Source organism: Apus apus, chromosome 1 (assembly GCF_020740795.1).
Source record: "Apus apus isolate bApuApu2 chromosome 1, bApuApu2.pri.cur, whole genome shotgun sequence".
NCBI classification, from domain to species: domain Eukaryota; kingdom Metazoa; phylum Chordata; class Aves; order Apodiformes; family Apodidae; genus Apus; species Apus apus.
The window spans coordinates 87526869-87598957 of record NC_067282.1 but is presented as its reverse complement, the minus strand read 5'-3'; the positions used below and the strand labels follow the sequence as shown (position 1 = coordinate 87598957).

Genomic DNA, 72089 nt, shown 5'->3' with positions numbered 1-72089 from the left:
TTCTATACAGATTACATTTTTTTTAATAGAGAAGTTACTGTACATTGGATATCTTTCAATGCATCCTTATTTATTAAATAACTTTTCTGATTTCTGCAATCAAGTTATTTATTTTGTATCTTAATGTTCAGTACTGTATTTTGGCACAAACCACCTGATTTTAAAGAGGACTCCACTGTACTAAGTGTCCATTTCCAGGTATGCACATGTACTGCTTACCAAAAGTCTCTCTTTAAACAAATTGATAATTTAAGACTGAAAACTTTCTACAAACAAGCCTTGAAATTTGTGTATGGTTGCCTGTGGTGTTAGGTGTATAACAAATTTATACAGCTAAAGCTTGTTCTGCAAGTTGAAATTTTGAAAATATAAGATGCCTCACCAAGTCTATGTTAATGAATTCGGTGCTGCTGATGAAATGCGTTTTATAAATAACCTTTTAGAATGTTTTTAATAAAAGCAAATGCTGTCCCTTGGACATGTCTTGTTTCAGTTTCTCTGGGACATACTGAAGTGCACTATGTGCCTATATCTTCCTCTAATTCCTTCAGAGGTTAGAGGTTGTAATCCCTCTATTTGCCAAGGGGTTGCTATACCACAAAGTGACAGATCTTTGGGAAGTGGTACAAAAGAGTATTAGGAACTGAGGTGGGAGGGGAAAAACATTTTTTCTGCTCAAGCTGCAGCTAGGTTTCCCCACACTTGCCTTTCCTCAGCCCAGCACCTTCTTGGAAGTCTCAGCAGTTCGTGACCCGCAGGGGGCAGAGCCTTTCACAAGTGGTGGGTGCCTATGAGTAGCCCTACAGGATGAGGCTGGGAGCTGATCCCCAAATGCCCCCGGAGGCAGAGAATTGCTGTTTGGAGGAGAAAGTGCAGGAGAGGAGAGGTATGTGTTGAGCTGGCGTGTGGGGCTATGACATGACTGCCTGCGCTGTCAACAGAGTGGTGACATTGTGTTTGGTGGGCTGTGTTGGGTACTGCAAAGTTTGAATGAATATTGCACTTAAGGCAGCCAAGTGGTCCCAGTTCGTTTCTTCTTTGTTTCTTTGACAACAGGTGTATGAGGAGGGTAGGCTGCAGACCTTGGGCAATACTCTTAACACAAAGCTGCCTCTTCCTGCCTACCCTTAGCTTGTTGGAGGATTTGCTTTGGTGAGCTATTGCTGCATGATGCAGCTGGAGCATATCAAGCTGCTTCTACCTCTGCTGCACCTCCTTTTTCAAAGTATACGTGTGTTGAGAACTACAGCTTGCTGAAAGAGAAGAAATGGCTATTTTGCTTTTCCTGACACTAGTCTTGGATTTTTTTTTTCCCAGAAAATAAGTAAAAAAACAACAAAATAAAAATAAAACAGTACTGGTGCCGGTCCTCAGATTATTTTCTCTGGACCTTGCAAAAGTGGTTGGTCTCTGAGGTACTGAAGCTGACCTTCCCTAGCCTTATGCCTAAAACATTAATCAGTTTCAGAATGGCACTCGCTTCCATCCTCTCCAGTTCCTCCTTGTAATACTTGCAGGTTAGGGTGGGTTTGGAAGGGGGCATGAAGGTGAATGATGGGGACAAAGCTGGGGGGAGTGAGCCCCAGAGGAGCCTTCCTATGGCACTTTGAATGTTGGTATGAGAAGGATCTGCTCTGTTGGGAAGGTACTGTTGGCTTCACTTGGGAGAAAGAAAACACAGATGAAAAGCAGGAAGCTATTCGCTCTCCTGAGGAACTTTTTCACACCAGCCTCTCCAAGGCTTTCAAAAGATAATAGTTATTTGCACAGTGTTGTTCCTAGTCCAAAGTTATTACATACTCCAAATAGTTTTGTACAGGTGATGGTATATATGGTTGTATCTTGTAGCCCATTAAACTAGGGGTACCCTGTCTTTAACCTAGGAAGACAGGCTTTCTGTTACACCTTCAGGAAAGGACAGAGAAATCATTCACCTTCACTGCAGTGCAATCACATCTTTGAGGAACTCTATTCCAAGAGCATCCATCACTTCTCACTACCTTTCTAAAACAGCAAAAAGCATTTGCTTGCTATGAGGCAAAAAGTTAAGATCCTACATGATATTGGTCAGGTGTCCATATCAAAGTAATATAAGAGGCCTGTAGCTTGAAACTTCATCCATGTACTTTGGGTTTTTTTTCTTAGGGGGTGTTGTTTTGGTGGGGTTTTTTTTAAGCAGTCAATAGGGATCTTGATTTTTGAAAATAAGGTTGTATTGATTGAGTTGTTATTGAAGAGTTTCAAGAACTGTAATAAAGATGGAAATTAACATTTATGTGGCCTACAGAAGCACAGGCATGTTTAACTGACACTCTCAGAAAATTTCCATAACCTGCTCTTCTGCTGTAATTGGTTCTGAGGTGTGCATTAAAATCTACTAGCAAAGAGAGAGCTGCACCTGACTCCATTTTTTCTGGGCTTCTTTCACAATGTGATTTTTTTAATGCTCAGTTAAATGCATAAAAATTGTTTTTCAGTTATTTGAAATAATTTCTCAGTTATTCAGAAATTGCAAGGTCAAAAGGAATATGAATGTGGCAAGTTTATTGGTTCAAATATCCATATCCTAAAAATCAGTACCAAATAACATATGCCTGTATGTCCACAAAAATAAGCAGGTTTTGGTTTTTATTAATTCATCATCATACTAAGAATGTATTAACTATATGGGCATGTCAGGGTAACTTAATTAAGTACTATTTTTTAATTAAAAACAAGGTAGTGTGTGAACAGCAAGATTTATTCAATCAGTCTTTACAATAGATGAAGTATGCCATGAAAATTACTGCTTCCTTATGCTGTTCCAGTGCCAGTATGATCAAAATAAGTGATTTGTATAAAATCAGAAAGTTATTTTACGAAACATGATCAATATATACAGATTGTAGATGTAGTAAACAGCAGTGTTGTGAGGAGATTTTGAGTAAGCTAGTAATTTTATAACACCAAGAATGTCACATATCCCTCAAGTGTTTACTGGAATAAGAAATTCTCATCTTCATTAAGGATTAATTTGTTAAGTTTACTTTACCTTCTTATCCCAGCCTCTGCAACCATTTCAGAAATGCACATTTTTGTTGTAACATCATTTGGTGCATCGTATTCTAGAATCTTTCCTTTGTCGAGAACAAGCTCTCGACAAAAGCAGAAAGGTTACAGGAAAAGAAAAATGGGCAATTCAACCATATTTTCCAGTTCTACTACAGCTATCTCTGGATATTATTTAGATATATTTAGATATATTATTTAAAATAAATATCATTGTAAGATGTGACTCATCAGTTTCTAAAGCTAGGAGCTCCTATATTAAAAAAACCCTCAAGCTTTTTGAAAATGGAATTATTGCTTAATTGGTAAAAATTCTACAGCATAGTCCATTAACTCTATAGAATTCAGTGGTCTTAATAGCAGCTTATGCCTGTACCTTAGCAGGTAAAATAATAATTCTGTATTTAGAAGGGGGAAACAGAACAGGAATATATATATATATACACACACACACACACAGAGACACACACATATACACGTTTTTTTATTTATTTCTATTTAGCTCATTCTTGGAAAGACCTGAGCTACTTTGGTTTAAATATTAGCCTCATCTCTATGCACAATCTATGGTAGAGACACACAGGAAATGTTACCAGGGTTAAAGCTCCAGAAAAGCGAAGAAAAAACCCCAGAACTTCTTTTGGAAAATGTCAGATACATTTATTAAAACTTATGTTACTATCACCCATGCACAAAAATGGTTTTATGGATGGCATTCAGGGAACAGGAAAAGACTCTTCAGGTGACCATTAAATTTGTTTTCTAGGTTTTACTTTATACTAGAGCATTTAAACATAAATCAGTTTACCAGCATGAACACAATCCTAATGATACGTGAATTTTTCTTGCGTTCTTGTACTCATCAGAGTACATTTCAAAACGACAAATACTCTGTTTAGTGTCTAAGCAGACATCTTGGGCCTCTACAGCACCGCTTCTGCAAATAAATCTCTGCTGTAAACTGTTAAAAGTATACTGGACTCCCAGGCAAATGCAAATTCGAGTTTGTCTTCTCCCTGCAGTGTAACCATGAAGAACATACCTTTGACGCCCGCTGTCGTCAGGCGCCACCTACCGTCCGGCTGCCCGCCTGCCCAAACAGGAGAACGCAAAGGCGAAAGGGCTCTCTATACACATTATGCCTTTCTTTTTATATATATATATTTTTTTATTTTTTTTTCCTAAATCCTTAATTACTTTATTTATTCCTTCCTTAACTGCTGGGGAAACGGGATACTGTTTAACATCAGTCACAACAGATGTAGATAGGACAGGAGCCGCCTTTAAAAGGTTAACTTCATCTTCTCCCTCAGGAGCCCCGCTTTTCAGAGGGCTTACCAAGCCAAATGACCAGACACTCCCATCAGGCAGTTGCCAAATTTTCCCTCTAAGGATATCAGATCCCAAGACATTTCCCTCACGCGCTGCTATTGCGGAAGTATGTGAAGTCTTTCATTTTGCCCTGGGTAGCCACAGAGAAAATTTAGCAATATGGCATAAATCACTTTTCTCATTAAATCCTGTTAATTTTACTTTTTCCTTGTAGACTGTATATTTAATTTTTTAGCATTTGCTGAGGTGATCACTGATATTTCTGCTTCCACATCAATAAAAAATTTAAGAGCTTGCTGTTTAGGCCCTACTTGTAAATAAATGTGAGCCCCCTTTTATCAGACCATTGACAGGTCATAATAAGCCAAGCAAGGAGGCCCAAAGATTATCCAGCACTTACTATTTTTTTCCTTCAAAGGGACACAGATTTCTTCCCTCCTGTGGGGAGTTTTCATTTTCCTTTTTGCTGCATGTTCTACTCCATACACTATTTCTGCTCTGCAAGCTGCTGGTTGACCCTTTAATGCTATGTGGGAGATTCCCAAAGATAATGCCGTTCTCCAAAGCTCATACTCTTGCTCTTACGTTTAGGGAGGTTCATTTTTTTTCTTTTTTTTTTTGTCTCATCACAGGAAGAGCTGATTTACAAGTTTTCACCCAACATCGAAAGGAATTTTCCCTTCACATTTAAAAACCTTGTTGGGTGGCCAAGTTTGTTCATTAAAATCAGACCAGTCTACCTCTCTTGCATAAGTCACTCCATCATGCTGAATTTCTGCCCACGTAGGAATCAGTCATCTTGGCTGACCATCTTGCACCCCCTGATTGTGAAGCCAATCTCTGCTGATTTCGTCTCAGTGTCCCGCTAAACAGCCTTTTGGGTCTCAGGGCTCCCTTTAAAAGAGGTTTTATCATATCAGGGAAATAACCTCAGCAATAACTGGGGTGTCTCCATTCACACGATCTTACATTGCCTGCAAACGGTCATAATAACAGTAGATAGTTAATTGTGTAAACTAATAGGTACAATAGATGCCTCTCCCCTATCCTTCCTACCTGTTCCTCCAGCCCAATAGACAACTCAACTGGTGACAGAACTGGGGCAGCCACTGGGGTCAGGCCCAAGACTTAACAATACTGCTGGATCCCAAAACCCCTCAGCCTCAGTATTATCTAGCATTACTCGATATCCCCCAGTAAGGCACACTCTCAATAAATAGTAAGTTGCTGCTTCTCCTGGCTGTCACCCATGTTTATCCTACAATTGCTACATTTGCAGCTGATCCCAAGGGGCATATTTTATTGCAGTTCTCCTCTGACCTCCTTGCAGCCCTTCTAATACCCCCATTTTAATTATGGGTCTCATTTTCAGGTCTAGATCATCCCCCTCTCCGGGAATCAAAAGTTGAGTTATTACGAGGAGGGGGAAGAGAAAGGAGGTGAAAGAGGGAGAAAGGGGGAGAAAGAGGGGAGAAGGGGGGGTGGGCAGTAGCAATGGCAAACGGCATAGGAGAAGCAGGACAACGCCTGCAGCGGGGCGGGCAGCAGCGCTCGCCGCAGCGGGCACCGTTCTTGCTACGGGAGGGGCAGTGGCCGCAAGAGCACCGGCCGCAGCGAGGAGCGGGCGGGGGGGGAGGAAGCAACAGGAGCGACCGCCTCGATGGAACCTCCAGGGACGGCAGGAGCGGCACCTGCCGTTCAGGGAGAAGTAGGATCTGGCAGGGAATACCACTCGTCCTCCTTTTAATCATCCTCCTCTTCAGGATCAGAACACCCCCAATTCTCTGTTGATGTTATAATTTTTCGTATTTTCTTAACATCTGGAGGCTTAGGGGCTCTCAGCATCATTAATTCCATATTCTCCCCTCACTATTCATTTTTGCTTTGGATTCTTTAAATTCTCATTCTAATCACTCAACTTGCAAACTTAGGGACGTTTCTGGTTTTTCCTCTACCTCATTATTAAAATCATTAATTGTTTTTAAAGTCTGTCCTTTCCATTCCGATGCAGCTTTTAAGCAGCCCTAACACATTACAGATGATAACTTTTCTTTTTTTTAGTTTTTAAAAATCCACTGTTTTTATTTCTTTTAGCCTGAGTCTCCTTCCCAGCCACAGCAATTTGCTCCTGACCAATCCCTGTCAGATTCAAGATGCATATTGCACCTCCAGAGGCACCTTGCCCACTGTGCCAATTGTCCTGGACAGGGCAAAATAGGTGTATATGCAGAGAAACAAGATTTATTGTTAAGTAGTAAAAGATCTTAACAACTGGACTAAAAGGCACAAAATGGATAATCTGAACGTTAGGATATCAGGGTAGCAAAACAATAAGGCACCTTAACAACAGAATACTCAAATAAAAGAACAATCAGATAACTGTTACACAAATTGTTTGGGTAGTAGCCACTTACTTATTAATAGGCTTAGTACTAGATCTAGAACAATTATTAGAGTAATACCTTAAAATTATGTGTTCAGACAGTGATTGCAACCTTCTTTCTTATATATGAAAGGTTCCTAAAGTCTTAACGTTCTAAAAGTTAAAGTCAAGCTTTCTAAAGAAAAGCTTTAACTTTTAAAGCTAGCTAATGACAATATGAATAAGACTTCGTATATAGGGATCTGATATTTCTTACCCTTCCTCTGGGTGCAGCACAGTCTCCCTTTCTCTCAGCCCCTCAAGGAATAACTACTTGAAAAAGTGTCCCTGCTGGAGGGGAGAAGGTCAATCACACCTCCTAGGGAAAGGGTTCTGGAGTCTCTCTAATCGAAGATGGGACCAGGATTTTACAGAATAAAGTGACTGGCTGCTGTCATTTAATGACAGCCATACCTCCAAAATCCCCTATTGGAGAACAAAAGGGAAACAGGAAATAACCAAGAAAGCCTTTTTTATCACCAAACAAACTCTTTAGTTTATCTGTTTGTTCGTGTTTTGTCTCTGTTAGGCCCAGCTGTGGCTAAGCTGAGCCTTGTGTTCTTCAACACAGGAGAGCAGCTGGTGTTACAGACATCAACTTGTCCTTCTCCTGGTACTTTCAAGTTTTGTTACCAGTTCAGTTTGCTAGGCTCTTTCCTTTCCCATGGGAACCCTGCAACTCCAGGCCAGGGGCAGTGAAACTGTGAGACAGAAACTGAATCACAAAGGGAAACTCAGGCAGGCACATGGAGGCAGAACATGCTGCTGCACTCAGCAGCATAATTGACACTAGACAAAAAACAGCACAGGTAGCTTAGTCATCATTCTATTTTAACACCTGCTGTTTCAGGATTAGCCTTCAAATTTTAACTTTCATTATAATATACACCCCATTTTTTTCATGTAACTACATAAAACTTCTTGGTGCTGTCTATATCAATATTGTATCTTTCTAAGAAAAAAAGAAAAGCATAAATCATCAAAAGTTAGCAAGCATTAAGGATTCAAGAAGTGTTCTAAATTCCTCTTAAGAAGCCTGCAGATTTTTTCTGAAAGCAATTTCTGATGTGTTTTGTATATATATATATATATATGGGTTTGGTTTTTTTCACAAGAAGACATAATTTAAGCCTGTATCCTTGACTGTTTTGGACATTAATCCACATACATTTAGAAATCTTTATAAAAGCTTAGTATACTTACTTGTATATTAAGATGAAAGTACCCCAGGGGAACAACTACCATTAAGAATAGTGGTTAGGCAGATGTGATAACTAGGATGGTTCCAGTAACATCTAGTGTACAATTTAGCCAAGTTTGTATGTAGTAATGGAAAAGTACATCCACTATAATTAAGTCCTGTAACTATGAACTGAAGAATCAAGATTTTGTTAGTAAATTCCACTAAAAACCTTGAAGAAACATCCTATATAGCCTAATGAAATGCATCCATGCATCATTATTTGTCTAAAAGTGAAACAGACGCAATAACTTTTAGACTACTCACGGTATGTCAGAAAACAGGCTTAGAGTGAATAAAAAAAGGCAGTTCTTGCTATTTTGCTACTCAATAATATTTAGCTGACATAAACTATCAGACCAAAAAGTAGGCCAGCTCTCCATCCTCCCATTCTTATTTTAATTAAACTATAGCTCTTCGGAAGTTTTGAGCTTCTCTGCACTCTGTTTCACCTCACCTGTTCTTCTCCCTCTCTCTAACAACTGGCAGATTTTTTTTTAATGGAGACTTCTGAAAGTGTGCTTCTAACATAGAATAATACAACAATTTCTAGTCTCTGCTCCAGCACAGAGGTATTTAAACTTCCTAAAGGTAAATCAGACAGAATGTTTTCCTAACACAGGTAAAAGCTTTTTCAATCTTCATTTGAAATACACAAAAGAGACTGGATCTAGATGTAATATGAAAGTGTAGCCAATATCAGATCATGAAAATAAAAAAATCTCAGACTACATACTTAAAATTTGGTAAAAACCTCTAAGATTTATTTAAATTCAGTAATGAGATGTCAGGCAGCCTTAACAAGAAACAGAAAATTGCAACTGCAAGCTAATATATTTTTATAAAAACAAATGTTGAACCTTTTCTATTAATGATACTTTATTATTATTAATGATACTCACACCACCAGTGACAACTTTTTCTTTATTGTTAGTCCATTTATTCCTAAGCAAAAACGGATACTATAAAATCTTGTAAATTTTTCCTATGGAGACATGAACTGTCCTCAGCTGTTCCACTTTTGTTGTTAGAATAATGTTATGGTCAGAAGACAATACGAGGCATGATATTTTAATTTCTTGTATAATTTAGATAAAACTGAGTTTTCCCTGTATAGACACCAGCTAGAGATGTAAGACTGCCCTTTTCTGAGGCACATAAATATGGTGCATTTTGGGTCTCAGCCTTGTCTGGGCCCAGGATTAGTGCTTACTATTTGAGACATCCAATTCTACCACTTCTAGACCAGGGTGGTTAAGCTTCAGTGTCCTGCATTGTCTGAACTTGTTGAGTCTTTTCTACTTCATCTTTACACTACTTTATACCACTGCCAATACACCACTACAGTGCTTTACAAATTCATCTAGGAAGTCCTTTAACTATTTGAAAGCCCAGAAATTTTCTTAAAGGTAGAAAAAGACAGATTCATCTTACAGGGGAAAAACAGAGAGCATAAACAACTTGTTATTACACAAAGAAGTCAAATTACTGCCAGGGAATTGTGGGTGCAATCACATCAGCATCTTCAGTTGGTCTTCTGAAAGTCCCCTTCATTCCTGCTTATGTTCTTTGGTTCACACAGTGAAGCAGCCCATGAACCGGACCCCTTGAACTCATGCAGCACATTAACTGTATTTGTTTTGTATAAAGTGAAACCAGGAGATAAGCTCCAGATACATGTACTCTGGTCAACTGCTAATGGGCATTCAGGCTTAACCCATGTTAATACAGTGAAGCATAGTGGCCAGCCTTCAGCACTTAGGGCTTTTCTAGCACTGCATCAATTAAGAAACAGCTATTTTTTAAAAAAATACTTACTCTTTATGTTATGTTTCTTTATATACTCAGGCTCTTCTGCATCCCGCATTTCTAAAATATTAATTAACAGCCTCTTTAATGTGTTAAGTCTTAATAATATAAAAACAGTTGCAAACTTTTAGACACAACTATATTATTGTCCTATTTATTTCTTCTCTGTTTCTCACGCCACAGGAAGGATCTAAGTGCGTATGTATCTGCTTCACCTTACTTGCAAAGAGGTGAGAGGGTTTTGTTTGTGTATTTTTTTTTTCAATGTCTCTGAACTGTTACAGCCTTACAAAAGAATTAATGGAGAAGCAGGACAACTGCATGTTGTACCATCAAGGGCAGATTAAGACAAAGACAAACAAATGCCTTGATAGCAATGGTTGAACTTTTTTTTTTTTTTTCTTCAGTGCAGCTCACAGAAACTGTCCAAGTAACAGGCAATACAGTGCCAAAAGAACTGTAGCACCAGAGAAGCAGAAAAAAAGTCAGGACACATGCAGTACCTCTATGGGAATTCCCATAATCTCAGAAGAATGTGCTAAATTTGAATGAGCAGCTTAGCCTGAATAATCAAAGCGGAAGAGGGCCATAATCCTACAAAATCCCTTATTACATCGAATTAACTCATGTAATACGCAAAAACATAGCTGTTTCCTACACTGAGTCATACAGTAATTTTTACTAATACAAAAGTTTTGTTTCAGTATAATGAAAAATTGAGGCATCCCACCTAAATACTAGTTTAGCTATCAAACGTGATTTTCTTACTGCAATTATCCTTCCCCCCTTCAATGAAAAACAGCTGCAGCTTGGCATTGTTTACTTGGGTTAATTTAGATGTAACGATAGTATTCTTATATATCCAAAATTTACCTCTCCTTTCATTGCTATATTATGACAATTTAACCTCTGCTTACTATGCTTACTTAAATATCTCACCTTCAGTCATTTTACTTTGGCTGCGATGAGCATGTTCATAGGTATCACCAGATGAAGCAGTGCAATGCCTGCTAGGACTGAGTGGCCAAGTTCTTTCCAGAGAAAAATGACAACCATCATGATCTGAAAAGGTGCTGACCACAACAGGTTGAAGTTTACAGTTAGATCCATGAGTTGCTGAGCATCTGCTGGCACCAGGTTAACAACTTCCCCAGTTGGTATAGTTTCATCAGGAGAAATTTACTGAAGTTAAGGCCTGAAACCAGAAAATACAGAGGTCACAAAAACCAATTTTGATGGGTTTAGCTGTCCAGGGGTAGATAAAAGGACAATAATTACAGCGAAACTGAATTCAGTGAAACAGACTTGCAACTCTTTATTGTAAATAAAGAGGACAACACAGCACAAAGAGGGCTCAGAAAGCCTCAGCTTTGGCCTGGTTTAGAACCTTCCCATGAAGGAACAAGCAAGAGTAGGCTTCATAACAATCACATGTACAGTCTCAGTGTGGCTGGTAGATACCACAAGTCCCAGGTGTCTCAGGACTGACACTACACCTGGATGAACACATATACACACACTCTCTCCATTTGTCAGCACTTCACAGTTTTCCACTTTGTCATCCGCAAATCCTGCATGTACCAGGACAGTGCTGCAGCACTCCACCACCCAATCCCACATGGAAAGCACAACCTGACCTTACCTAATCAACTCTACTCAGAAAGAGGAAGAAGCTGTATCTCTACCCTAGCTTTGAAAACTTGCCAGAAAACATGCCCACCTCAACTGCAGCCCTGTTCCCCTGTTCATAATCTGACGTACTGACACACCTTGATATAAGACTTAAGAGAATTAATTATTTTGTTTAACTGATTTGCAATTTACATTTAAAATTTTGTTTACTGGTTCAGAAAACACCTGAGAAGTTTATGTCAAAAGATCAATTTGACTCTCTTGACAAAAGAAACTGTATTTTAAATTACCAAAGAACAGTAATTTATTTCAGATTTGGATTAATTTTTTTCTTCCTTAAATTGTGCTTAATAGTTAAATACTGGAGTAAAAATATCTATGTGCCATGTTCATAATAAAGTCAACTAAAGGTGCAACAAAACAAGTTGAAACAAGCTTCATCTCATATGCTACGTATTAACAGTAACCATTCTTATGATTTTCAGGCCAGAAAGCTACTTCTACATCTACATTATTAGCATGTGCATTTTTTTACAGCTACTAAAGCTGCCACCTCAGCTAATCTAAAGGTGTGATAAGTTATATATAGGTTTTCACATCAGTTAGCCATCTTTAAAACGTCTGAAAAACAACAAACATACTGGGTATTCAACTAAAAAGAAAATCAGTTTCACTAAAATTGAGGGAAATTTCAACCTCCAAAGGAGACAATGTGGCAAACCTCAGCTTCTCATATTCACTGCAGTGATCATGTATACTCTTACTTTTTGCCAGACATCCAACTGAAGAAAGTTTTCCCAGTTCATTTTTTAAATTTGGGAAATTAACCCACAGTCAAAAGAGGAAACACTGTTTCTATGTGTATCTCAAATATTATGTCTGTACAGGTGACTGACAAAAGTATTTGAGTTCAGGATTAGAGACTTTTAACAGAAATACTGCTGAAACTCTGAATTATTTGTCCCAGTTTGAGCCAGGACAGAACCAATCTTCTTTATAGTAATTTTACTTTTCAGTCAAATATCTTCTAAGAAACTGCACTTTCTGAAATTCACAGCATTTTTTTCTGTCACTGTGTGCTTCTAGGACTGATAACACTCAATGTTTAGTTGTTGCTGAAGAATGGTACACAGAATCAAGGTCACTGCTTGCTTCTGCTAAACTTCTCATGCGCTGGACATGAAAGGGAGGAAAAGGGGGTTTTGTGTTAGTAAAATATTATCTTAAAACCAGCAACTGTTATGTCTTCAAACAGATTTTATGGTTAACTATTTCTTCAGGATTACACAGATTCAGGGTATAGTTTGGAGATTTACACAATTATCTTTATCAACTCTTTCCTTTATAAGCACACAGGTATTTGATAAATTCTTCATACCTCTGTGGTAAGCACAATTCTAAAAACCACTTCCATCAACCTTGTGGTACCAACAACATAGTAACAGAATCACTGCAGTTTTCCATTAAATGCTGAAGCAGTACTTGTTATTATATATTTAAGTGGGCTTTTTAAAAAGAGAGATGGGAAAATATTGTCAAAAAAGCAGAGAAGTTAAATATCTTGGTACTCCATTTTTCTTAACATTGGCTTTTATCTTTAAGTGCAGTAAATACTTAAATACAATATTGTGGAACTGAACTTCTACTGGATTTGTCTCACATCTTTGGATAAGAAATTTCTGATCTCTTTGAGCTTTCCTTAGATAATTTTCAGATAATCTCTGGAGCGTGAGGTGAATAAAATGTTTACACATCTAAGCTGTTGTTTAGTTTGGCTTTGATATTGGTCACCCTTTAGCTTTATTACTACTGTTATTCTCTGAATAGAAAGTGAAACACATTAAAAACTTACTTCATTACTTGTGTGGACCCATAAAAGCCAAGATGTCATCTGTAACTTTCAGAAATGCAACTTTAATAATTAAAAATTTACATGTTTGCCTTATTGGCAAAATCAAAGATGATTTATGGAAACTTGTTTTCTTATACAGCACACTTTTAACTGTAAGGTTGAATAATCCTTCTGTTCTTTCAGAATAGTTTCAATTGTCAAGTGTTTTTTTGTTTGTTTGAATTTAGCTCAGACAATTGCAAATATTTTTACAAGGGCTCAATTAAAAAAAAAGTTAGCCTTTCTTAATTATCACAGTGATGAAGGACAGGATATTTTTTTATAAATAACTTGAATAGTAAAACCAGTATCTGAATTAAAAATTACCCTTATTTGAAAAATACTTTTTAACACTTTGGTAGAAAGGGTTTTGGTGTATATATCATCAGAGGAAAAAAGTGCAAATTTACAGAGAGGCTAAGAAAAATAATGAAGAGAAATGAAATAAGGTCAGACTCTGCAGGAGCCCTCTTCTTAGGAAGTAATTAAAAAACAAAAGCTACACTCTTACATGACAGGTTAGGTCCCCTCTCTTCCGTGAACTTTGTAACATTACAGAAGTCCTAGTACACTTCAACTACAACAAAAAAAAATTGTAACTGTGACTGAAACTGTCAAGGATTTACAGGAAAATAACACAGAATAACTCAAGCAAAGAACCAAAAACACCTGTAAAACTCAGCATTGTTAAAATAAAAGCACTGCTGCCAATTTCCTAAGGCACCGGAGATAGATGTAAGAGAGGCAAACAAATACTTCTTGAGGAATGTGTAACCCCAGCCAAGAATGACTTCAGCCCACCTAGGGGGTAAATTCTGTCCCTTCGCACTTACGGTCTTAAAATAATTTCTAGCCGAAGATGCAGTGACAGCTCTTTTCGGTAGGTGGTGTAAAAAACCCACCTGTCAGAAATGCACCCTGCCGGGGCTCCGAGATCCTGTCTATTTTCCACACCAATTTTTTTTTTCCTGCACCTTCAGTGAAAAGCCAAATTATTAAACAACGAAACAAATACGCAACAAACACCTGTGTTCTCCTTCTCTAAGAAACACATCTGCTTGTACACCTACCCCGCCTTCCAGCCCCGTCCCCCCGCCCCGTGTCACCTCCTTGTCGCTGGAGCCGGGCCCTGGGAGGACTGGTTCCCGGTTCCCGCGGCCACGTCTCCCTCCTGAGGCGGAAAAGGGAAGGGGAGAGGCCTTGGCGGCAGCAGGAGCAGGGACGGGGAGGTTGGCGCTGCCTCAGCCCTCTCCCCAGCTTGCATCCACCGCAGGGCGCGGTGCCCCACGGCCCCGGCGGAGCCTGCGGGAAAGCCACTCGGCGCCCTCAAACGCCACCTGCGGCCGCCGAGGGCTCGGCCTGCCTGTGGCTTCTTGCCTCTTCGGGACTACTTAGTGACAGCCCCAGTGTGTGTTGTGCAGCACACACAGCGGGCAGCATTCCAAACCGAGAGGGCAGGAGAGGTGTGCTGTGGGGCACGTGCATCCCATCTTGTGACTAAATGTATAAAAAACGTATAAAAAACCCTTTTTTTTTTTTTTTTTTTTTTTTTCTTTTTCTTAATACTACCCCTTAGCTGGATGTGTGCTACCTGCAGTGTATTAGTGCATCAGAAAATGACAAACAACAGTCCTTTGGTCTTGGAGCTGGGCCTACAGAGCGAGCTGCTTCCTGACGCCACCTGGGTCTCCCGCTCAGAGCACTGCCACATTGTTAATATTGTAAATATTCTTAGAACTAAATTGCTGAAAATGCTTTTCTCCTGTAATAGGATCCTTAAAGAGCTTCACCTGTACTTGGTATTGTGTAAGACAATACGTCTGTATCTGTCTGTAATAGGTTGCTGGTGGCATTAATGAAAGGTAGAAAATAGGTCACTGGGCTGCTCTGATTCATTGCAGTATGAGATGGTTTATTCTTCAGCTGCTAAAGAGGTACTCTTCATAAGAGGTGGTACTAGCTCCACTGATTCATGCTTTTGTGCTGTCGATTAGATATCAATTGTATTTTTCATCCATTTGTTACAACGAACATTTAGATTCTCAAATAAGCAAATAAAACACTAGAGAGTAACTTTATAGAAGTATATGCATGTAGTTTCAGTCAGTACATAACTGTAGCCATTAAGTACATACATTTGAGTATTGATACATATGTAGTTCCTGCAAATGCCCATGTTTTACCTCAAATTTACTACTAGAAAAAAAACCAGTAACCATACTAGGTTACTTAAGTGAAAGTAACAAGAGAGCTAAATCAGAAAGTTGTGTTGATACTTCAGTGATGAACACACCTCTCAAGTGACACTTGGAACCCTGCTCACTTCTTCAATGGCTCCAGAAAATTCTTACACCATTCACAAAAATATATTCCATAAGTGATAGAAGTGATACATATGCTTCCTGAGTGGCTGAAATAGTGTGTTTTTATTAAGTTTCAATATTAGTGAAATAACAGCCTTCCATGATTTGGGAGGGGCAGGGAGAATCAACTAGGCTTTTTCTTTTATTAGGAAAACTTTATCTTTTGAATGCATAGATGTTTCCAATACCTTATACAGTACTTTCCTCTTTAAACAGGTTGAGATTAAATAATCAGTATACTTTATGCATACCACATTTCAAAAATAACATGAATTCTGAACATTCCATTTTTAATAAAAGTGCAAAGATGAAAGAGTACATTTCTCTCAAAAATAGCAAACAAACAAACAAAAAGAGATTAATCCAGTACAGAGTATTAATGCATCTTTTTCTTGACTTTGCGCTTCTTGTATTTTTGGTCACGCTCTCTTTGTCTCATTTTGTCATCCTCAATACTAGTATCACTGTCACAACTTTGCTGCTCTCTCTTTCTTTTAGAGGTGCTTTCATCCACCTGGTGCACTTCACAGTCACTTGAATGTGGCAGAGCCAATTCAAAAGAACTCTGTGCAGACTTAAAAGTTGCAGCTTGATTCTGATAGGGAGAAAAGGATAAATTTGAAGGCAGTGGCGGAGTCATCTGAAAGTAAGGAAACTGTTGACCCACTGGACTCTGTACCGTGTACTGCTGTGCTAAAAAATGGTTCATCTAGAGAAACAGAAACTTGAGTTGTTAACACTGTAAAGAGGAAGTTCTGAAGTTTCATTCTGCATGCAATTTGGCTTATACATTGAAAATACTGATAAATTAGAAAATTACAGAATGCTTGAGCATAAATCTCATGTATTTTATTATATTAACTAGTATAGTTGGAAAAAATAGACCATTTTTAATGGCAAAGTCAGAACAGACGTTATCTGACTTAAGATTAAACTGCCAGTTAGTCCTTGTGTAAGGTAATCAAACATGGCATTCCTTTAATTTCTTAATCTATGTACTTTATAAACATTTGTAACTGCAGTGCCTATTTATGTAAAGACATGCACATCTGCATTTTTTTTAACCTGGTTTAACTGATTTTAAAGTGGAACAAGGTGTTCCAACAAGTATAGTGAATCCACAGATCAAAGCTCTTGGAATAATGCAGTTAAGTGCTCACCTTATTGCTACAGTCCCTAAAGTATCCCAAGAGTCCTTCTCATGCAAAATGCACAGCCCAGATAGAGAAACAGAATTACAAAGGTCAGGAAAGAGCTGCTTTCTACTGACTGGCAGTAGCCAGAAAAACAATGGAGAGCGTGTCATGAGTATGTCACATGGGCAGACTCCAAGAGAGTAACCTGCCTGGCTCACCCCAAAAAAGGTGAGGCAGATGTGTGAAGGCATACAGGTGACAAGACTGCTTCCTGCTGAAGCTGCAAGGACATACAACTGGAGATGTACTGCAATACCATCCCTTCTAGCAGGCAAAAAATGGGATGAAGTTGGCTGTGTGTGCTGACCTGCCAAGTTTGGTCTCTTGGTGTTTACCGAGGAGTGAGTTAATTGGTGAGCACAGTGGGGGAGACGGTACACTCCTGAGCCTTCCAACCAGAGCGGAGGGGGTGGCAAAGTTTGTGCAAGCACCAGCTCTTCTGAGGCCACTATGTCTGTACAACAGGGAACAGACCCTCTCCATTTTCCTGCTCAGTTGCACCTAGCAAGGGTTCTGTTCAGACTTCACCCCTGCCATAGCTGAAAGAGCTGACCATTCATTCCTGTCAGACTGAGTGGCAGCACTCCTGTCCACAAGTGACACCTCACATTAAATGCTGGGTTTCTTCAGTCCTACTGATCCATACTCATCAGACGTGGAAACTTCATGATGTGTTTGGTGAGTAAGGTTTGGCCCACAGGTTGAGCCCAGTTCCCTTGCCTTATGGAGTATCTCGGATAAAAGAGATTAGAGGAAGAATGGCCCAGTGCTCCAGAGTCTGTTAGAGAGGAAGTGGAACATGGGTTCTCACTGCCTGCTGCTGTGAAAGTAAATCATGAATGTGAGAACTGCAGGGGCATGAAAAGCTTCAGGCCAGAAATGGTCACCCTGTTGTTGCCCTAGCCTGGACAGTAGTGATTTGCTGGGCAAGTTTTATGTTTGGTTTTAGAACATGTCAGACTTCTGCTGGGCTTTTTGGAATCAAGTAGTTGAGTTAAGATGTTCCCTGACTGAATTAGCTGTATATGAAGAAGGTACTGCTTGCATGGTTGTAATTTTACTAGGTTAGTTTTCTCAACAAGGGGATTTGATTTGCAACACAGTACACAAGAGACCTCTATCTGTAGACTTTCACATATTTAGCCTCCCTAAGCTACATGCCTTTAAGAGACTTCTGCAGTAAGAAAATAGTTTGGTTTGGTAGATCTCCTGTTATATTAGTACCCTTAAGTGCTAAAAGAAATAGACCTAATACCATCAAAGTTAGGAGCCTAAACGACATTAAATAAGCATCGTTGTTTGCAGAAACGCAGCATACATTCAACTTAATTAAAAAGCTCCCAAATTTTTAACTTTTAACATAAACTCACCATCTTCTGAAATCCTAAATATTCATGAGGTAAACTGTTGTTCATGGGAAAAGGAGTAACAGGAAATGGAGGATTTCCATAAGGCTCTTGATACCTAGGAAAAAAAAAGCAAATGTACAAAAACTAGGTGTTCATCATATACTGCTTACCCAAGTGCTGAGACTTAACTCTTGGGCTATAATGACAAAATCCAAGAGATATTAACAACTGGACTTCCATGAAAAAAACTAATAAGGAAAATACACCCAAAGGCTCAATTAACAACTAATTTTCACATGTACTTAAGTGCAGACACAAAAGACTTCTGCATTTCCCCATGCGAGTTTAGCTTCCACAGAGAGTTCTGTCACATTTGAAAATAAAGATGTTGAAACACTGAACAATTACTGAATCTGGGGGGTTCAGACTTCCAATGTAACAGGTTTGTATCTGTGAATTCATATGCGCATGACAGCTGTTTGTACATATACACACAAAAAACACAGGTACAAACTCAGTGGAGTTTAAAAAGTTTATCTCCATTGTCTCCATTTTCCCCTAAAAACTGCAAACATTTTTAGTACAAACACCATATTTCAGTGTTTTCTCATGGTCCTGTTATCTTGCAGAAACAAAGAATAGAGTATTCAAACTAACTGAACCTCTGGCAAGCTAAACAACCAAATGTTAAAACTAACTGCAGCCCATGGCACGTCATCAGTAAGGATGCAATTAAAGCATGCAACAGCTGTTCTGAAAATGCCTAAAGGCTGCTCTACCACATCAACTGATTTTCTTAATAATTTTTTAAAAATTATAATAATACAGTTCATTCACAGGTGATCTTTGTTACCTATATGAAGGTGAATATAAGTCAATAAAGTTTTCAAAACCATGTGTAGGGCTGTTTAGTTCTGATGAGTAAGAACTCCCTGTAAATAAGACAAGAGCATAATGACTATTCAGTTACAACTATTCAATTAACAATTAAAAAACAGGAAGTTTTCTGTGCAATCTATAATGTGCTGGTATAGCTAAGGTGGTATATACAAGTAAGGTGCTATTTTATGGCAGATGATCTATAGCATCATTTTACTGCTTGAAAACATTAATTTATCATTTATTCACGTACAGAAGCATTAATCAGGGCTGTTGAAGTAAACAAAATAATTCCCATTTGGTTACAGACACAGGAGATGCTTCTGAACCTCAGCCATACCACTTAGCCCAGCAACTGCTCTGTACAGCCTTAGAAGTAAGGAGTGGCACAGTGCATAGTGGCAACAGGAGTCCTTAAAGTTTGGGTTGCCAGTGCTGCCTGATAATTTGCTTTATAGGTTTACCTTCATAAACACAAAATGAAGAATGTGGTTCTGATTTGATTATATTCTTCAAACTACAATCCATTCCATTTAGAACAACAGCTCTGTAGTTTCTATAACAAAGCCAGTGTTACAAAACAGCTTGATAGTTGCTGTGCCTTCTGAATCAACTTTTCCTGCCAGATCGCAGGTTAAAATTACAACCTGACTCCTATATGTAATCTGGCATGAAAACCTGTGTTGCTATGTTTTCCATAGCATAGGCTGAACTGGCTTGCAAGTTAGGTTGTTCTGAACCAACCTATTGTATTCTCTTAGTAAGCAAAAAATACAAAGACTGAATCCTCCCCTATGCAAAAGCCACAGGAAGTTTTGGTTTCTAAAAAAGTAAGGACTCTAATCTGTTTTCACTACAAATTGACATCTTTGTGAAAGACTGCAGGATTCAAAAATAGTCATTAAAAAAGGAAAAAATTACAAAGCCTTAATTATTGAGACTACTAAACATACCAAACCGATACTGCACTTTAATTGGTCTTCCATACAAACGGATTCCATTCAGCAAAGCTATTGAATAAGGCACTGATTCTTTGTGTTTAAAGCAGACAAATCCAAAAGACTTGGGTTTTCCTTCTTTGTCCTTACAAATCGTCACTTTGGTTAATGGTCCAGCCTGAAAGAAATTTGTATTATTTTTTTCACAGAAATTAACAGAGATTGACACTTCATTCTCCTTTGAATATTTAATAATTATGTATATTTTGCCATAGTCTGTAAGTTTCGCAGTACAAGGATCTCTGCTTAATTTTGAAAGTGTCTCTCTACATTTCCCCAGCTCAAATTCTGAGCCTTCTACAAACAAAAATCAACTCCATAAACATAAAAGGGAAGCAAGAATCAGTCCATTGGTGATGTTTAGTCTTTAGTGACTGGATTTTTAAATTATTTTTTAAATATCATGATAGCTGCTGCAAGGGGAAGACTAACTCCATAGCAAAAGTTATCTTATGTTTCTACAGCTGCTAGCACAATTTTTACAGAAGTATTTTGCATACCTAACTAAGCAAATTGAGAATAGTAGCTATGTAAAAATGACCTGCTCCATTGATGTGCTTCTGTTTCACTCTTGTCTAGATTCTCAAAATGGGCCACATCAGCACTGTGGAAAGTAAAGCTGAATAGTCTGGAACCGCCACAAAACAGCTTTCTGTACCACCTAACCCTCATCACAACTGCATGGAAAGGAATCAAGAGATCCTACCACCTCATCAGAGATAACATACTGTTTCTGCACCCCAAAAAAAATCCTGAAAACCCCACCAACACCATGAAACTCCAAACCTTGGCTGAAATGGAAAAGTTCCATTTCTGCCTACATGTACCATTTTAACCTTTGCATAGTACTTCTAGAACCAAATTAAAGCAGTGATATTCCTTGAATACTGGTTCCATTTTCAAAGAAACTGTCATTTTCAGAATAGATACCAAAGACTGTGAATTTTATCTACACAAGATGAAATCAATGTATTAGTCACCAAACAGTTTCTCATCAAAACAAACTATGTGTCTGTAAAGCTATTTTGCATGGTAAAAAGAAGTGGCCCACAGCAGCCTTCTGCCATGGCTCTGGAGTTTTAGGGATGCAACAGCTTAACTTCAGAAGGATATTAACAACCAGATGAGCAATGAAGTTTACGTAAATTACAAGAAAATCCATCAGTAAAAAAAAATTACATAATGTCTAAATTACTGTAGTAGATGGAGAATTCATTGTTCTGAATCAAAAAAATAGCAGTCATTGGTAGAACCGACTTCCACTACTCTACTGATACAATAATGTGCTTCTCAGTAAATGTTCAGAAGTCATCTATAGCTTCAGACAAAACACAAACTAACTCATAACAGCTTTACAGCAACTAAACTGCATACACAGTTAAACATTCAAACAGCACATACTCAGATGAAGAAAATAAGCCATAGAAAGAGACCTACTTTATTATTCTACGATTATTTTCAACAATTCCTGCCAAACAACGTATCTGCAATTTGTCTGCTGCAAGCATTTAGTGATGATGTTGAGCCACTTCCCTTATTAATAGAATCATAGAATGGTTTGGGTTGGAAGGGACCTTGGAGATCATGTAGTTCCAACCCCCCTGCATGGGCAGGGACACCTCCCACTAGACCAGGTTACTTAAAGCCCCGTCCAACCTGCCCTTGAACACCTCCAGGGAGGGGGCATCCACAGCCTCCCTGAGCAACCTGTTCCAGTGCCTCACCACCCCCACAGTAAAGAATTTATTCCTGATGTCTAACCCAAATCTATCTTGTTCCAGTTTAAAGCCACTACCCCTTGTCTTATCACTACATGCCCTTGTAAAAGGTCCCTCCCCAGCTTTCCTGTAGCCCCTTCAGGTACTGGAAGGCTGCTCTAAGGTCTCTCTGCAGCCTTCTCTTCTCCAGGCTGAACCGCCCCAACTCTCTCAGCCTGTCTTCATAGGAGAGGTGCTCCAGCCCTGGATCATCTTTGTGGCCCTCCTCTGGACTCTCTCCAACAGCTCTATGTCTGTCCTGTGTTGAGGGCTCTAGAACTGGACCCCAGGTGGGATCTCATGAGTGCAGAGTAGAGGAGCAGGATCACCTCCCTCAACCTGCTGGCCACATTTCTTTTGATGGAGCCCAGGAGATGGTTGGCTTTCTGGGTTGCAGGTGCACACTGCCACCTTATGTTGAGCTTTTCATCGACCAACACCTCCAGGTTCTTCTCCTCAAGGCTGTTCTCAATCCATCCTCCATGCAATCTGAATTTGTGCTTGGGGTTGCCCCAACCCAGGTGCAGGACCTTGCACTTGGCCTTGTTGTACTTCAGGAGGCTGGCATTGGCCCACCTCTCAAGCCTGTCAAGGTCCATCTGGATGGCCTCCCTTCCCTCCAGCATGTCAACCACACCACACAGCTTGGTGTTGTCAGCAAAATTCCTGAGAGTGGACTCGATCCCAGTGTCCATGTTGTTGACAGATGTTAAACAGCACTGGTCCCAGTACTGACTCCTGAGGAACGCCACTCATCACAGGTCTCCATCTGGACATCGAGTCCTTGACCAGTACTCTCTGAGTACAACCATCCAGCCAATTCCTTATCCACCAGATAGTCCACCCATCAAATCCATCCTTCCAGTTTAGAAACCAGGATGTCATGCGAGACAGTGTCTTTGCAGAAGCCTAGGTAGATGATGTCAGTTGCTCTTCCCTTGTCCACTGACGCTGTGACTCCGTCGTAAATGGCCAGCAAATTTGTTAGGCATGATTTGCCCTTAGTGAAGCCACGTTGGTTGCCACCAACCACCTCCATGTTTTCCATGTGCATTCGCAGAGCCTTCAGGATCTGCTCCATGATCTTGCTGGGCACCAAGGTGAGACTGACCAGCCTGCAGTTCCTCCATTTGAAAATGGGGATTATGTTCCCCCTTTTCCAGTCAGTGGGAACTTCAGCAGACTGCCATGACTTTTCAAATATGATGGAAAGCAGCATTGCAACTTCACCTGTCAGCTGCCTTAAGAGCCATGGATGGATCTTGTCAGGTCCCATGGACTTGTGCACTTTAAGGTTCTTTAGATGGTCTCAAACCTGCTCTTCTATAGCAGGCAGATTGTCCTTTTTCCCATCTCCACCTCTGCCTTCTTGATCTGGACAATATGGCCAGAGCCCTTACTGGTGAAGACTGAGGCAAAAAAAATCATTTAGTACCTCAGCCTTCTCCATATTCTGCATGACTAGGTCTCCTGTTTCCTTCTGCAGTGGGCCCACATTTTCCCTGTTCTGATGCTTATCACTGATGTACCTGTAGAAACCCGTATTACCCTTGATGTCCCTGGCCAGGCTTAACTTTTATCAGGGCTTTAGCTTTCCTAACATGATCCCTGGCTCCTTGGACAACTTTTTTCTATTTCTCCCAGGCTACCTGTCCCTGCTTCCGCTATCTGAATACTCTCTTCTTTTTGTCTTAAGAGTGCCCAGCAGCTCTTTGTTCATCCATGCAGGTCTCCTGGCATTCTTGCCTGCCTTCCTCTTTCTTGGTATGCATTGCTCCTGGACTTGGAAGAGGTAAATTTTGAATATTGACCAGTTTTCTTGGACTTCTCTCCAATCCAGGATTTTATGCCATGATATCCTACCAAGCAGATCCCTGAAGAGGTTGAAATCTGCTCTCCTATCTCTTATTACACCCTCCATGTTGTCAGACTGAAGGTATTAGGGATTCTCCTCTGTGATAACAATGTCTGATTACAGTATGCTTCTGCCAGCTGTGCATAAACTAACCAAAGTGCCTCCATCCCCCAACCCTGGTGAAAGCAGGAAAATCATATAGACAAACACAAAGGATCAAAAATAATGTACCATTTTTTATTACTGGTGCAGGGGGTGATCAGGCTATACAGCAATGGATACTACCTAGGTTGTACTGTGCAGTGAGTCTTCAAAATGTCGATCTTGTCTTTCCAAATATCTTAAAGCTTACTGGTTTTTTTGCTTTTGGGTTTGTTTGGTTTGTTTGGGTTTTTTCCAGTTGGTCTGTTGTTTTTAAAGAAGGGCTTTCAGTAAGATTTTGAATATGTTTATTTTTCCGTGTGTTGGCTCCTTACTACATTTTTGTTCTTGTTCTGCACTACACTGCAGTTTTTTAAAAAAACTTACATATATCCAGTCTTCTGATTATTATTTGTCTAATGAGGAGGATCTGGTTCTTCAAGAACTAGAAGCAAAAACTCAAGTCCTCTGGAGATCAGTCTTTTAACATATGTAGTCTTCCCGTTCCTAAATAAAAATATTAATAGTTTAGAAGTAATACTAGATATTTGCTTGTAATTTGATGGGGGAAAACCTAGAGGTCAGGAGCGCATCTTTAGGACTGTGCCATAGCAGGAACATTGAACGATACACCTTCCAAGAAAAGACAATAATGCATTGAGAAGCATATGCTGTTGCAGCAAAAGACAGAGAAACCTGAGTGAGAACAAGACGAAGAGAAGGAAAAAGATCAGTAGGTGTTACTGGGATGACATAAAGACCCAGATAAAAGTCAGCAGTTGGATGACTGCTGCCAATTATGCAGAAGACTCATGCAAAACTGCAATCAGAGAGCATCCACTTGATCAATTTTCTTCCAAAATGTGTATGGTATTACTTATGTCCCCTGGTATAATAAACTTTCTTAACCTAGCATTTCTAGTTAAAGAGCAGACTATTGTTTAGTATTGGAAACAGGTAGGAACATTGCATAGAAAATCAAGAGGGGAGAAAAAAATTAAGAAACTATTGTTTCTTGGCTAATTTTAGGGAAAAGTTAAAAACTGAAAGTTAGGAAAAGAAAGGAACAGCTGAAAACCCAAACAGCTAAGATATACCAAGCAAAAAGGCCTTTCAGTGCAAATGGAGAAGCATGCTCTTGCCTAGTTAACAAGTATGAGATTAATCAGTGGAATAAAACTGGTGAGTAGAAACACCTCTAATTAGCAAATGAAATAGCAAGAGCAGAGATTATTCTGCCCACCTCTGTTTTGCACTTTTTATTTTACAAACTCATGATCACTCATCATTCTGAGACTGGGGGAAATTAGAGTGGTAGATGCACATTTATTACTGTGCTGTCAGCCAAACTGTCCAGTCAGAGCCAAGAACCTTTTAGCTTGACAGAGGCTGACTGGATCACAACAGGTGGGGGCGAAAAAGAAAAAAAAAAAAAGCAAAGACACAAAACAAGCACGCCATAAACAAATTCAGGAAAAGCCCTTTATCAGCAACTATTGTTGATTCATTTTAAAATTTAATGCTTGCACTAGTGATATAATGCTACCTCCTCTCCATATCCTCCCCCTCTTTTCTGTTCAGGCTAATAAGCCTGGCTTAGCAAGAGATGCTGTCAACATGAGATCAATATCAAAGCAAAGCCAGCATCTTGACATTTTGTGTCTTTGACGTTCTTCCTCCTTGGCATACCTTATTGCCAAAGAAAAACAATTAAGCTCAGGTCTGAAACAGGTGCAGATACTTGGCATTTTCCCCCCACCTGCATGAAAATCCCACTGGTGGAATTCTGCCATCTTCTCAAGCACTGAAACATAAAACATCTTGATATAAAGGTCTTTTATAGGTGGAATCCCAGCGCTCCACCTGCAGACCATTTCTAATGCCAACCTTGCTCAGCACACCTTTAGGATTTACCTTTTTCTTAACCAAACTACCGATAAAAAATTGTCTTGCTCAAAATATGTATTTTTGACGTGTAAGAAAAAAAAATATAAATTCCTCTGGGGATTTTAAAAACACCTTTTAATTATACAGCTTCCTCGCTGACTTGGGGTCCACCTGCGGCACAGCCGGGAGGAGAACAAACCGCGGCCGGGGGTAAGAACTGGACCAGAACAGCTGCAGAGCGCCGAGGCTCGCCAAGGCCCGGCGGGCCCCCCCGAGCGGCGGCAGGCCTGGCCCCGCACCCCCGCCCCGCACTGCCCAGGCCCCGCCCGGCAGCTTCGCGCTTCCCGGCCACTCGCGGCGCCCCGCTCCTGCAGCGGGGCCTGCAGCCGGCGGCACAGGGAGCCGCGGCACAGCGAGCCGCAGCCCGAGGCCTCGCCCCGGCCCGGCCCGGAGACAGCACGGCAGCCGCCGCCCCTGGCGAGGGCCCCGCCGAGGCCTCTGCCCTGCGGCCGCGTCCCGCCCCGGGGACCCGCCCTCCACCTGCAGGAAGAGCTCGTAGAGGATCTCCTCCCGCACGCGGCTCTCCAGGTTCCCCACGAAGAGCGTCCGGTCCGCCTCCTCGCACCGCCCCGGGGAGGACATGGCGGCCCCGCCGGCTCCCGGCGCGGGAGGCGCAGGGGAAGCGGCCCCGCTGCCGTAAAGCGCTGCGCCGCGTGCCGGGCGGGGGGGGCTCGGTCTCCTAGCAACGCGCGGGCGCTGGCGGGCGGGGCGGGGCTGCGGGTGGGGGCCGGGGCGGGAGTGGGTCCCGCCGGGGCCGGCTCGTCCTGCGCGGCGCGGGTTTATCGCTTCCATCGCGTTTCGGAGGGGCGCCCCGATGTGGGGAAGGGTTCAGCGTGACCAAGGGAAGGGGGTGTTGGCTGCGCGGAGCTTGGTGCAAAGCAGAGTGGCATAGAAGATGCTGACTGCTGAGGTCTTTAGCCTTAAGCACCAAGTCAGGCATGGAATTGGAAACAATGGCTGATTAAAGTTATACTAGAATAAACATTAACATACTGTACCCTCTCTGAGGCTGGAGGGACGCCCCACTCAGGGAATCCCTCTGCCCTCTGAGCACACACAATGAAAAGCAGGAGCACTGCCACTTGGATCGGAAGCGGGGAATTAGTGAAGCAGGCGAGTAGAGGAACGACAGCGGTATACCTGGAGATAAGGACACCTTGCGTTTGTTTGGTGCATAAAAGAAACCCTGTGCTATGGGGAAGGGGGGCTAGTTTCAGGGGTTTACCACCTAGCACCCCTTTCTGTTCAGAGCTGGAATAAGGAATTACCTCAACTCTGTGCAGATTGGATGGTTGGACTCTTACTTCGTTTTTTCTTTTCCGGGTTCTCTCTGCTGACTGGAGGAAACGATTATTATTCCGGTCAGGCCTACCAAGTGGAAGCGTGTCCTGTGCAGGAACATGACCTCGGGGTGAGGTGTGCGTGCCCTGGGAGCGTTTCCATCCGGTTGGTGGGACGCTGAGACCAGCAGTGAAGAGCGGGAAGAGAGGAGCAGCCTCCCCGTGACAGACCCGGGCTGCCAGGCTGCTTCCTCCCCTTGCCAGCTCCTGTGGCCGGCAGGGGCCACAGCTGCGGGAGCAGGGCCAGGCAGCAGCTGCTTCAAAAGCCTCAAAGCCCTCAAGTGTCTTGGTCACCAGGGAGATAAAGCATTGTGGTAGTTACTGATAAAATACAAGTGTAAAGTGTTAGATGTTAAACATTTCTTAAGATTTAAAAAAAAAACTGGCCTACGATTGCTGTCTTTAAAGCAGAAGTTATATCTACTGCATAACTCGCTGTTGCATGGTTCCTATAATTTTCAAGCCACATACAGAATTTGACATTCAGTATATATTTTTAAAATGTTGTTTTACAAAGGAGCAGGTTTTAAGAAACCATCCTGATGGCAGCAACGGGAAAAATATTATTGCAGATTTTTTTTTTCCTAAGCATAGATGGTGTACTTTGACTCAGTGCCCATTATTTTTCTAATGGAGGCTTAGTTACAGACTTGTCAAGTCTATTTAGAAAAGGATTATCAATTTTCAGGAATAACAAGCCTCAGTGTGAAATACATAATAAGTTAAATTTCTGCCAGCCAGTCAGGCTGTTTTCCTTTGTAATCTTTAAACAGCGCTTTTTTTTTTTTTTTTTTTTTTTTTTCTTTCTTTCCATAGTTAAACATACTGTGTTGCAAAAGCCACTTGTGATTTCATCTTGCCTGAAAGGAAGCAGCGCTTTTAAGCTAGTGGCTAGAAATGAATTTTTCCTGAGAAGTGGCTTGATTCATAGAAGAAATGAAAGTTGTTATAAAAATGGCTACGAGAATGGGATTCCCCATTATTATGAAATACTTGGGGTAGAGGGAAGATTAGAAGGGGAAATACATTTACATGTAACCACAGATCAGGGTATCAAGGCTTTCGTAAGAAATTGATTTTAATCTTGAAAACCAGGCTGTAATGTTTTTAGCTGTTACTTTATCAGAAACTTTTGCCGTTAATCTGAAGTGTAGAAGTGCCATTCTGTTACCTTTAAAACATAGTAATCTTGTGGTGTAATAAAAAGAAGCTTTAATATGTGTGGGGTTTTTTACATGAATACTTGGCGAATCTGGAGAATTTTTTTAATACTGGACTGTGGGATCTCCCCAAAGCAACAGCATTTGTTCAGGAGGTACAACTCCAATACTCCTGAGCACTGTGGGACACAGACACAGAGCACTGAAGAGTGCTAGCATCCTCCACTGGTGTGCATTGGGCACTTTCAGAGCAGGTAACAGAATTTTAGTGTGAGAAGTGTATCCTTGTGAGAAGAGTAGTGGGCATAACAATGTGTATTGAAGTGGGATGGGCAGTGCCTGAATTTTGAGGGTCTCAGATCTGTTTGTGACAGCATATCTGAAACTCTGAGTCACCTTGAACGATTTACCTGATAGTGGGGTGTCTGTAGAAACTATTGTGTAAACAGTATCAGTAGTTAAGATTTATGAATTTCCAAGTGGCATAAGCGTCACTCTAGGTGAACAAAGTCCGCTTGTCATAGGACAGTGAGTCCCACAAGCAGTAGCTCAACATCCTGATGAATACCGCAAAACTCTTTGGGCATTGATTTAGTAAAGGAGTCCTTTCCTGACACTAATTTCAGAGGGCTTTACAACTGTTTCATGGGTCATTATATCAACATAAATAACATAGAACTTGACTTAGACATGAAATGGCCTTACTGGTTTTCAGCTGTGGTGGTTTGGTCCTACCTGACAACAAAGAACCAGCCACCTCCCCCAACCTCAGAGGCCAACTAGAAACTTCTTGGGTCGAGACAGAGGGCAAGGAGGGTTCACTCAGAGATTACCGTCAAGGGGAAAACAGACTCAACTTGGGGAAAAATAATAGCTTAATTTATCACTAATCTAATGCACACAGGACACAGATAAAACAAAGAGAAGTGTTTCAATACATGATCCCCACCCTTCCCTTCTTCCCGGGCTCAAATTACTGTGCTCCTGATTTTTCTACCTCCTTACCCCCAGCGGCACAGGGGGACAGGGGATGGGGTTTAAAGTCAGGTCACAGTCTAGTGTTTCCTGCAGCTCCTTCCTCGGGAAGAAGGATTCCTTACAGTCCTCCCATTTCCCCATGGGGTCTCACCCATGGGAGAGAGTCCTCCACAAACTTCTCTGACATGAGGCCTTCCCACGAGGTACAGTCAGTCCATCAGGAGCAAACTACTCCAGCATGGGCTGCCCACAGAGTCGTGGGCTGCTTTGTGACCAGCCGCCTCCCCTGGCGCGGGATCCTCCACAGCTGCAGATCCAAGTCCATGGGCTGCAAGTCCACATTCGCCCCTCCTAGCTCCTTCAGGGGATGCTCCGCCGTGTTTCTCCTTCATGGGGTACAAGGGGACAGCCTGCCATCTCCCTATGGGCTGCAGGGGAACTTCTGCTTGGGCACCTCCTTCCCCTTCTTCCTCACCAACCTCGGGATCTCCACAGGGCACTGCTCTCACATCTCCAGCTCAGCTCTTGTGCTTTGCTCTCTCTGCTCTCAGTTCGTTCATATGTTAATCACAGAGGCACATCTGTTGTCTCTCTAATGGTTCGGCCTTGACCACCTGAGCCAGGGGAGCTTTTAGTAGCTTCTTACAGGAACCAGGCCTGGGGCCCCTTCCTGTCTACCAAAATCATAGCAGAACCAAACCAGCACATGAGTTCAAGAAGCAGCTTCATTTTTTTTTTTTCTTTTCCCCATTCATTTCTAAAAAAACCGAATGTTTTTTTCACAGCTAGTGGCATTAGGTATATGTAAAGGTACACATGTAAGATTTTTTTCCAAGATCAGGTGATTGGCTCTTCGATAAGCACAGTAGACATTTTACTAGGGCTAATAGTTAATTTTCAGTGCTGTTGAGCTCTCCATGCTTTAACTTGTACTTGAATGAGTACTGCACACTGAGTGCACACTGAGGCTGCCTAACTGGTGGTGGCTTGGGTGCTCTGAGTTTTTGTTGTAATAATAGTCAATATGAAAAAGTACAGAGGGGAAGGAGCCAAATGGACACTATACCTTTACTTGTTCTAAGTAATATATAATGTAGTGGGGCTCTGCTTTTATACTAATAGTTGGACAAAGTGTCAAAGATGTGAAATGAAGAGGGAATGCAAAGGAAGAAGAGCTGTCTTAGTGAACTTTACTGAGAATAGGGTGCCAAATTTGAGAACTGAAAGCAAAAAAGTAATAAAAGTCATTGGTTAAGGTGAGTCAATTTTTATGAGTGAACATACTGAATCTCCTTCTCCTTGTGGCTGCATTTAGAGGGAAAAATATTTTGAAGAGATTTCCTAAAGTGTGCTGCAGCTGGAAACTGATCACTTAAAAGTAAATAATGACACACACACACACACCCTGAAAAGAAAGAGACTTATACCTTATGTTTAGAAGCACTGTGAAAGGTACCTTACACAAAAAAAACCAAACCAAAACAAAAAACCCCAACATTTCCAGGGTGTGTCTCTCTCTTATTTGATTTGTTGTGGTTTGTTTTTCTTTCCCCTGCAGTGAAAATAATTGGGGCAAACTGAGCATCCCGATATCTCGCCTGAATAATTCAAATGTTGTCTGCCTATTTGCCTTACTCTGAACTCCAAAAAACTGAAGTTTGTAATCTTGTACTTAGGCAGTGAATTTGTTTGTAAATAAATGAGCTTCACAAACATAAATGTTTTTTCATCTGTTGTGTAGTTGGGCATACAGAGGGAATAAAGTTAAGCTGAATACCCAAACCACCCAGCACATTGTCTGGGTGAGACTTACGGTCTCTGAGCTCCATCTTTCTCCCATATAAGCACTTTTGCAGACATCCTCAAGATTTAGGTTAGAGAATGACTTCTTGGGAAAAGCTCAGGAGATAAATTTGTGCAAAAATTATCCATAGAGATACAGTCCTCGGAATTGTTTTCAAGATCTTACAGAAAAACCCTTCTATTATCAGGATGATTTTTCATTTTAAGTTTCTTTTGCCCATCTGAGCGCCTCTAATTGCAGTTGAGTGACACACTTAAAGAAAGACACGCAGTAGGTCTCTAATGTGATGTACCTCTAGTTACTCTGCTAGCTAAAGTCCACACATGTAACAGAATTATCGGTAGTATGTAACATTGATTGCTTACGTGTAAATCTCCTGAGAGCCAGAGAGAGGGAAACAGATTAAAAACCCGTCCCAACCCTTAAAGATCAGAAACTACCCTACCTAGTGAAGTCATTCAATAGGAGGAGTCATGAATTGCAGAAGCTTAAATACAGCTTTGCTTTCTGCTTCCTACTCTGCATGTCACTTACTTCACTGGTGGCATTCTGTTAAGTTAGAAACCCAGCATACTACAAGGAAACACTAGGTTTGCCACTTGTCTGTGGATAGCGTATTGCTTTTCTCCAGTTCCACATGTTGAAATTGTGTTTCTTCATCTGTTTGATATACTGCGTGCAATCAGGTAAGAACCATTAGCTTATTCTTTGTGATGTAGTCTCTTGGCTTTATTCCAGCATAAAAAAATGAATATTTCCTCATTTAAATTGGCCAAGAGATTAAATCTTGTCAATTATTCCTAATGGAGCAGACAATTAGTAAAGAGAATTTGATCACTTTCAAACTGAGTCATAAGTTTTCATTTTAAAGTAAATGGAACAAAGCCTGATACTTTATCTCTGGCTGTACTTTGCACAGAGACACTCAGGTATGTGCACTTTGTACAAAGTAAACAGGTAATTGTGAAATAGTTTTATCATATGAACTTACATTTAATGTTTATTGCTGATTTGATAGGTTGACGGATTTTCCAGTTGTGCATTATGCATTTAAATAGTAAAATTTAGTTATGAAAAAGTCAGTGTGCACTTAAGATTTTCCCCTTTTCAACCACAGAGGCTACTCACAATGCTTACAAACATACACAGGAATGTTAAAATTGTTTAACTGAGTTAAACTGCATATGTAACTGCCCAACACCTACCTGTATGTTCTGACAGTACAGAATAGTTTATGAGACTACTACCCTAGGCCTGCACAAAGGGCAGCTGGGTATTCCTTCAGGTAATCAATCAGAAATAGGGGTTTGAAAAATCTCCCCTTAATGACTCCCTACTAAGTAATTCAAAATATTTAATTGATATATCTATTTTGAGTACTTGCCTTGTTCCACAGAAAAGATGTAAACATTTTTTTCCTTTTATTTACTTTTCAAATAATGACTGTTGTCATTTCACAGCTGTAAGTAAACAAGTTGTTTCCTTTTGACATTTCTCAGCTAGTAAATAGGTTTCATCAGTTAATTATTTCCTTGTGATAGATTTCTCTCTTCTGTGGACAAGACTCTGCCTCTGTTATATGTGTATGTCATTCCACTGGCTTTAGAAGAATTAATTCTTATTTTTACCAATCAGATTATAAGAAATTGAAACATTCCAGTGGATAAGTAGGAACACTTCAACAATATCTTAGCATGAATTTTTTGTATGTCATGTATGTAGGAGTAAATTATAAGGAGTAATGATTAAACTTGGATTTGTGAACAAAATATTAGGCAAAAATGAAGGACTTTAATCTTGCAGCTTTGAATAAGAATATATATAAAAAATCTGTTTATTATCGTTTAGCTTTATATATGACATTCACGTAATAGAATTTCTACTCTAGTTTTATAGTCATATATTGTTACATGAAAACTAGAGATTAAATGCAACACATTCCACTAATATCTCAGTATCGTGTCACATGTATGACATTTTACCAGGTTCTGAATATTATTTTCAGTAAATTCAAGGCAACTGCAGCTGAACAGCTCTTGATCTAAGATCTTCTTCAGCAAGCCTCAGCAATGAAACTGAGTTGCCTTCCTATATCACTAGTTAGTTAATAACCTGTCCAGTAATCACAGTAAAAGTTACTTAAATTATTCAATGACTAAATGAGAACTGTGAAATTTATTTTGAAATAAAAGTACTTCTGACTTTTTCCAGATGTAAGAATTGTAGCTATTGTCATAAGATGATGATAGGCATGAAACTTTTGTTTGGTTGATTTGAGGCAGGAAGTTTCAGACCATTTCTATTATTTTTTATGATGTCCCCTCCAGAGGAGACTGGAGTAGTCATTGTAGATGCATGGTTTAGCCTAGAGGTGATTTGTCTAGTTCCCTACGTGAGTTACTGTCTTTACTGCACCTCTGCTGCATATTAAGTGCTGTAATTCACATTTAGTTCTGTTTAGATCTGCACTATAGCATCAAATACATTTTTCAGATACTTTGTAAACCCCAAACACCCGCCCTTCCCAGCTTTATAAACCTGTGGGGATTCTCTGTCCATCTCAGATGTCCAGCTGTGGTGGATTTCGTTCTGCCAGCTAGCCACTTGCTGGGCAAATGAGAAAAGCTAGAACTGCTTTTCCTGTAACTCAAAACTTCTGAGAAATTCAGGTTACTTGTTAATTATTTTTTGAGGAAATGAGCAGATGCTCTTTGTCTTCCTACTTTTGCTTTCTAGAGGTTTACTGACTCTTGTTTTACAAAGTTGTTAATAACAGGAAGATAGAGAAGGTTGCCATCAAGTACTAAAGAAGAGCCTTGTGTGAAGTAACATATCCCACTAGAAGTCGAGGTTGGCCCAGATTTCTTTGGCCATACACTGGCTAACACCATAGTGTAGGTAAAGTGGCCGTACTGAACTGTGACAGCTGTCGGCATTGTGCTCAGAATCCTAAAGTGGGGAAAATTTAAGCCTTTTTAGACTCTTCTGAAGATGTCCATCCTCTTGTTGATCCTGACTGATCTACAGCTTACCCTTGTATACACAACTGCCTTGAATATGGAAATGCTAAAAACTACAGTCTTTCCTGTGTTATTATGTACACTGACCATTCAGATTCTTATTTTTTCAAACTCAGAACAGAATTCTTTGTTTCTTCTTTCTTAGTTTCTTGGTAGTGGTGTCCTTATGGTGATCCAAAAATAGAGAAAGGTTCTGGATCATCCCCGTACTGTCAGGCAACTTTGTCTTATTGCTAGATCAAACAAGAAGGCCTAAGGATTGGCAACTTTTACACCCTGGCCAAAAGAGGAAGAAACAACCACAAGGGACTTCCTGTTTATACTACACACACTAGTTGTGGAAAAATTCTGAGAACGTTAATTTGATAGTTAAGCCAAGGGTCTTACCAACACCGACTACTGATTTGTATTTATTCTGGAGAAAATAGATTGTTCAGGATCAATTAGAAAAGTTAAGTTTATATTCAAAGGGTTCAGAGTGCACATTCTGGCACCTAATTCCAAAGGTCTGGAGTGAAGTTCTCCACTTTCAGTGGAAAAATGTGGGAAGAGAAGCTAAGAGGTGGTATTTCAGATGGTCTAACTCAACAAATGACTGTCTAACATGTTAATCTTTTTCAGATGAGGAGACAGAATGTCCTGAATTTACAGATCTTAATATAGGCAATGCTTTGTCTGGAACAGAACTCCAAGTCCAGCTACTTCTGTACACAAGAGAAAATCCAAATTGTTCTGAGAGACTCATTGAACACAATGTTACTGCATCTAAGTACTTCAATACCTCCAAGAAAGTTGTCTTTGTTATTCATGGCTTCAGACCGACAGGATCTGCCCCAGCATGGTTAGGTGATATGAAGAAGCTTTTACTGTCTTCAGAAGATATTAATCTTATTATAGTTGATTGGAATCGTGGTGCTACAACTGTGAATTATGTAACCGCTGTTGAAAACTGTGGAAAAGTTGCAGAAATACTGAAGAACTATGTTGACCAGATGCTGGTAAGGCAGAGAGTTGTATCTGAATACATTTAAATAGCATAGTTTGGGTGGGAGTGGATATTTAAAAGAGAATGGATATTTAAAGAGGATATTTAAAAATGGATCTTTGAAGAGAAGCCCAGTGAATGATATAAGATATAAAGTTACATTTCTTTACCAAAGTATTTACCAACTTTTCTTGCAGTATTTCACCAGAGTTCTTATTTCCCTTTCACTGAAGTATGTCTTGGAGTGCATCTGATTTCTTTAGCCAGCTGGAAGTTTTAGGTCTTCTGGAAAGTGTAAATGCACCAATGAGGAGGTGAAATGAGAGATGTTCAAAAGAGTATGCAACATTAAAATGTTATGAAAACATTCCACTACTTTTTATTATTAAAGTACTATAGTGAAAGAATTTAAATGAAGAAGAATCACTGACAAAGATGCAACTGTTTGTTCCGAAACAATATAAACATCCTGATTCCAGAGGTAAAACAAATTAAACAATTATTGATGCCAGTAAACTTAACTGGGCTTTAGATTTATGGCTTAATCAAAGGAACAAAAAATGTTATCATCTCATTTTTATTATTGTTAGATTTATCACTTGAGTTTTCTTTTGTTCTCTCACGACTTCTTTTCCCAGCCATTCTCAGTAAGAAAATATACATGAGGAATTTGAGTGAAAAAACACACATTTTGATGAAGGATGTGGTGAAAGAAGAGAGAGCCTATCAGAATCTGCCCTTTGGAACTAGAAATACTGATAGCAGTTTTTAATTATGACAGTACATTTATTGTTACGGAGTGCAAAAATAAAATAAGACTATAAGAACAGTCCAATCCAGAGTGTGTTAAAAGGATGTATTTTGCAAATTTATTTATACAGATTTTTGGTTTATTGCTGGCTACACATCTGCCTGACAAAGCAATGACTGAGAAACACACTTGTCCCAATCTTGTTGTGAGATTCATCCAAGTGATGGTGGGGGAGTGTTTTATGTCCCACAGCTATCAGATACACGCTTGCAAGCTGTTGTGAGGTGTTTGTTAATTCATTTTGAGACACATTCATATGTCACATCCACATATCATCCTATCACTTTGCAGAGATTCTAAGAGGTCTGCTGGTACTGTTTCAGAGTTCTTTAGTAGATTTTTAAAAATACTGTCTGCTTTGTGCAATGGGCATCTTAAGGCTTTCCTGCAGGTGTGTATTTGGCACCATTATTCAGCAGTTATGTGGCATAAATGTTAAAGGTATCATAATTTCTATTGATTTTATAAGGCAGATTTATTTGTTTTCCTAGTTCATAGTTTTGGTTGATCTTTCTTGTATCTGGTAGATGTCTTCCTCTTCCTCTTCTCCAGATGAAAATCCGGATAGCTCTATTTACATGCTCCACCTTTTATATGGTAACATACACACTGAGTTCTCAGGGTTCTTCCTTATTCTCTATTATTCTACTTCTCTATCTTGTCCTTGAGTTAGTTTAGGCTAACAAAGAGACTGTTTATACTTGTGTTAGGCTAACAAAGAGATTGCTTGTACAGCTGCTACTTGTGTTAAACTCTCAAGGTCTCTCAAGGAGATTGCAAGGACCTGTGGCCTTGCTGCTAAAGCCATTCTTCAACAATTTCCATTTGTTCTTAAAGTTAGGGAGTGAAACCTATATGATTCTACTGGTTCTGTTCAGTTAACCCTGTGTGTAATTGTGGTTTTGGTGTGGTTTTTTTCCTCTTCATAGGTAGACGGAGCTTCTCTTGACACTATGTATATAATTGGTGTTAGTCTTGGGGCTCATATAGCAGGTTTTGTTGGGCAGAAGTATAATGGCAAAATTGGCAGAATTACAGGTAAGGCTTTTCATCTCCATACATGTATTCTAATGTACCTTGTATCGTTCTCATAGCTGTGAATCACATAGATAACACTGACATTATGACAAATAAGAACTGATTAATTAATAACATACAAGGGGGAAAAGTTATCCATGATAAATTTTTGGAAAATTGTGAATATCTGCCTTCAGGACATAAGTTGTAGTAGAAATTTTCCGACTGGCTTACTTCTAGTCTCTCAAATGAAAATTGAGTGCTACATCCAAATACCACTTCAGTTAAATGACATGCTACATGACTGTCTATTTGATGGAGCAAGTCAGGTCCCTCTGAAGGGAAGATCAAAAGCTCTGGTCAGACCACAGGAATCAGGCACAAATATATGTTTCAGTTTGAGGTATCTGAATATGGTGTGGGCTTTAATATGTTAAATTATGTGCTACAAGGTACTTAGATGAGGTGTGCAACCTGTGTATGGATACTGCAAATCTTACCTCATACTTGTTTGCATTGTCAGCATTTTCATTTGTGGGAATGGTGCATACAGTGGAAACTGCAATACCCTCATGTGGATACATCTTTAAGGACCAATGTTGCATGAAGTTTAGGATTAACTTTTAGATGCTGGTTCCTAGGGAAGAATCCTCAGTGCTAAAGTGGATGCACAGGCTCTAGATGCTTCTTTTGGTGAAAGAGCCAAACTCACTGTAGCTAGCGTGTTGAGAAGGAAGCTGACTCAGCTGAGTATCGGAAAAGCTGGTAAGGGGAGACGGGACTGTTGGATCCTCATAGAGTTTAGCATTTAAGAGATCACTTGTTTTTAGGCTGAAAGGAAGCAGTTACCTCTCTTTGTGACTCATAGCTCCAAACATTTTCTTCAGAGTACTTAAGTTGTTGGGTTTTTTCCCAAAATATAGGAGGATCCCATAGCAAGCATTAAGAAAGAGACTTAGAGACTCCTCACCTTTTGTTACAGTAATCTGAAAGTCAGAGCATATTCTGGGAGTCTGATAGGCTCCAGCTGTATTCCTTTGATTAAGAATGCTGATTTCCACTTGACACAATTCCCTACAGTTTGTCCGTGTCACTGGTGGGGGCAGTCTTGATTTCAATGCTAGACTAGCAGATCTGTGTCCTCTCTGTACAATGACTGGAACCTAGATCCACTTAATTTCTAAACTCAGAAGCTCACAGGAAAATGGAATTATATTAAATGTTTCAGTCACTATCTTATAATTACAAATATGAATGAATAAAAGTCCAAAGACACCAGGCTCATAACCTCTTTAAGTGACTGTCTGATACTTTCTTTCAAACAAGTTGAGACAGGGGTTGCTCAGGAAAGTTGTGGAAGCCCCATCCCTGAAAAGTGTGCAAGGGCAGGGTAGATAGGACTCTAAGCAATGTGATCTAGTGGGAGGTGCCCCTGCCTATGAAGGGGGTTTGGAACTAGATGATCTTTAAGGTCCCTCCTAACCCAAACCATTCTATTATTCTATGAAAAAGAAAAATACTTTTTCTTCTTTACTGTTTGTAGGTTTCTGAAATACAGGACTAATTAGCAGACTAAAACAATTACCTTTTTTACCTGGAGTACTATGAATGTGTATTCCTGGCTTTCCATGATGCTCTGTGGTAGTTTGGGTCTCAGATATCTTGATCTTGACAGAGAACCTGCCTAGACTATTTCTTAAAGCCCACCTGCCAGTTAAATTTTAATACCAATTTGGATAAGCTAAGGTCATACACTAGCCTTGTCTCTCAATCAGTGAGAATGCAATTGAGACTCATGTAAGTGAAGGAGTATGTTTTGCCTTGACAGTTGTATCTTCCTTTGCTGCTTTTTCTTTTCCAGTCTTTGTCTGTGCTTTTGTTGGAAAGAAAGCAAAAACAGAGCAAACCTCAGCTAACAATTTCACTTTCCCGTGAAGGACAGAAATTACCATCTTGAAAATTATGAGGCTTCAGGGCTGCACAACAACAATTCCCTATCTCTAAATTGAATGAGAATACACACTGTTTATGCTTCAAATACTTTGCCACCCATATCCCCTCCTCCTTGATATAAAGTTCATTTTATGGATCTCAGTTGTAATCTCTTTTGTCATAGCCAAGTTTCAATTGGAATTTAGATAAGATTTCCAGGTTGAAAAGTGGTCTTTCACTTACCTGCATGTCACAGTTGTTCTTTCGTACGTCATTTCAACACAACTGATAGAATGACTGAGCCATGTTTGAAATTGTCTCCATCCAAGATGTCTCCATCTTTTGTTCTAGTGGTGAGAGTAGTTACTTTGTACTTTTTGTTTTATGAAATACTTAATAGGTATAGTATTTTTTTGGGGGAAAGGACAAAATTAATTCTCCTGATTCAACCCCTAATGCTTTTGGGTTATGATTTGTCACTAGGAAATGAGCACAACTTATTAAGGAGGGAGAGAGAACTTTAAAGATCTGGGTTGATCAGTCTTGTGGTAGGAACCCATTTTGCTTTGCTTAACAAGTTGAAGAATGGAAGCTTGAGAAGAATTGTGCTAGGTATTATTATTATCCCAGGAAAATGAACATAGATTGATGAATAATGCTAAAATGTCGCTCTTTTATACATCTGTGGAAACAGACCCCAGGATATGTAATGCTAGTGTTACTTTCATTTAGGTCTTGATCCAGCAGGCCCTTCATTCACCCGACAGCCACCTGAGTGGAGACTGGATCGTAGTGATGCACAATTTGTTGATGTAATCCATTCAGATACTGATGGTAATAACATAGACTTAACTTTCCTATTTCACCTTGAGGAAAGGCAGGAAAGCGAAAGAGATGGGATAAGCTATTTCACTAACATCCAAATAGTGTTGCAGAAGTATATTTTCTGTTACAAAGTGGATTTCTGTTCTGTTGCTTTCTGACAATATCTATGCTTTTGAAATCATATTGTATATTATGATGCCTGTTCATGCAGAAGCTGAAACTTAACTTAGCTAATGACTTAAGCAAAGTAGGGCTCTTTTTGTTCAGTTTTGACATGAGTAGCTGTGTTATTGAGTGAGTGAAGTTTCATGACTCAGCTTGAAAATATTGGATTAACTTTTATGTCCAACAGCTAACTGAAAGCAGATGTAGATAAACACATAGTCATAAGTCCATTTAGTGTCATGCAGAATTAGTGGCTACACCACTGTCATTTATGTCTTTTTTCTTATAATATTTTCTTTCCGAATGTGAAAAAAGAAGACTGCACATTGAATAAAAGCATGCCTATTGCATTAATGGTACTGCTGTTTGCAAAAGGGTTTAGCATAAACATGCTTTTGCTGTGCTAGTGTGTGTGAACATAGAAGTTGTAAGCATGTGATTAGCGCTGATTTAAACTATCTTCTGACACAGCCAGTCTCAGCTGTGTCACATTACTACACTGTACAGATCCACTGCTTAAAATCCTAAATCATGTTGCTGTAAGGTTAAAATTAAGAGCGTTATTAAGTCTTCTTCATCTATTCTATAATCTGGTTTATGTTTTTTTACAAAACCATAATTAAACCTTTCAAACCTACTACACTTGTCCCATTATTTATGTAATTTCATATCAGATTCTTTAACAATATTAAAAATAAATAATTTTACTGTACAAATTTCTATGTGAAACTGTAAAATACTGATTTCAGTAATGCTCTAATCATATGAATATAAATAATGCACAGTAAAAATTGAGCTAAATTTTACTTATGGTCTTTTATGAGATAGATACAGATTTTTCTACTTAATATACTGCTTATGTTAGTGTAGATCAGAATCCAATATCATGTGCAGAATATAGAAAATCTTACTGTAATGAAATTATATCAGAAAATATTTTTTTGTTGCTGAAGAGAAAATGAACTTACTAAATTGCTTGTTGCAAATTATGTCTCAGCTACAGCACTAAATAGTTACTTCTATTAATTTTCTTTTGTGGTAGGAGGAGTCTTACACAAATTTGTGCACATTCGAGTACAGCATTTTACATATGTGTAACTTTTTTAAAAAGAAAAAAAGTCACGAGATTTAACTCATTAGTAAAAGAACAGTATATTTGCACCAAAAAATCCTTTAAGACCTTCGAATTTGTAATAATAAATACTTAAGTGCATAATTCTGCTTTTAAAAATTATTATTATTGATTGTGTTTTTACTTCAGCACTAGGTTTCAAGAAACCTTTAGGAACCATTGATTTCTATCCAAACGGAGGAATGGATCAACCTGGTTGTCCGCAAACACTGTTTGGTGGTAAATAAAAAATATGTTTGATTAATGAGAAAACAGTTTTAAATCTAATAAAAAAAAAAAGATAAAACTGAATTCAATGTACACTGCAAATACTCAGTACCATGGGGGCTAAAAGCACTGTATTCTTTCTTTTTCCTCCCCACTCAGCAGATGAGAAATGACAAAGGAGTCTGACTCCTTTTTTTGAAACAAAGGTCTTCTTCTAAGCAGGCATATTCAGTCATAACAGCATTATTGGTATGATGGAATTACATATATGATGTGTATATATATGATCTCTGTGTAGTGATAATTATTTGTCTGTGTTTCTGTAAGGCTAAGCATGGGGGAAGATGTTTGTGTCCAAGTGGTTTGGACAGGATCACTTGCATATGACATGGAAGACAAGGCTTTCAAGTCTTCACTGTGTCTCAAGTTCTTCATGGTTGGCAATGATGAGCTAGGTTTTGGATGGGTTTTTAAGCTCAAGGATGAAAACAGTTTTATGACATGATTTTTTGCTGCAGAATTTTATTTATTATAACCTGCGTATGTCTTAGGCAAGGTTGCTTCCCATTGGTTTTGTTTACTCTTTATTTAATATGTTTATGACTGTCTAAATTTCTGTTACTAATCTGGACAGTGCTGCTATGAATTGGACCTGCTGAAAAGCATAGATAGGGCTTCCACTGGTGTGTCTGTGAGTGCAGGAAAATCCCAATTCTCATAGTGTGTTTTGGTAGGAGAGGAAGGAATTTATTACCCAAAGAAACTAGAAAGAAGAAATAAAAGTATTCCTCGTGGTAGTTTTTCTGCCAAAATGTTCTACATGGGGTGCAACACAGCAGAGTATATCTCAGACTCATGCATTATTACAATATTTCTGTAAATTTGATAGGAATTAGTAGATTATTTCTTGCTTTTTAAACTCTGTAGACTTTTCTCTGTACTTTTCTCTGTAATATTCAAAACAGCCTTCAATCTCTTCTTGTGTGTGTGCATCAATTTTTTACACTTGATTGTTAACTAATCGGAGAATAAAAGTATGGCTAACTAAAAGTGACTCAGGTAAATGGGATTACTTTGATAACACCTTTTCTTTAATGAAGAAAATAAATTATATTTTCTTTATATACTTCATTTTTTCTTTCCTGAAGGAATTGAGTATTTTAAGTGTGACCATCAAAGAGCTGTGTTCCTCTTCTTATCATCTTTGAAAGGAAAGTGCAACATAATAACATATCCCTGTGACTCTTACTTGGATTACAAGAGAGGAAAATGTCTTGATTGTGAAGCTTTCCAGCCAATGTCCTGTCCAGTACTGGGTAAGAACTAAGATTTCTGCTCTGGGCTGGGTGAGATTTTCTGGGAAATCCAAACTACTTCTGGGGCTACTCCAGAGATCTGTAGTGCAGTTTAAAATGATCTGTTGAGACTGGTCACCTGCAGAGCCGCAGACTATTTAAAGTAGTTTAAAGTTTATGGCTTTGTCTGCCTTATAATTATCTCTGTTAGACACAGGTGCTGAATGTTCCTAGTCTTTGATAATTATGCTTTCCAGTCTTAAATGGATTCACAGTGTATTTTCTTTCTGGGGAGAAACTGCTTGTACTTATTTCATCACTTTAGACTTTCACAGTGTGTTATTATCTGTAGAGCACCCATGCTTTTTATTTAAGAGTAATAATGTTTATAGCAACTTCATGGGTTTTAGTTGTAGGAGTTTTTAGTTGTTTGATGTTTTATTGCTTTTAGAGAGGATCTGGTGACAGTTTGACAAGAGCTATAATAGTGTGAGCATTTCCGAGTTTGAAGGGTGTTCTTAAGGATAAAATTTTAAAAATATGTAATTAGAAGTTAACTTCCAATTCATACATTGTCATTTTTACATCCTTATATTAGGATGTACAACCTATATTAGTTAGATCAGGTTTGAAAAAAAACATAAATAAAATTGTATATAAAAAAAAGATCTTTCTACATTAAATCCGTAAGCATAGGAGGTTTACAGAGTATCTAACATTTTATTAAATAATATCCACAGTTATAGACTAAGGGGTTTAAAAATATTTTTTTAATGGTTCGAAAAAGAAAGGAAGAAATTCTACCGTATTTGAAGGTGCTCTGTAATTGTTCTTTGCAAATATGTGGGCTATTTTGGGGGGTTTATTTTTATTGCCTCTGCAGGAGTTTGTAAGCCCTATTTTTTGGTGTTAGTACTCTAGACTAAGTAGATTCCAACTATTACATTATGACAATTTTATTGATACTAATATATTAGAATAATGAAATATCTGCATGCTATATTCTATTATACTCAGAGGAATCCTGCATTTTCCAAGTCAATCTTGCTTTCTCAGAAAATATTTAAGAAAATTAAAGCCAAATCTGCCACTTTGGGTGAGTTTCTTTCGTGTAATTATACATGTATCATGACTTTGCTAAATGTCTGAAATGAAATATTTAAATGTTGAATTTCAGGTTATTATGCTGATAGATGGAATAAAGTGTTAATCCCAAAGAGTTCACCAACGAAAGCCTATTTTGATACCTCAGACCAAGACCCATTCTGCAGTGAGTGACTGAATACATACATAACAAACTGTTTATGTGATGTTATGTCTGTTGTTTATTACCCGATCTGGAGTTATAAGATGTTAAAAGTAGAAAGTTATTGTTAGCTGCTGTGGCAGAATAGTAGGCAACACATGAACCGAGAAACAAACGTGCCTTTAAAAGTAATGAAATGGACTGTCAAGAGGAAGAAGGAAGACAGAAAATGAGAATCAAGTCACAGGGAAAAAGCTGGACTGAGAGAAACTGCTTAGATTGTTGCTACCATTTTCAGAGAGGAAAAATCGGAAGCGAGACTGTCCTGGGTGAGGGACAAAAAGAGACACCTCTGAGCTCCACAGTCACCCCACAGTCAGCTAAAGCTTTGAAAAGTCTGTCTTCCCACGAGTAAAATACCAGAGGGAAAGCTTAGCTGACTGTTTCAGGTTTATGCTTCATAGAAATGAACTCTCATGGCATGGGCTTTAGCTGCAACAATTTAGATATCTACCTATCCATGTAGAGGTACAGTTTAAGTTCTTATACTGTCTCTGTTTTTGTTAACAGATTTTACCACCATAAACAAATGTTAGCACACTCTTTTAACTGGTTATGTTTAAGATTCTTTGATTGGGGTATGGGGATATGCTTACAAGGAATTCAAGTGAAACTGAGTTTTCCCATGAGCTTTTTCCATAATCTTGGCAAATTTTGTGACAAGAGACTAAATATCTCTTCTTGTAGTGGTAATCATACACACATCATTGTTTCTTCCAAGGTGCCAAGGAGAGGTTATGGAAGACATATATTTTATGTGAAGTAACTTCTATTCCCATTGGTCTTTCAGCTACCTGCTACTACTGTTTTCCCCAGCTCCTGTCTGCTTGGGCTTTGCTGTTCCATGCTCTCAAGGTTTCACAGACTGCTAGGTCTGTCTCCTCATTCATTCTTCTGGCAGAAATATGCCTTTGCTTTTACTCTCATACATATCAAAATCTGGGCATTCGTCAAAAATCCAACCAGGCAGAATCCTGATGATGGAAGGAGTACACTGCAGAAGTAGTACTCTGTGGTATTCTGGGACAGTGGTGGTAGAAGAGAGAATGGAGGAGAGAAATATTACCAAACATAGGAGGAGGTGCACAGAGAAGAATAAGAAACATTGTGCTGACAGCATAACTTTAAGGAGAAATATGCAAAGCCAAGAAGAAAAATGAGTCTACTAATCCAGTCTGAAAAAGAGGGTATAGATTAACTAAAGAATCATTTTAATTCTTACATGTTTGAAATCATGAGGAAACCTGAGCAGGGCAAGTTTTTCATATGAGGTAAGGCTTGGTGTTTTAGGAGGAAGTGTTAAAAGGCAACATACAAAAAAAAAAAAAATACATTGAGCTGGGTTCCTTGCTTTGGGAGTAGTATAGTTGTTTCCTCTGGCTAGCCATAGCACAGTTACAATATTAGTGATGGTTGCAGAAGTGAGGTAGAAGGCCAGGTCAGGGTTTCCAGGGGCACAACAGAGCAGCTCAGCACTGTGCTAGTGCATGGAAGATGCCACCTTCGGGAGTCCAGCCTGTATTCCTGAGGCTATGGACCCTCCCAGGGAGTGAGAAGGGACTGGAGCTTGGGAAAGCAATCAGACCCCTCTCCTCTTCCTCAGTCTTCCCATGCAATTTTTCTAGGATCCATGCAAAGATTTTGGCAGATTGCCTTCTCTGAAAGAAGGGTGCTTGAAGGCACCTGTACTGCTGTCCCTGCTTGGGCTGGGCAAGTGAGGCATGGAAACAATGTCTTTTTTCCATTTTTACCCCCTGATTTCTGCTCACCTAGCTAACTGCCCACTTCACCTAGAAACAAAGCTTGTGCTAATGCTGTTCCTGCCCTCTCCATACCAATGTACCTGGACTATTTTCTGGATGTGTAATTTTTGTGTGTAATGTGATAGTGTTGCTACACTCATAGCTCAAATATCCCCTCTTTGCAGAGCTTGCCAAAACCTGAAGGTGCGAGCTAGGGCTTGATTTTGCAATTTTTTCTTAGACAGGTCAGACTCTTCATGATAATTCTGATGATAGCTTTCTGAGGCAAATCCTTTCAATGTAAGAAGTGGAGGAAGTCATACACTAATTATACAGAGCTCCAAGTAGCCATTTGGTAGAAGCTACTTTTTGTCAATGGTGTTTTTGTTCTGCTTTGAGCTAGTAACTTAGATGTAGAGTCACTATTCCGATCATCAACCAGTGAATACTTTTAACAGGGTGATAATAGCATCTGTATCCTGTTGAGGTCATTCTTTGAATCTTATTATTTTCTGTTTCTTTTTGCAGTGTATAACTATATCCTGTATATTACTACCTGGAATAAAAGTATTAGGAGAGGTTTCATTAAAATTAAAATAACAGATTATGCTGGAAACACAGTGGAATCAGAGATTAATAGGTATGTTGTGCTTTGTCTCTAAATCTTTTTTATCACTTTATAGGACTCATTTTCTGGGTTTCCTAAACCATTTAACTTGCTAACTTACAAGTAAAAAAAGTATAATGAAGTATAATGAACACTTCCATGTTTAAAGGCAGGTTGGATGGGGCTCTGAGCAACCTGGTCTAGTGGGAGGTGGTTGGAACTAGATGGTCTTTAAGGTCCCTTCCAACTCAAACCTTATCATAAACTGGCCCCTGTTCCTTTTCCTGGCTTTGCCTCAGTGTCAGAGGCAATGCTTCTCAGACTGAAATGTTCCTCTCTCTGTTTATGAACTAGCCTGGGTTCTTGCATAGTACTGATTTGAATCCAGTTCTAGGTGTCCTTAGTCTGAACGCTCAAAGTTGATGCATCTTACAGGATTTCTGGTCTTAATAATGGTGCTTAGTAATACTAAATATTATTCATCTAACAAAACCCTGACTAGAAATAATATTTTTCTTTAGTGAAGCTTCAACATTTCAGCAGTATAAAAGAGTCAAAATACTAGCTGGATTTCATCAAGACCTTGACAAAATATCAAAAATTTCCTTGACCTTTTCTACGAAGACTTTGATAGGCCCAAAGCACAAACTTAGGATTCTCCAAATGAGGCTGAAATCTCTTAATAATCCAGAAAGGTAAGTGTTACGTATAAAAGTTGTGTATTAACTTAACTACTCAGGATGTTTCCTCAGAAATGTGTATTTCCCTCAACTGATTTTTTAAATTGCATATTCTTAAATGCAAGAATACTCTTCTTATACTACCAAGGATCAAATGTATCATGTGGAAGAAATGCTCTGTACACTAAGATTCAGTGCAGAGCACCCTTGTACATGTAAACATCATGCACGTTGCTTGTTACAGCAGGCTGCTGCTGCCTACTGGTCACTTCTGAGACCGAAACACGTGCTTGCCTACACATAACATAATCTGCATTTCATTTATACTTAAGTGTTGTGAATAAGCTTGTATTTATAATTTCTGGTTTAAAATACTTCGACAGTAGTGCCATATGTGATGAGTTGTTTTTTTATAGATCTCCAGAGTTACTTGTACAATAGCATTAGTAATTAAATTTTATACTTGCATCATGTGAAAGTAACATATTACATGGAATAGGTAAGAAATATCCAGGAGTAGGAAGAGTGCTGTGCTTTAGAGTTATGATGTTAATTGGCCTTATATGAATTGCAGATTCAACAAAGTCAGAATTTAAAATAAAATCTAATAATGGTTCTCAAGTAAGTAGTGAGCGGGAATAATATTACAATATGAGTATGTCTGAAGTCAGCCTGTTTTGTTAACTTGAGAAATAACATTTAAGGCTTTCCATTTTGGTATGTGAGAATAGTCTAGTAGCAATTGGATATGTGTAAAAATTCTGAAACCTTGTTAGATTATTCTGCTATTTTGTATTTACTTAAAAATGGGAGGAGATTAATAGGAGAGACTTAGAAAGAAACAGAACAGTAATCAAAATAGTACCCCAAAATATGTATACACTAGACTTTATGAACTTTTTGAAAGCTTGAGTCTCAAGCACTCAGGTGAAGTGGCATGATTTTATTTAAATCATTTGTTGACAAGAGATAGTCAAAGCTGTAAATCATATTGGTGTTTTTTTTTCTTTTAATTCAACCTGATGGTGATAAATCAGAAGGTACTTTTCATGTAAACCTATCAGCATTCAGGACTTTTTCAGAAGATTATCTCACAAATAAGGAAGTTTTTCAGTGAACAGTCCTTATTGGTTTTGAGTTTTCATTACTATTACTCAAACTCTTGTTAAAGTAAGATGCACTTCATTTCCTTTAATACAGGATCCACTTAAGTCCTTCCTATAGAACCTCATAGATGGCAGTCATATAAGCACATTAATACATTTAGATGGCAATGGAATATAGTGTATTGAATCAGCATGTGAAAGTAATTTAAATGCAGATGTTACAAACACTATCGGTTGATAAGATTAGATAATTGTGCGTTGTAATTATAATTACCCATATTTACCTTATTTAGTTACATATAATTACAACAATTACTTGAATACAGGATAATCAACTAGAAATTACATTAAAAATATTTCAATTATTCATATAACAAAACAGTAGGTAAAAACCAGGAGACAGGTGCAGAGATGAAAGCCAACAGGAGTCCCAGTCTCCCCAGCTCTGGGTTAATAGCAGACAGTGGGAGTTTGGGGAATATCGCTGGCAATTGTCTACTAAACTGGCCTATTATTCACACAGATGGTGTGTGAATGTGGAAGTACTAAAAGGTACTGATTTTCAGACTCTTCTGGTCTCTGACATAAATCATTCCTGCTCACCCATAAAACCAGAGAGCTTTCCTAACTTGTATGTGCCTAGGTGTCAGTTCTCCTAAAAAGCTTTTGAACCTGTCATTCAGTTCAGACCCAATTGATGGAGAAGGTGGATGTCTTCAGTATACTTAGCCCAGCCACCTTTGTTTTTTTTAACCAAAACAAGACCAGAAGTAACAAAAAAGAAGACCTTATTAATACCTCTGGTGAACTGAAGTGTGTGGCACGCCCTTGCATCACCCAACAAAAAAAAATTGTGTGTGTCTTGCTCCTTGCTGGTAAACTGGAGAACCTGCTCCTTGCTCAGGGCTGCTCCCCCATGAGTCATTCCTGGTATCAATAATCACAAGCTTAGATGGGTTGCACTTCAAACAGGGTATGTTGGAAATTCTATGGTTTTATTTCTGCCATTCAACATCACAGTTTGCCCAAGTATTTTATCCCCTGTAGTAGACAGAGCTCTTCCGAGGTAAGAACTTTTGTTGGAGAACTGGCTATGCTAACACACTGTGCTGCTGTCCTGTAAATACTGTTGCAATTGTTTTAAAATACAGTATTGTATTGTTATGTGAGATACTGAAATTCAACTCAGGAAATGAATGCATAGAATAACTTCACACTGTTCTGGCTGGAAGTTTGTCCTGTGAATTCTTTCATGGTCTTGTCTAAGAACTTTTAAAATCCTGGAAATTTCTGTGCTTTTATGTCTTTTTCTCCCTCTACAAAAGCAATATAATAATAAACCATTACATTCAAATCAAAACAAATTGTGGATGAAGGACTGGATTAAATTCTATGCTTTGAGTTATAAAGAATACCAGAATTTGTCTTCATCTTCTCAGTCATAAAATCTACTTTTTTAACTTTGTTAGGAGCTTAAAAGATCTCAAATTCTTATCTAGAAATCTTACAGTCCTTTCACATAGGGACAGGTTGTGCCTCGCCTGGTTAGGGATCTCACGCTAACAGGCAACAACAGAAGTGCCTGGTGGGATGTTCTTTTTCCAAGCTTTTTTCTTCAGCTGTCACTGTACACTACATCCCAGTCTATGGAAGACTGTGTTGTGTAGCCACAACCATGAGTTCAGAGCCACGCAGAAGATAAATTTAAGGAAGTATCATAGCTTGTGTGCCCTCAGAGGTGCCATCAGATGCTATGCCAGTCACTTGCCTGTTCAAACCAGCTCTCACTGTCTATAGTAGTGTATAAAGGCCAGAGCTTTAACCCAAAAGGCAGAACATATATGTTGACCTCAAAAAGTAAGATTTTGTGTGTGTGTGACACTCCCGTTGTGACCTCTGTATGTGTCCCTGTAATATTATGCAGTTCTGAGTTTTCAAGGGGTTTAGATTATTAATTACTCTCCTGCATGAAACTTCCTTACACATGCTGTCACTGGAACCCAAAGAGTTAGAAGGTATTAGGATGTGTTTTTTCACTTTCCTCTGTGGAATGAAAGCAGAGAAACTTGCATACCTAGGGAACTCAAATTATTCAGGCCCAGTGTAAAAAGGAATTGTGTTATTCTTGGACTGTTGCTCTAGAGAATTAATTTGAATGCAGATTAATAGCTTTAATGGATGAAGTATTGCATCTTCATATTTCAGACTAATGTGATATGCTTATTACTCAGGCCACTTTGCACCATCCAGCAGATGTCCTGGTTGCTGCTCACAGTCTGGCAAAACTACTCCAGTGATGCATAAAATAGGGTGTAAACTGAGACAAGAAGACATTTCTTCTTGTCCTGAGTACCATTTCTGAGGGGTGGTAAATACTGGAGGTTTAATGATTCACATACTGAAATATTTTTTGATTAAAGTCAGCTTTTTATGTCCTGCACATTTTTTCTTTTTTTTTTTTTTTTACTTTTTGTAGGCTGCAGCTGTGCAGATATGACTTTGTACTAATGGAGAACATTGAACTGACCTTCAAACCTATCCCTTGTCTAGAGAGGGGTACATGAAGAGAGGGTTTCTACTGACTCAATTTCTCTCACAGCAGTGACATTTTGATTCTTCCTCAGGATAAAGAAGGCAATGAGAAAGGAAATGAGATAAGCTGGATTTATTTGCAAGAGTCTACCTGGTAAAATGCATTTTTTGCTTTGAGTGCCTTAGGGTGAAATTAGTTGAAAAGTTCAGGTATCTATGTATTTGAGAAATTTAAATAAAGTAAATGTATCATGGTGGAGAACATGCAATGGTCTGTTCTTTATTATTTGTTAGAAGTGAAGGAACTAATGAATTAAATATGAATTATCTCCATAATCCTGGCACATTATTTGTCAAGTCATACGTATATTTAATTATTTATTATTTGTAATGGCTTTTACATGGAAACATAATTATCTGTCTACAAAGTGAATTCAATACAATGTACATGTGATGTACAGATCTAATACACAGCAGTTTTGCTGTGCTATGTTCAATGGATGAATGAATTTACATTTTCTCATTCTGAGAGCTGGAACAATAAGATATGTGAGTGCATGTGTAAATTTGCTAATTAAATCAATTATCTTTATGCTCATCAGAGATGAAAATAATCGCAACAATTCAGATTTTTTTGTATTAAAGCTATGGATAGGGCAGCAATGGTTCAGATATGAAGCAATTCTGAAGTCTTTTCTGAAGAGAATAACTTGAAGATGAAAAAATGCATTTTCATTCTGTTTCTGTTTGAGCTTCTTGGAATTAGAGCTGCTGGTCAGGTTGAGATTGGTGACTGCTTTTCATCTATTGGAATGTGAACAGGAACAAGCCCTACATAAAGATTTCCTCCTCCAGTTCAGAAGAAGGTTTTCCAATACCAGATTCCCTTTCCTGATGGTACTGATTGAAGAACAGTGATCTGTTCTGTGTATTTTTCTTCTTTAGGGTTGTTTTATGTCTTTAACTCTGTTGTCTCGTGTAAATGCATCCTATGCATATTATCCTTTTTCTTTCTTTTGTGTGCCCCTGCTGTCCCTGCTCTTCAAAGCAATACTTGGTTTAACCTATTAACCCCTTTAATCTGAATGTCAGTGGAGTGGGGTGCCCAAAACCTATGAATTTTAAGTTTCATTGCAAGTCAACAGCTGGGTTAGCAGGAAGATAGGAAAGCAAATCATAACTTTGTCCTTTTCATCAGAGCCAGCCCTAGTGTCCTGCTCAGTATATGCAAAGCTCTGAGCCGGCCACTGGAAGTGCTTTTACTTCTCTAGACAAGCAAACACTTGGACATGCAGAAAAAAATACAGAACTCTGGACAGACTTGCTCATGGACTGACTTTAAAAAATATATATGATTTATTATATAGAAATGGTAATTGAATTACCATAGGTTTTCTTTGTTGGTGTCTTACTCAGCTTTATAATTTCGTTGTATACTTTGTTGATCCTTTCCTCTGAGGGAGTCATTAGGACATACAACAGAAAAGACCTGCATAGATGCATGCGTATGGCAGGGTGGGTTTTTCTGTATTTCTCCTCCCTTTTTTTTCTAAGTGCAGGTTTCATTCCACAGGTTTTTGTCCAGCCTAGCTCTCATCTCCCCTGGCTTCCCCTTTATGTTTTTTTGAGCCTACTTCCTTTCATCACCTTGCCTCCAAATAGCCTGCTTCTTGTATCACTTTGGAAAAGCATAGAGACTTGAGAGTAAATTTCAAATGTCTTAAACTAGAATTCTTCAATAGGTGACATTCAGGCATCAAAATGTATCAGATGGTTTAAGTTTCCTTTTAATGTTGCTTTCTACAACTTCTCTGAAGTTTTATACTTTTATATATTTTTAATTTTAAAAAAGTTTTTTTATGTTTTATATTACCTTTTTTTTCATTGATTTTACATTCTGCTGAGAAGAGCTGAAGTGCAGAGGTATGAATATGATTTTTACTACAACCTTTTGTTTTGCTTGATACATTCAATTGCAAGTTAATATCTGGAAAACTTAATGAAATTGTACTGGCTTTGAATTGGCAGCATGAAGGGTAGATATACTGTTCTTTCTGGTAATGGAACTGAGTGCTTGTTTATTACCATAGCTTTTATTGATGTAGTTTTCAAATGAGTGTTTTTTTTTTCCTGTTTTGTGTATTGTTTACCTCTATGAGCTTTATTTTTGACAGCTTACTCTATTTAAAGACAGAGACACATAAAAGTCTACCTTTTCAGCAGCTGCTGAGATTGATATTATCACTGTGAGCTAATACTTTGCCATTTACTTGCTCTCCAAATTAGGATAGAACTCTGGTGTAGCGGCCTTGGAAAGGAGAACTTGCGTTTATATAAGCTTTTAGGCAGTAGCTGTAACTCAAATGCAATGGGCTCTGGCTTCATGCACCCTTTATCATGTAAACATACTGGAGAAATGGTGGCTACACAGGCAATCATGATATACTGAGTTGTGAGGGTAGAGCATAAGACATTGAGCGAGAGCACATGAAGAGTTGAGGACTGAGATATATTACCAGAATTTTTCTGTCACAAATGCAAGGAATAAATGTGAGATAAGGTGCTGTTGAAAAGATACAAGGAGACATACAGGCATGAGTAATGATGTTGCACAGTGGTGCAGTGTAAAGGTAATGATGATGTTTTCACACATTTAAAACATGCCTGTAGAAAGGGTAGGACAGGAATAACCACTTGTTACCTCGACTTGGGTAAACTGGGTAAAAGGGAAAGAAGCAGTGGAGTTGATACGGAGTTTCTAACAAAAAATATGACACAGAAAGGAACTATTTTTTTTATTATTTTTTTTATTTTTTATTTCCTATTTTAGTGGGTTAATTTCCATTTTATAAGAGGGATGGTTCCAGACAATACACTTCCAGCACATAATTGCACTTCTCAAGTGGCTAAGCACTTGGACTGTAGCCTTGTGTCTCCCAGCATGAACAAAAATGTGCTGTAATAGTTCAGAAATGCTTTGCTTTTTATGGCTCACTGCCACGTGCTACTTTGTACTAATTCTGTCAGCTCAGCAGAGGATGCCACAGTCAGGCAGAAATTGCCAATCTTCCACGGAGTTCTCTGCTCTGAAGGAAGTGGCGATGGTAGTTCAGTGGAGCACACTTCTGCAACAGAGTTGAAGTGAGCTTGGAGTCATTGTAGTACTGTTTTGCATTCTCTGTCAGAGTACAAAATATCCAATCACGTTTTTCATTCTGCTGCAACAAGGTGTACATATGAAAACATATGTTTTCATGGGGAGTTTCAGAGTGAGCTGAAAATCCCAAAGCAATTTCCATTGAGGAAATCTAAAATGGAGGAATAGTTCATTTCAGACCAGATTGACTTTGAATGAGCTATTTGCTTTATAGAACTGCCCTAAATGTTCCAGTTTTCTCCTGGTTCAGTATTTGGCAGTAAGCACTGGCCTGCTGGATGGCCTGGTGATACTGTCATGCTATGGTTTTCTCACCTGTAACATGGAAAATTGTCCAGTCAAGAAACACTTCCCAATCTATAATGACAAATTTTGTTAACTTGTTTTTACAACTTCACTTGTATCTAGTGTGCTTAACCGTAAGGGAAAATCTCTATACGTGTAAAGAAAGATATATCCCATGAGTAAATGTAGGCTCTGTAATTAACTAGTATATTTTAGTAATACCAAAGGGATCTCATTAGTATATATTTGTAGTAATGAACTCTAAATAATTTCTATCAAGCTTTGGAGATTTAATGCAGTATTTCTATTTAATATTTAGTCACAGGGAGATGAAATTGTTAAGTGACAGGTTTATAAGATTAATATAAGCTCATTTTTCCTGTGTCTGTGTTAGATGTGATAAGTATTTGAGAAAATCATAAATTTATTTTAATCATACTATTTCAAATGGCATGACAGTGAGGATATGTCATTAAACTCCACAAGCCCTTGTAGTCACTGCAGTAAGCAGTAGCTTACTTGGACAAAGACAACATACAATACAGGAAATGTTCACTACCTCACTCTGTTCCTTCACAACAGGTTGAAATGGTCTAGATTAAAGAGATTTAAACGAGACCATCTGACAGTTTGATTTGGGATGGCTTTATTGATTTCAGTGACCCTATATACAGTTAAGGCTGTGTTTTATGATCTCTGCCTCAGATAAGGATTGATTTCACATTGGGATTACTTACTTGTATAAGGTAAAGTGCAGATACATGTTGGTGGAGTTAATGGCTAAGTTCATATACAGTTAAGTGGAAAGCAAGGAGATGCTGAAAGGAGGTCAGGTATCTTTTTAGGAAGAAGTAAAATAGACTGCTCTTTTTGCTCATTTTTATGCAAATTTTGTGGAGTTATGGGTTACTTTTAAAGGAGCATTTCAGGGTAATTACTAATCACATGAGACATTAATGTCTGGATGGCAAGTGATGGACTGATACAGAACAGCTGAGATAAGTAAAGAAAGAAGAATTCAGACATGGGGACCTAAAGAGGTACTAATTTATGCTAAGTCCAGAGTCACCTACTGTATTTCATGGCTCCCACTGACAGCACTCAGTAGGTACCTCAGCTTATTTTTTCACTTTGAAGTTTCAAGATTTCTTGGAGTATATGCAGATGTGTGCATCAGTCTTAATGCTGAACAGTTTGACACTGCCTCCTACCTTACCAACAGCCCAGGTCTAAGCATACTTACACCTACCCCTTCTGTCTGGTGGGCAAGCCTGGTGCACATCTAATGCTTTGAACTAAAATCCACACAAAAAGGTGAGACAGACTCTGCTTTCTGTTAGAAAAGAATGTTAGGAAATTTACATGCTGCTGCACCCTAGCAGACACAGTTCTGGGTTAAGACACCCTGTTTTCAGTACAAGTTAGTCACCCCTGGCATTGGGGATGTTGAGGTTTACATCTGTGGATTCCCAAGAGCATGCTGGTGCCCTCATGCTCTAAGCTCTGCTGAGCTGAGCACACTTTCCCCCCTCATCTTGCAAGTGTGCTGGTGTGCAGAATGGGACCAAGACTGACCGGGCTAGAGAAAGCACAGGTGAGCCCAGCAAGGAGAGTACTCTGTAAGAGAGGGTCTCTTGGGTGACAGGCCTTACTTCAGGGGCTGTTAAATGGTCAAGGTACAAAGTACATTTGTACAGTGTATAATGTACAATGTACAAAGGCCTAACTCTTGAATGTCTGTGTTCAGTTGGTCTCAATTCCAGCAGAACTGTATGTGCTTTCTCACAACATGAAAAAGCAGCCTGTACATCTACTGTCACAGAGTCCTGGGCTCACTGCAGCTGCCAAAAAGGCTCTGCACTGTGGCATCAAAATCCAGTTTTAGTTTCAGTCCTTGCATCCTTCTGTGTACTGTAGGAGTGTGAGAGAGAAACACTGATGTAGAGATTTATGACCTAAAAAAGTAATGTTGTAGATTTTAGATAAATTCAGCTCTCAGGTCCCTGACCTGCTCTGACTTGGGTGCAGCTGGATACAGTGATTGTGGCCATCATGTAGCGTGGCCCAGGATAAGAGGGTTGGTAGCCTTAACTGTGGATATGCAACCTGATTACTCACCATATGCTCTAGTTCTAGTGAGTCCTCAGACAAGCTCTGTTCTTGTGTTCTTGTCCCATTGACTGACTCCCCCATACAGATCAGAGTGTGTTAGGTGTGCTCCTGGAAGGCATCTTAATTTCATTTGGAAGTAACCTGCTTGGCATGCTTGGAGACTCCTCTGCAAGGTGAACTAGGATGTGGTAAGTTGAGATGGTTGTTTCAGAAGCGCAGTCCTGATCCAAACTGAAAGGCAGGTACTGCCAAAATGCTGCAGATAAAGGTACCCCTACAGTGGGTACCTCTGAAAATGGGAAGACGACACCTGTTTAAAAAGTGGAAGTGTGACACCTGTGGGAGCTAATATTCCTACCATAGCACAGAATGCCAGAATACCTGCATGACTGAGTAGTTTGAGATGGTGATTTTTATCATGTTAGTCAACTGCAGGCAGTTTACACATCAATTGTGTAGGCTATTTAATCTTCTTATATGTATGTTTCTTACATTGTTCTGAATATGGCTGTAAGGTAAAGGGATAATGGTCTTACTAATACAATCTACAGAGAAACAAAAGATAAACGGTAAGTGAGAAAAATGTGTGAAGATTTTAGAATAAATGAAATAGTAGTCAGAAGAGGGCAGTGTGTTCACATATACTATAAACCAACAACAATACAGAAAACATTTTAAATTAGTCATCTCACTATAGTTAAGCATGCCAGTGTGGGGGTTAACCTTGGTAAGGAAGCTGCAATGTGCACAAAACTTGATCACAACAAGGATGCTTCTCTTTTGTGCTACCTTCAAAGGACAGAGGCCTGGCTTTGTAGTAGCAGGTTTTTTCCTGTTATGTTCAGACAAAAGACTTAGAAACGATTTTAAGATGAGTCAACAAAGGGAAATGTGATATTTTTTTAATATATATTCAAAGGAAATTAACTTTCAATATTTTGGGTATTCAGGGCAAAATACATTTTATTAAGTATTATTCCAGAGAAGCAATCCAATTTTAGATTAAGAACTCACAAAGCACTACTAAATTAAATGAATGATGGTTTATTAATGTATTCTTAATCATATCAAGCTGTCTCAATATTTATTCAAATACAACATGTAGTCATGAAGAGGGTTTCAAATAATGACATTTATATCATAAGCAATTGGCAGACTACACTGGTTTTATATGGAACTTGTTGCAGTCAGTAGACTCCAGCTACAACTGGTCTGTAACTGCTCCGGTGAATATATCACTGCACTGGAAAAAGAGAAACCTTAAAATTTGAATGAACATAATTTATGAACTGACACAAGAGATCATAAAGATGTGTCTATTTTAACGTTGGATTCCTGAGTGGAAGGAGTAGTCCTGTGGCTGTGTCTCTCTGCGAGTAATTTATCCAGGAGTAGGTCAGGGCAACAGAGCAGGAGCTCCCAGACTGTCTAGGTAAGGTTTTATGAAGATCACCACCAATGGAATTAGGCATACTTCATAAAAATTTAACACAAACATGACCATTACATGCATTATGTATCAGTATCTATTGGAACATTTCCACATTGAGACATTTTCTCAGATCTCTACTTAAAATATCCAGTATCTCAGCCAGTGTCGCCAAGTGCCTTCCAAGACCAGAGACATCTCACGGCCAGCAGCTCAGAACAGGAGCAGAGGGAGCGCTTATCTCATCTACTAGTAGATATTCAATATACTGTAGGTGGAAAGGGTAAAATGTAAAAGATACAGGCCAAAGAGGAAGACTATAGTCACCTCTATAGCTATACCTTAAATCAGCAGAGTTCCTTGAACATACCAAGATGTATACCCATAAAAAGTAACCCTGTGGAGTTTTGGAAACAGTTTATGCAGAATATGTAACTGATGTGTTCTAAGAATGGGGACCCCACCTGCTAGCTAAGCAAGACAAGGCAATTTGAACATATTTTATCTGTTAAAAAATAGAAAGAAAAACAAGGCAATTGGAGAATTGAGAGTCTTGACTTTCCAGAGACTTAATATGCTTATTTATAGTTAAGATGGGAACTTTGCCCATGATTTAGTGCTTCTAAAGCAGGTTGTTATTTCCCTTTAGTTGGAATTTTAGGAGAATTAGGAGAATTAGGCTGCAGTGATTTTTAAATATCTTTTTAACAACTGACTAGCAATAGCTCCTACATATAGTGGTATTAGGTTTTCCTGTTTTCAAGATGAATATACAGCACTTACCACAGAAATAATCTCTTAAAATACCTTTTAAAGTTGTACAAACCAAGAGTCTAATTGAAATGGCTCAATGTGAAAACGTTCTTTCTACTTCAAAATGCTTTCTTTTTCAATTGAGACGAAAGTTTCACAAATCAAAGTAGATTCCTGTGGCCTTCTCATGGGTAAGTGATTTCCAAGAACAAATTACAAAACTCTAGGAAGCTGAAATGAAGAAATACATTATATCAAAGCAAGACTAGTTCGGCTTTGTCAGTGTTTCAAACCAGTCAGATGTTGGCCGAGCCAATCTGAGCAACCCTGAACTTCTCACTTTCAAAAATATAACTGACAAATATCTCCAGTAGAGGGAAATATAATCCTAGAATTATGTTGCTGTAAAGGCACTGAGAATGAAGGAGGTGAAATCAGAAGAATAATCAACTTTATATCTGAATATTTTTTGATGTAATTCTGTAACTCCACGTCTATTCTAATATGTGTCAAATATCAAAAAAGTCCCCAGATATCCTTAAGGTTTAGAAATCTATCGTGAGTGGAAATTTGGGTCTAAGCACTTGACTGACTGAGAACTCAACTTCAGTTAATTAAGTCTTTAGACCTTCATTCAGCAAAGCACTTAAACTCCAGGTGATTTAAGTGATTGGTTAAGTTGAGAATTAAGTAAGCACTTAAACAGGAGTCTACCTAATTGCAGTCTTGAGCAATTAGGTATTTTTTGCTCGAAGATCAAAGATTTTCTTAGTGCTCCAAACTGTCATAAATTATTTAGTTTGTGTATAATATGTGCATTGAGCCTTTGTTCTTGTTAAACAACAAATACACAGCACAAGGAAGGAGCATACGGTGTCTAGAGGTGCTACCAATGTTCTCTCTCCCATCCATCTACTCCGTGCTCATGGATGCTTTTAGTCTGCGGTCTCCAGCCTTCAGGCAAGTCTAAGGGGAAGGTAGAGAGTTAATTACAGCATGGCATACTGCTCAATGTGAGGTGCAGACATTGTTTTGTATCTGATGCCAAGACACACCCCTATTCCTATAGAATATAGCAAGACATCTTCACTGTGGATGCAGAACAGATGGGGCTTTAGCTTTTCAGTTCTTACTCAAAACAGTTCTTTCACTTTAAAGCATTTCATTTCCAGCTTATTTTCCTTAAAGGCACAGAGGACTGTACGAAAGTGTCAGGAATTGTGTTTATGGTTTCAAGGTATTGTGGTATATATAATGCATATTATCTTCTTCTCAAATGGCTGAATTTGGGATACTTCCCAATGTTTTGACTAGCAAACCACATGGGATCCTGGTAGGTCCACATTATTGAAGAAACACATATAAATTGGAAATTTTCCAGAAGCTGTGTGACTCTGCCTGTCTGATAAGATCTGTCTCCATCTGAGCCTGGTTGAATTGGAGATAGTAGACTTGTATAATTGTTTGTGTATATGTGGTTGCAAATACGTTTCAGCCATCATAAAGGTTATTGTTAACTTGTCAGTAGGATCCCTAGGCCACCCTTGATTATTAATAGCTGGATCTAATTTTCAAAACTGGGCTTTTTTCCCTTTCTCACTATTTGCATTCCTTTCTTTCTGGAATAAAAAAGAAGAAAGACTCTTCTGGTCAGCAAAATTGCCATTTTTACTTTGAAATCACAGGTCCTTGTTGTTGGAAGAATACTTTTTAAAATGTCTTAAATTAGAACCAGTTTTAAAATAAATATAATAAAAATAGAATATGATATGACATAATATACCATAACAATATTATATTATATATTATTTTATAATTGCATTATGTTATCTTACTCTTTATCAAGTGCTGATTTATATTGTCTCTGATCCATCTGCCCTAACTTCTGCAATCAAAAAGCGTGTGTGTATATATATATATATGTATATATTTTTTAATGTCTCTGAATAATTTGTTTGCTTTGTTTCCTGTAGTATTACTCTTTTAGGTTGTTCTTCAAAGTACCTACATCTATATTTTATAAAATGTAATCAACTGAGGAAAGAAAAGGAATATCATTGGATGAAATGAGGCTAAGAGTTTCACCAACTGTTCAGCAGCCCACACAAAAAGATTGTGGGCTGTTTGAGTTAGTTTTCAGTGGGAAGACTTGAAGAGATCTATCCAATATCTAGAAGTAGGTGTTGAGAACTGAACAGAAGCTGGCCTCAAGTGCTTCCCTGAGGACTGATACACAATGCAGAGTGATGTGGACAAAATGCAAACAGTCACAGGGAGAGCTGGCAGATCAGTGCTGGTAAATCTTTGCACTGTTGCCTTTCCTGCACATGTAATTGCTATCCAATCTACCTAATGTGACTGGTAGCAAAGACACACTGTTTAAATTGCTCCAGCTGAACTGTGTCACCTTTATTGGGATAAGTTAGGACATTGCAATGACCAGAAGGAGAGTGGTGACAAGTGTCAAAGAATTAAGCCAAAAAATAATGCAAATCTTCAGCCTGATCAGCAGGGTGACGAGAGAGAAATAAAGAAGAATGTAGGAAGTGTTTCAGAAAGAGAGACATTCAAAAAAATGACAAAAGCAAGCTCTGTAACATGCTCATAGAAAAAGAGGGAGATTTTTGGGTTCAGTGTTATCTGGGAAACAAACTTGAAAGTGCCAAGAAGAGACCTTTCTACTGGGGGAAAAGGTTGTAGACATAGTTGCGTCCCAGGTTGAGCTAGATGGGGGTTTTCCTAGTTCAGTTGCGTGGGTCTTAAAGTCAGAGCTGGATCCTAAACTGTCCCTCAGCTGAAGAAGTGCTGCCTCTAGTAATGCTGCTCTCCACCATGGTACACCCTTCACTGGGAGCCATGCCACACAAACTTGGCTCAGCAGGCAGCTCCTCCTTCCCTAGCCCACTCAAGCACAGAACAAGAAGTCCCCATGCTGGAATTGTCATCAAATCTGGCAGCTCACCCATTCTTGCAGCTCCCTCCAGCAGAGATTTTTCCTCTCAATGAAAACAACTCACAGGATCACAAATGCTAATTTACTGCTTGGTTCTTAAAGGTGACAGAGTAAGCTTTGTGCTTAAAAAATAAAAGTGTCCATGCCACAAAAACAATCCCAATGTACAACATTATGGACACATTTCAAAGAGAAGGGCTGAAAAGAGAAAAAATGAAGCACTACAATACCTACTCTTGAATAGCTTTTGGGTCAAAATTGAAGGACTGGAGCAGCATGATGGGTAGTGCCAATGCTCCACACACCATGCCTTCTTTGTATATTATGCAGAAATCTCCAAGTTTGTTTGGTTGCAAGGTACTGCACTATTTTATTTTTCTTTTAATTATTTTTTTAATAGGTCATGAAGTATTCAGCAGGGCCAGGGGAAAGATTACTGCTGATTGAAATGGGCTTGGATCAGCCACCCTCCATCCCATCCCACAAAAAAAAAAGAAAAAAAAAAGAAAAAAAAAAATCAAAATAAAATCTAAAGCCAATGAAGGAGGAAAAAATCTATAAACACTGACATCAGGTACAATGTTAAGGAAACTTTGAAAATGCAATCCATTTAAAAAAATAAATGTAACTAGAGCTCTTTCAGTAGTTTTATAATTTTATCTACAGGGCCGTAAACATTGTATTTGGTTTCTGTCTCATGCAAGACTTTGAAGAAGAGATAGTGCTTTGCAGCATACAAATCACTAGAAAAAATGATCAGGGACTGAAAAAAAAAGAGGCTTGAAATGATTCTCTAGATGGAGATGCAGCTTTTGCCTACAGCGTTAATATATTACAGTTTGGCATCTCTAAAATATAGCTGTGAAGAATGCTGTGAACCTGCTAATTAATAAGATCTTTTCCTCAGACATTTCATTAACTCAAACTTTATAGTTTTCTGTAGATTGAATGCATGCATGCCTGTTTTTAACCTTTATACAATGGCTCCTAATGTTATAATTAATTTATTCCCACTAGCAAGAGGGGAATATTGGGTTATAGAAGTAATTCAAAATGAGACATGCATAATTTATACTGATCAATATTGTCAAGTATACTTTATTTTCTCTGATGACTTTTCATTTTATAAAAATGAAATATTGTCAAAAATACAGAACTCTAACATTTAATGTATCATTTAGCTTTAACAATGCACAGGCAAATATTTAGAAGGGTCCAGAGGAGACATGAACTTAAAGAGTTAAAAATACCTTGCTTGCCCCAGTAAGATCTCAAATTACCCAGGTGACGTCCAGTATCTTTTAAAAGCAGCCTACGTGGATGCCTAGGTAGCACAAATGCTGTCTGGGCTTTTGTGGAAAGATCACTTCTGAATCCTTTGTTACATATGTGCTTGGAACGTGAGAAAAATCAGCTGAGGAAGTTAGCCAAGAGCTGGAAGAAGTCACTTCATGTGCATGGTGGAGACGGAGTAATGACTACACCCAGTTCCTTTTGACCCTGACACTCCACTACTGCTAAAGGTCAGTTTCACTCCTCATTTTCCTCACCTATTGGGTCAGAAGAGGAGTATGTTTGATGATTCACACTGGGGACTGTTGAACTCTGTGAGAGATTGAAGTGGAGCAAGGGGAAATTCATTTTACACAACACTAGGCTGGTTAAGTTTTGTTGTTTTGTTCTGCTTTGATTTTTCTCCAACTGTAGCCATGGTAAAGGAAGACTCACAAAGCTTTTTTGATCTGATAAACCAGGTTGAAAATGGTCTGGCAAGAAGAAGGTGAAGGGCATCAAAATACCTATTCTAGAGGCTAGAAGGTAACAATAAGAGTAATTGGCTGTCCCTTCTTATTTAGCCAAGAAGGGACTGAAGGACTGCCACCATATCAGTGCGTTGGTGAGCACCTTCTGAAATAGGCTGGCACAAACATGGGAGGAATGATTTACTGCTGAGAAGTGATCCCAGATTTAATGAAGCTGCAACCTAATTAAACTATATCTCTTGCATCTTGTCCCTCTTCCCTACTACCTTATTTTCTTCCCTCTTGGTGTTATCCTTATTGCTGATGCCATCAATTTGCAGAACTCCAGGAGGGGAATCTGCTAGGTTGTTGGCTACCTACAGACAACCAAAGGTTGTATGTCAGATTGCAACACTGATGCTAGATAAAATGGAAGAAGTACTGTTCTGTAAATAATTCACCTGTGAAAAGCCATCAGTTAATTCACACATTTTTCATTAATGGTTAAGGTTTTGTTTCCTGTGACAGATGTAGTACTAAATATAACGAGCTTGGTACTTCAGCACAGACATCAGTTGATGTGAATTTTACTACTGATTTAATTCCTTGTGAAATTAGATTTAAGTCCCCATGAGAATAAGGCCTTATTTAACAAGGAAGCAAGAACACTCCATGTCTGGGAAAATAAAAGATACTCCTGTTGCAGATAATTGTTTTAGATAGGATAATTAGGTGCATAATATGTTAGTTAAAAAGGAATGTAAAGGAAGTGGTCTGATACTGGTTAGCAAGAGGGTACAGAAGCTGTTACTGATGTAGGCTGTTGCTCTCCCTGTTTTGCATGTCTGACCAGATGAGCTACAGAAAGAAGACGCTCAGCAAACTTCTGTAAGCAAAATAAACCCTATTTTTCTTATTAATGTAGCAGGTTAATGTTAAAGTGTTCGGACTCAATCTTGGCAGTGATAAAACCTGAATTTCTAATTTTAAGCAATTGATTTTTAGGTGCTCTTACTTTTTCATACATTTCCCCCTGCCCTGTCATGTCTTTTGTGAACATGTTAGTTGTGTGGTGCCTGTATATTTATGTCATCACAGTTGGAGAATTTTAGAATAATGTTGTTATGGCATTCTTTCCTCCCTTTTGCCCAGTTTTGTAATAAATAGTTTTTCAGGTATTCAGTTATGCACAGTGTGTTTTGAATTCATTGAATTTTTCAGTATGCAGATGGTTTTGGTTTTCCTGCTTTAGTATTCATTTTGTTATTCTCCTTGTGATTGTTCCAGCTTAATTGGTGTTTATTATATAGCACTCTCCTAATTATATGCTTGCATATTGTGAGGTTTAGGGGATAGAATGTCTATTATGTGCCTATTGTGCAGCTCTTCATAATTTTTTTTCAATATGCTGTGACACTGCAGTCATTCCAGAGAATATGACTAAAGCTATTTTAAATGTCTTTTACTGTGTTAAGGGTGGCACTTGAAGTTAGTTTTCTTTCTCATTCTTATTCCATCTTTTCTTGCCTAGCACTTTGCCAAAGTGAAGTGAAAATTGCTGAACAGCAAGGAGAGTAAGCAAGTCGGTAATTACCTACTTTGTATGCTTAAGTTATGAAGTATTCCATTCTGAGTGTTTTGAAGATTTATGGATGCCTGTTTATTCAGAAGTATGTAGGGTTACAAAATTTCTTCTCAACAAATGGTCTTGTGCCTGCATCTGTCTGCTCAATTTGAATCTTGTTTCACCCATTTTTGTTTGAGTAACTAAAATGAAAGAAGCTGAATCTCCTGTCTAAGTGACTCTCAAACTATGGTATCACAACATGGCCGAACTGAATTGGGAAACAGACTGGCTTGAAAACACTAGCAGCAGAAAAGAGCTTTTGCAAACCCAGCTTAGTTCCCAGATGCAGTTCATAGCATATCCTCAAAACCAGTCATTCTAGTTTAGTTGAACCCCAGGCTGCTGTGGCTACAGTTACCTGGTTACCTGGTTTCAAGGTTAAGCCACCACAGCTGCTGAATGGACTGTAAGCCTCCTTCCAGTTAGGAAATCCTACCGTAGTTGGAGCAGTTTGCAATCTTACCAGTTGAATACGGCTTTCTGCAGATCAGTCTCTTCAGCACTTAAGCTTTCTTTTCTGTCTGCTTTTCTTAAATTAAGAAGCTAGTCTTAAATACCCCATCTCTCCTATTTCCCCCCCCCCCCCCCCCCCCCCCCCCCCGCTTTTCTCATTGTCATTTATTGCTTCCTATTTTCTGCTGCCAGCACACTGCTAAAGAGGTGAACTTGTCAATGGAAGAACCTGCATGGTAAAAATAAGCTAAAAGACATCTCTGAAACATTGTTAACCCAGCAAATTACAGAAATCTGTCTCATTGCACTGACTTACACCCAGCTGTAAGGGATAACTTGGGGAAGGAGTTTGGGAATCGTCTTGTTTTACTGCAAGAAAGAAACATGCTTTAAAGCACACCTTTCCTTCATATTTTAGGTGTTCTTTGGAATCACTACAGCTAGATGGTAAATTGTAGGAGTTTTGTGAATCAATACAAAGATGCCTGAGTATGTGACTGTCACAGTGTTTTCACTACAGCGGGAACAGGAGATGTATTTCCAAAGAACATAATTGATCTTCCTGTCTTCTGAGGTGTCTATCCTGAATCTTTTTGCCTTTTTTTTTTTTTTTTCCCCATCTGAAAATAACATTCAGTTGTTCACATTGGCTTTAGAAAGAAGATATGAATAACAGAATATTTCAGTTATGACGTTTCAATAGGAGTTATTGCTACTTGGATGTCACATAATTGGAAAAGAACATAAACCAGAAAGAAAACAAAATAAAATTTTAATTTCAGTCTACCAGGACATTTTAGTATTTCTGGAGCAAATTAGAAAATTTAGTGACAATCAATTCAAATTAAAAAAATAAAATCTATTTGAATTTTTGCAAAAGCCAATATAATTACACAGACATATTTGCTTATTCTGGACAGTTTTTCAGAAAGAAAACTGGGATAATATAGCTACATCTAGAAGTAAACAAGGGCATTCAGCAATGACCTCAGAATTCTCCAGTTCTGTATTCTTCATTGTGCAGGTATCTGTGATCATCTGGGTTATCTATTCAAGTGATCTAGTTATCTGTGTAAGTTATGGTCAAATGGCAGTTTTCAAAGGACGCTGCAGCTAGTAGAGATGAGACTAGATATGTTCCTCCCTGAATTTCACTCTTTCCAGTTGTATTCCATATTAGATGCTTCAGTCATTAAATAAATAGCCTTCATTGCTGTGTCCATGCTTTCCATATGTAAAAGCTTTCGGCATCAAAGTACTCCACCTTTATGCAAACTTCTATTAAAAAGAGCAGGAATTTTGTCTGATTGCAAAGCTTTGGGAAAGGCCTTATCTGAATGCTGCATAATAGCTCTTCTTATCTTTCAGACTTCCCAGACTAAATTGCTCTGGAAGAGGGTTTTTTTTTAAGTTAAAAATAAGCATACAGTTTTCATTTTTTAATTATCTGTAATATATGGGAGGAGTTTTAGTTTCTGAAAAGGGAAGAATGCAGAACACTTTCTTTTTTTTCCAATTAGGCATTCTTTTTATCTTACTAGAGCCGTACGGAGTGTTAAAACAAAAGGATCAGAAAATATAAAGCAAATTCCAAGAGACTGATCATTATAATAATTTTGAAGATGAAGTGCTAAAACTGTCAATGCAAGAAATGACTAGCTCTGATTACATCCACTGGTATTAATAATTCATAAGCAGTACAGGTTTATGAGCATGAACAGTTTAACGAAAGAAGTTCACATCAGAAGTAATGTAGTTTATTCCTCAAATGCATATGCTTTTGGTCTATGTAGTAGAAAGACAGACTTTTAAGAAATAAAAAAATGTTAACCTACAGACAAGGAGAATAAAGAATGCAGTAGAACTGGAGAAGAGTTCAGAATTGGAAAATGTAGGAAAAATATTACTTATGTAGATATACTATAAATATGCATGTATATGTGCCTGTGGAGAACACCATTCAATAGAAAAAGCTGCAGGAGAAGTCAGTGGAAAAGTCAGCAATGTTTCGTTTGTGCAATCTTGTATTATTTTATTCTATAGAGGAAAAAATCTCCTGTGTTCTGAAATGAAGTTGTGCATGTGTGGAAGGAGGAAGGAATTCAGACTCATTTACATAAGCCCTCCAGAAATGCAGCTTTTTGGAAACATATTCTGATTCTCCCTCCAGCTGGTACCAAGTTTATTTGATACCGGTGACTTAAGACAGTATGGCCATGGAAACCAGAGAAGTAATTAAGGGTTTGTTTGTAGCATTTTCTTCAGGGTGCTCCCCAGAACAGTTTTGTGGCAAATCCTCAGAACCAATCTGTTGACTCTGTTCCTTCCTTGTGGTGACACCTGTTGGCAGCCAAAAAAAGATGTGATTTAGAGGTGATGGGATACCTGTTTTTGCAAGAATTGATATTTTACAGGATCAGAATGATTGCAGGGAAAAGACACGAGGCATTGAAGGTGTTTGCTAATCAACCGCAGTGCCAGGGTGCCTATGTATTGTCTCTCATTATCTTCACATTGTCTGTTACACATTACAATAGAAGCTACCTGTATTTGGTAACAGCATGAAATCGTCCTGATTTCAGGTCCTTGTCCTGCTTCCATATAATACTTTTTGTATCAAGTGTAACTTTATTTCATCAAGCTAATATTTTAACTAGAAGTATCAGATGTATTAATAATATAGCTATATTGCACCAAAAGAGTCTGCAGAGGTACAGTTACCAGCAAAACAAAAAATGATGCTTCATATGGGTGAGGGATAGGCTTCTGTGTGTCATCCCATATTAAAGCGTAGACTTCTGTTAACCTTTATATGCCTCTCGCAAAGCTTTGGTAGTCATTTTATGTGGTACTTATACTTTTGGGTATTACTCTGTTTGCCAGCACTGAGAAAAGATTTTCACTTACTAGTTCTGTATCTTTATGTCTGGCAGTTGCTCTAGCTAGCTGAGTGAGGAGACTAGATCAAAACAGTGTTCTGGAGGTACCCTTATTTCTCTGTATCAGTGCTGCAATTTTTTGCCTCTGGAGACTCATCAGATGCCAACATTTGAGTAACAGGTTTTTCTGTTCTATGCTAGGATGGTAAGGAGCAGAAACCTCTTGTGCTGGTTTGGTTTGGTGGGTTTTTTGGTAGCAGGGGAAGGGCACCAGTGGCTCTGATAAGAAGCTGAGAAGCTTCCCCTGCTCCAAACCCAGCCAAGGAGCTGTTAGAGGGATAACAGATGCACCTCTGTTATTAACATATGAAAAAACTGATACAAGACCTGAGCAGAGCTAGTTAAACCAAAACAAACAACAACCAACAACAACAAAATCCAACCAAACAAAACCAAACCAAAACAAAAAACCCAAACAAACAAAAAACAAAACGAAGAGCTGTGCTGGAGAGGTGAGAGGCAGTGCTGGGGTGAAGATCTTGGTGGTTGATGAGGAAGAAGGGGAAGAAGGTTCCCCAGCAGAAGTTTCCCTGCAATCCATGGAAAGATGGCAGCTGTCCCCCTGCACTCATGGAGGAACATGGTGGAACATTCCCTGATCGCGGATGAACTTGGCCACTGGACTTGGATCTTGTGGCCAGTGGATTTGCTGCCAGTGGACTCTGATTATGCAGCTTTGGAAGACCCCAGCACCAGGGGAGGTGGCTGTTCCCGAAGCAGGCCATGACTCTGTGGGAAGCCCAGGCTGGAGCAGCTCCAGAACCTTGTGGGAAGGACTTAGGAAGGAGAGGTGTGTGGAGGACTCTCTCCCATGGGAGACACCCTGTGGGGAAGCAGGGCAGGACTGTAAGGAATCCTTCCTGAGGAGGATGGTGCAGCAAGAACCACCAGCCTGTGAACTGACCCTAAACCCCATCGCCTGCCCCCCTGTGCCACTGGAGGGAAGGAGGGAGAGAAACCGGGAACAAAGGGATTTGGGCCTGGGAAGGAGGGGTGGGGTAACATATGCAAGCCTTGCTCTTTGTGTTGTCTGTGTCCTGTGTGTGTTTGAGTGTGAAATTAAATTATTTTTTCCCAAGTTGAGTCTGTTTCGCCTGGGATCTTAATTGGTGAAGAACCCTCCTTGTCCTTTGTCTCGACCAATGAGCTTCTAGTTGGGGTTTGTCCTCCACATCCCAGTGTGTGCCTGTATGTGTTGGGGGAAGTTGAGTGAGTGGCCATGGGGCTTTTTTTTCTCTAATACTACATTGTCTTCTAGTCCTTTTAAGGAACGAGGGAGATCTCAGTATTAGTTCCCTAAGTAAGGAGGTAAGTGCACCCTATCTCGTTCTGATCTAATGCTATTGATGCTTCTATCTAGGACTATCCATAACCAGTGCAATAAAAAATTGCAAGCAGTAGAAAGCATTGCCCCAAATTTAGGGCAGTAGCCCAGGAATCCAGAAATGAACATTCAAACTGATGACAATAGACAAAGCATTTTCTTTCCTTTGGTTGAGCTCTCCATCTTTAAAATGAAAAACTGTGGCATACGTCTTCTTTCCTGAGATGTTATTAACACATTAAGGCTTGTGATGCACTTGCTATTTAGTGATGGGGAATGCGAAAGCATAGAAGATAGAGTTCCTTGTGAAAAAAGGTTTTGGCTATTAGGGAATTCCCTATAGCATTTATTTTACTCCTAACAGTTTTAGCTGACAATGTTTAAGTACTGGAGCTTTTAGACATGACTGCATTTTTTTTTTTTTTAAATTATAAGTGCTATCAACATTTCCAAGTTAGACCAAGCTGTGCTAGACTCTCTGTCAAATGAAAGCTATTACCTTATAGGATTCCTCTGCATTACCTGCTTTTTGCGGTGATTAAACTTATAACTGGACATACTGTTAACATAGATGACTGACTTGCCCCCAAACAAGGTTTGTGAAGGGGAGTTTGTCTTTCCTCCTGTAGGCATGCAAGCTTACTTGTTGTTTGATCATTCGTTTCTTATTGGGAAATATTTTCATGGTTTTACTAGGAGGAAGTTAATCAGCACTGGTAGTGGGGAAATGGGGCCTCTGGCCATTCCCACCTTGCAGGAGAGAGTGGCTGTACTCAAACCAGCCCTGCTGAGCTGGTGGGAGAGCTCTGCAGTTCCTCATTACCTCTGCTAACTGGGGGCTATGTTGGGGAGAATGGAGTTATTAAGCTGTCATGGACAACACAGAATCAAAGCTTTAAAAGCCTCATGCAATATTACACATCATCTGGTTTCACTTGGGCCAAAAACAAGTGGTCAGGCCTCAAGTGCCTTGGGGGCTGCCCTCAGCCCTTCCCCAGCCTCTTCCTGGGCCTCTCTGGGCTGGCACCACATCACCCTCGCTCACTGCATCCCCTCACCAGGGTGGTCCTCCTAGCTGGGCCAGGGCCTACATGGCTGCCTGGGGATGGCCGGGCTGAAGTGGGGATGGCCAGGCTGAAGCTGGCCCTGGTCACCTTCCCCAGCCTGTGGGTCCTTGCTGGAGGCTGAGGGATGGATGGGGCTGGTTGGGGAGGGAGGGCAGGCACCATGGCTCCTGGCCCCGAATTGCTTAGCACAGCTTGATCCACCATGCTTTGTACTGTTGCTGTGAATAGTAATGTCACAGACTTCCTTGTAAATAACGCTCCAAAGGGTTTGATAATTTGAGAAGGATATATTTATCCTGCTTCCTAGGCAGCAGTTGCCTTGATTTTGTTTTTGAAATGTATTTTCAAACAGGAGGGACAAGTCAGCTGGCAGATCCCTCAATCCCATGCACCCATAGCTGGTAGGAGGGATGCACTGGCTCTTGCCAGGAGGCACTGGAACACCAGTGCCAGGAGCAGCCACACCGACTGCCTGGAGCAAACAGCCTGGCTGCCAGCTCCGGCAGGGGCTTTGCAGCTGCAAGTGAAGCCATCTCAGCTACTTACCATGAGAACACTTTATGGCATGTTTGCCTTCCAAATCCTTTTGTGAAGAAATATTGTCCATGCAGGATATCAATTGGAAGCAGGAGTGTTTCTGTGCCTGTGTGCAAATACAGAGCTGCTTCTGTAAAGAGGTGTAGCAGAAATAAATTTCTGATGCTTGCACGATTTGATGGGTGTTCTGATGGCTTCTCACCCAAAATCTTTGATGTGACATTCTCCATCAGGAATACTGAATGAGCACATTTGTCAGGGGTTCATACTGTGTAGATTTAAAAGCTAAATAGTACAACCAAATAATGTTTTAAAGCAGGAGAATTATTTTGAGACGATTGTTTTGGGCTGTGGAGCTTGGTTTATTTTTGTCTCCTGTTTTTGGTTTTGTTTTGTTTTTTTTATAAACTATTTCACACATGCAAGACTTTGCACTGCAATGGACACTCAGCTTATTGTTTATATGATTAAATTAATAGGTAAGAGAACCAAATATTCTGAAATGCTGCTCCAGGCAATATGCAGTCTAATACTTCCTATGGAAATAAGTAAATGTAAGCCCATCACTTTAAATATATGGAAATCTCTTGACTTTAATGATACAATTGCAAGACTTTCCTACAGCCATAAAGCACACAACTAATCTAGTGCTAGTCTTTGAAGTGCAAATTGTACGTTTCCCACCGAACACTTGAAGTAAAAGATGGGAAACATCAATTCACACTACTGACAAAAAAAGACTCAAGTTTTTCACAAGAAGAAAGGTTTTAAATTTGCAATTTTCATCTACAAGATAAGGTGTTAATGAATTTTATATTTTGTCCAGATAGACATGTAAATTTCCTCTGAACTTTGTTACAGGGCATCCACTGTGCAACTAGTGAAAAGGGTGGAGGATGTAGTCAGCTGAAGAGAAAAACATCTGTCATTTTTTAATCTTTTAAAAAATGTCTAGTTCTTTCATGGATTCTGATATAGCAATGTTGTCCAATGCTGTGATTGAAATAAGTAGAATTATGTATTTATTTTTAAAATAAGGAGGAGGAAAATCTGCTTTTGCATTTAGGCATAGTAGACAATGTCCAATTTGATTTTCTTTAGACAATAAACCATATTCAATAAATTAAAAGGTATTTCTTTGGGAAGAGGTGGAATGTTCCATATAAATGACCTTGATCCTGTGACATCAAGTGCCACCAATGGCAGAT

The 72089-nt window shown here is 39.0% G+C and overlaps 3 protein-coding genes and 1 long non-coding RNA gene across 5 annotated transcripts in view; 2 read left to right on the top strand and 2 right to left on the bottom strand.

Annotated features, from left to right (window-relative positions):
* Positions 1-478, top strand: part of HSPA13 (heat shock protein family A (Hsp70) member 13) — an 8643-nt gene extending 8165 nt beyond the window's left edge. For both annotated transcript variants that reach the window (XM_051641764.1, XM_051641757.1), the window contains exon 5: positions 1-478. This exon is cut by the window's left edge and continues 3115 nt beyond it. The gene's annotated coding sequence lies outside the window, so the exon portion shown is untranslated.
* A 14622-nt stretch (positions 479-15100) lies between these two features.
* On the bottom strand, positions 15101-26501 carry RBM11 (RNA binding motif protein 11). Its single transcript, XM_051639107.1, has 5 exons — positions 26340-26501; positions 20115-20277; positions 19136-19214; positions 18304-18397; positions 15101-16446 (listed from the first exon to the last, which is right to left on the bottom strand). Exons 1-5 carry the CDS (start codon positions 26439-26441, stop codon positions 16114-16116), a joined length of 771 nt encoding a protein of 256 aa, XP_051495067.1. The 5' UTR covers positions 26442-26501; the 3' UTR covers positions 15101-16113.
* Positions 23988-26332, bottom strand: LOC127393739 (uncharacterized). The gene is made up of 2 exons (XR_007891536.1): positions 25602-26332; positions 23988-24419 (listed from the first exon to the last, which is right to left on the bottom strand). It is a non-coding gene; the product is annotated as an uncharacterized LOC127393739 (long non-coding RNA).
* Positions 26502-31549: 5048 nt separating the features above from the next.
* Positions 31550-50767, top strand: LIPI (lipase I). Its single transcript, XM_051622934.1, has 10 exons — positions 31550-31827; positions 34783-35159; positions 36887-36995; positions 39639-39740; positions 41158-41247; positions 42384-42551; positions 43708-43800; positions 46107-46218; positions 46707-46880; positions 50448-50767. Exons 1-10 carry the CDS (start codon positions 31779-31781, stop codon positions 50533-50535), a joined length of 1362 nt encoding a protein of 453 aa, XP_051478894.1. The 5' UTR covers positions 31550-31778; the 3' UTR covers positions 50536-50767.
* Positions 50768-72089: the final 21322 nt, after the last annotated feature.

Coding starts and splice junctions, on each gene's coding strand:
- LIPI (XM_051622934.1), top strand. CDS start 31,779: ATGTTGAAATTGTGTTTCTTCATCTGTTTGATATACTGCGTGCAATCA. Junction 35,160..36,886: donor ACTATGTTGACCAGATGCTG/GTAAGGCAGAGA, acceptor TCCTCTTCATAG/GTAGACGGAGCTTCTCTTGA. Junction 39,741..41,157: donor AATCCATTCAGATACTGATG/GTAATAACATAG, acceptor TTTTTACTTCAG/CACTAGGTTTCAAGAAACCT.
- RBM11 (XM_051639107.1), bottom strand. CDS start 26,441: ATGTCCTCCCCGGGGCGGTGCGAGGAGGCGGACCGGACGCTCTTCGTG. Junction 20,278..26,339: donor TCTACGAGCTCTTCCTGCAG/GTGGAGGGCGGG, acceptor AATTTCTTTCAG/GCTGGACCATTAACCAAAGT. Junction 19,215..20,114: donor TAAAGTGCAGTATCGGTTTG/GTATGTTTAGTA, acceptor TCTTATTTACAG/GGAGTTCTTACTCATCAGAA.